General features: G+C 41.3%; 1 protein-coding gene across 1 annotated transcript; it reads right to left on the bottom strand.

Annotated features, from left to right (window-relative positions):
* Positions 1–1,934: 1,934 nt before the first annotated feature.
* On the bottom strand, positions 1,935–28,831 carry LOC134614607 (alcohol dehydrogenase 1-like). Its single transcript, XM_063458584.1, has 9 exons — positions 28,783–28,831; positions 21,762–21,863; positions 19,100–19,241; positions 13,431–13,518; positions 10,357–10,576; positions 8,206–8,466; positions 6,989–7,124; positions 5,818–5,956; positions 1,935–2,097 (listed from the first exon to the last, which is right to left on the bottom strand). Exons 1-9 carry the CDS (start codon positions 28,798–28,800, stop codon positions 2,073–2,075), a joined length of 1,131 nt encoding a protein of 376 aa, XP_063314654.1. The 5' UTR covers positions 28,801–28,831; the 3' UTR covers positions 1,935–2,072.
* Positions 28,832–60,890: the final 32,059 nt, after the last annotated feature.

Below are 60,890 nucleotides of genomic sequence, written 5' to 3'. Positions count from 1 at the left end.
CCCCCCAGAAGCTGCATTCTTAGTGAGAGGAGGGACAATGTAGCTGCTGCTGATTTAATAGGGAAATCGATAGCTAGGCTAGTGTATTCAGTGTCCACTACAGTCCTGATGGACTCATCTGATCTCTGCTGTAAGGACAGCACCCCCAAAAAGCCCTAGGGCTAGAACATCAGTCTGCTTTTTTTCCCCTGTGTAATCTAATTGCAGTTGCCTGCCTGCCAGCGTGTGTGTCAGGCTCACAGCGTATACTGTACCCACTTGCCCAGTGCCACCACTCATATCTGGTGTCACAATAGCTTGCATTTAAAAAAAAAACAAAAAAAACTTTTTTGACTGTAATATAATAGCAGTCAGTTTCCTTAACACGTGTGCGTTTCAGGGCCTGCCAGGGCACAGTATCACACCAGTGCAACTCATATCTGGTGTAACAGTAGTGTACGTTTAAAAAAAATAAAAAAAAAATACAGGGGGCTTGTTGTCACCTTTCAGTGACCCTTGGTGTTGTACGTGGCTGGGTGGAGGAAGAGACATTCAATGACATCAGTGAGGACAAGGAACAGGACATGGCTAACTTGGTATCCAACCTTATGCAAATGAGGAGTTTGCGGTTGTGCAAATGGACTGTTTGCGGTTGTTTGCGGTGCGTTAAACGGGGAGTTTGGTCTGTCACTGTGAAGCGGGCGTAACCCTTACACTACCTGATCGATACAACATCATACCTGATGTTTTAAAGCACGTTATTCCAAACAATTTAGGAATGTTAGGTGATTTATGCCCTTTATGGATTAAAACCAGACTCTGCATCAACTATGTAATTTTCCATGGGAGTTTTGCCATGGATCCCCCTGCGGCATGCCACAGTCCAGGTGTTAGTCCCCTTGAAAAAACTTTTCCATCACTATTGTGGCCAGAAAGAGTCCCTGTGGGTTTTAAAATTTGCCTGTCTATTGAAGTCTATGGCGGTTCGCCCGTTTGCGAACATTTAAATTTTATGTTCGCGACATCACTAGTGTCTAAGAGTAATGAGTCACAGTCCACAGCTTATTGAATGCATGTATACTCTAATCCTAATGTGCTGGTGTCCGGAGTGCCCTGGCACCATTTATTCTTATGATAATTTCTATGTAAGTGTTGGGGCTGGTGTGATTGAATAATATGAGCACATGTTTATTCAATAAGGCAAGAAACTTAAATGGATCATAATAGAATCAAGGTCAAATAAGTAGAATGAACATCAGATCCATGTCACGTAGGGACAACCTTTAAGAGACGTGCTTTTTACAGCGGGAAATTGCATGTATTGGTATTATCCTCTTATCTAAGAGTGTTCTTTTCAGCACTAAACATTGTAGCTCCATTCTGTTCCTGCCAACATCAGCTGGGCTACCATGCTTGCCTCTAGCCTGCAGTCAAGAGCACCTTATCTTTTTTTTATGTATTTGCAATTATTATGGTTACTTTTAGTTGTTTTATGGCCCAACTGTTGTTCCGGCTAACCACTTGAAAGAGAAAACATAGAACATTATACAGCACATGAGAGAGCACTTTTAGGGTGGACGGCAAGTTTCCTGAGTTCATGGTTCCTCTCTAGAAAGATAAGAGAGTCAAATTTAAACTGTTTTCCTGTTATAGTTTGTTCACTAAAGTTCAAATGCCCCCATACTAAATGTTGCAAAAGCAAACATTTGCATATTGAGACATTGTAAAATAGGGACTTTGATCACAAAATCTATTTACATCCAGATTTTAAAATTCTGGCTGCGAACCGGTCATATAACTGTAGAATCTGACCCAATATGGTTGCTCAACAAGATAGATAGAAAAGTTAAATTTTCAATAAAATTAATGTGCAAAAATGTGAAAAAAAAATTTCATTAAATGTATTACATTTGTAAAAATGTGATGTCAGTTGTTCTTTAACCAAAATAAAAGATAACCACAAAAAAGAATATTATTTTCTTTTATTTGTAGCTTATTGCTGTATAAGAATGCTTTCAGATCCTGAATTTCAAAAAAAATGTATGTAGAGTGAGCAGTTGGTAGAAGTGATCTTATTCCTCTGTTGACTCTTGTTAAAATAACAAAACAGTTCGAATGCTGAAAAGGCAAAGCAAAACAGTAATAAAACAATGAACAAAATTGTAGTTACACATTTTTAGTACTTCATGTGTGCTGTAGTGGTTATGGTGCCTGGCGTACCCCAATTCAAGTAGTAAATATGCAGGAAAAACAGCGATAGAGATCTGTGCCCAGCAGACTCCAGGTAAGAAGCGAAACATTTAGCAAACAGTTTGCCTACTTATATTGGGTTGTGCTAGGTCACTAATGGTGCCATAATCATTACAGCATGATGTGGTAATTATTTTGCTTAGGGTCTTCTTTTAAGAACTAATGCAGGTTTATATAATAAATAATTCAGTTTAATATTTTTACATCGATACCAAAATCACCATTCAGTCTCTAGAACAAACTGCCCTGATTTGTCAGTTAATATAGTTTCATTGCTACAGAAACTTGAAGAGGTATCCCACTAGGGAATCCAAAAACTGGTAATACTTCACATCACACAGAAGTATTTAATAGAAGATAAATTACCGTATATACTTGAGTATAAGTCGAGTTTTTCAGCTAATTTTTTGTGCTGAAAAACCCCAACTCGACTTATGCTTGAGTCACTGTCTGTATTATGGCAACTTACATTGCCATAATACAGACAAGGGGCTGTGGGGGCTGCAGAGAGCGTTTACTTACCTTTCCTACAGCTCCTGTCAGCTCCCTTCTCCTCCGTGCCGGTCCGGTCAGCTCCCCTGTCAGCTCCCAGTGTAAATCTTGCGAGAGCCGCGGGGTCATAGTGCGGCTCTCGCGAAACTTACACTGGGACTTGCAGAGGGAGCTGACCGGACCGGCACGGAGGAGAAGGGAGCTGACAGGAGCTGCAGGAGAGGTAAGCGCTCTCTGTCAGCCCCCCTCCACTGATCTGCCAATGCCACTGGACCACCAGGGAGTGAGAGCCCCCCACCCTGCCATGTATCAAGCAGGGAGGGGGGACGAAAAAAAAAATATATATATATAAATAATAATGAAATAAAAAATAATTTAACAAAAAACATTATTAAAATAATAATAAAAATGCCCACCCCCCACCAAGGCTCTGCAACACATACACAAACACACACTGCATTCATACACACAAACTGCACTCATACACACACACACTGCATTCATACACACAAACTGCACTCATACACACACACACTGCACTCATACACACACACACTGCACTCATACACACACACACTGCACTCACACACACACACACACACTGCACTCATATACACACTGCACTCATATACACACTGCACTCATATACACACTGCACTCATATACACACTGCACTCATATACACACACACTGCACTCATATACACACACACTGCACTCATATACACACACACTGCACTCATACACACACACTGCATTCATACACACACACTGCACTCATACACACACTGCACTCATACACACACACTGTATTCATTATATACAAACACTGCATTCATTATATACACACTGTAAATTATACACACACTGTAAATAAATATTCAATTAATATCATTTTTTTAGGATCTAATTTTATTTAGAAATTTACCAGTAGCTGCTGCATTTCCCACCCTAGTCTTATACTCGAGTCAATAAGTTTTCCCAGTTTTTTTGGGTAAAATTAGGTGCCTCGGCTTATATTCGGGTCGGCTTATACTCGAGTATGTACGGTAATGGAAAAATGTAGAAAGAGAACTGGGGATTGTGGATACAAATTAACAACAGTTTGTAGGATAAACAATGTGTCTTGTGCCTCAGCAGGCTTTATTATTGAAATGGCAATTAGACCACTATTAAAACTGCCTATTATCCAGCTGATGTTAATTAAAAAGTAAAAATCAGAATGGAGATAAATAGCATATTGAAAAGAACAGGAAAGCAAAGTGTGCAACTATGATTATTAACTTGAAATAGAATATTATTGACGTACTACTATAAATTGATAAAACAATGGTTAGAATTACAACATAGGGATGTCTGACAGGAAACAGATTCACAATAGTGAATTAAAAGAAACATCTATATTGTGATAGGAGGGTATACAGCCATTTGAGATCATTTTGGGTAAGGAAACCCCCCAGATTGAAAGAATAGTTTTTTTTTCATTAAATGTGATACATTTTTAAAAAAACGAGATTTACAGTTAAAGGGACACTATAGTCACCAGAACAACTACAGCTTATTTAATTTGTTCTGGTGAGTAGAATCCTTACCTTCAGGCTTTTTGCTGTAAACACTGTATTTTCAGAGAAAAAGCAGTGTTTACATTAGAGCCTAGTGATAACTTCACTGGCCACTCCTCAGATGGCTGTTAGAAATCCTTCCTGGGTCATGGCTGCCTAAAATGCATCCAAACATTCAGTATCTCCTCCCTCTGCATGCAGACACTGAACTTTCCTCATAAAGATTCATTGATTCAATTCATCTCTATGAGGAAATGCTAATTGGCCAGGGCTGTGTTTGAATTGTGCTGGCTCTGCCCCTGATCTGCCTCTTTGTCAGTCTCAGCCAATCCTATGGGGAAGCACTGTGATTGGATCAGGCTACCACTTCTGATGATGTCAGCAGACTGCTTGTTTTTCTGAGGCAAACAGCATGCAGATCTACAGCTTCAGGCTTGACTACAGTAAGATTTTGCTATATTTATGGAGGCATGAGGGGCCCAGGGGGGCTAGATGGTGGCTTTAACACTATAGGGTCAGGAATACATGTTTGTGTTCCTGACCCTATAGTGATCCTTTAATACCAGAAGCTAACTCTGAATTACTAAGCTTGAAATACTGATAAATCTCCTAACAGCAAAGGCTGTCCTTGAGCGTAAAACACATACCTTAGGTTGTCTCAGTACTAACAGACAACCTACAGTACCAGGTATGGACCCTAAGCTAAATACCTCAGTTATCTCAGATCTCTGAGATAACATACAACCATTGCAGGCTACCCCCCTTCTAGATTACAATCACACAACCCACCCTAAGATTGACATGTAAGCAAAGTGAAGAAACAAGTGCTCCGTGAAAATAAAGCATGTGGAATAAGCAAAATCCATTAAGGGTAATTATATAGTTGTCTTATTTGGAATAGCAAATTACACTATAGCTAATTTAATGATTGTACAGCAGTAAATATGTTCTTGTAGTTTAGCAAATGTGAATTACTTAAAACGAAACTATAGTGCTAAGAAAACAAACTTGTTTTCCTACCACTATAGAACAATGCACCTTCAGCACTAGAAGGGTTAAAAACCCTTCTGTCCCTTACCTCAGTCCAGCACCAATGTCCTTCGGGGCTGGGTCAGACTCTGCCTCCGCTCCTCCACCAACATCAGCCGGCAGTGGGACCTAATGTACATGTGCGCCGAACACCACACTCACATTAGGACTAGCCCATAGGAAAGCATTGCTTCATGTTTTCCAATGGGGATTTAGAGATGCTGGATGTTCTCAGCCAGAGCGTGAGGACGTCCAGGTCAAGTAGGTGACCAAAAGTCGCCTAACCACCCGGAAGTGCCTCTAGGGGTAGGTTAACTTAAATTAGCTGTAGTGGTCAGCAAGGTCCCCTTAAGGGATTTGCTTATTTCACTAGCCATAGCTCATGGAAGTAAAATAGTTTGTCATATTCCACTATATGATATCAGTGTGATGTCAAAGCACAAGAGATGAAACTGATATTTATTTAATTTAAGCTCACAAAACGTATACAAGTATAAAACAAATACCTTTTACCAGACTGCAAAAGGTCAAATCCTTTATTGATTTCCTCAAAAGGTAGTCTGTGTGTCACCAGCTTGTCCACATCAACCTTTTTTTCCATGTAAGCGGTAACCAGTTTTGGGATATCATCCTTGACCCTCAACCCTAAATAACATATTTATTGTGTTAAAAGTAAACATATATAACTAATGTACATATATCGCACATTCCATGTGTTGGGTAATATAAAGCTGCCTGTGATTTGCCTTCAGAATTTGACTTCTACATTGGTTTTATTCTTTAGCTTCAACCTACCTTTAACAGATTTTAAATCGCAATGACCATTATTCTGCATAGGTAAATTATATTCAGGTTAATTTTCAAGATCTGACTTGATTGAAATATTGAATGAGGGATGCTTATAAAAGCACAAAGGGGATAGCGCAATAATTAACATCATCCATCAGAAAACAGTGCTCTACACATTATATTATACAAAGAGGAGCTATTACTAAGCTGAGGATACTGTTAGACTCTGTGTACTGTATTTAATCACAGTTTTACCAGGGATCAATATTTATTCTCTCCTATTAGGTGAATAAAATTTGGTGAATGAAAATTCAGCCCTGAAAGTTGTCATGGACCAAATTTGCAAAGGCAAGTCAATTATCAGGCTGACTAGTAGTATAAGATGTACAATCTTGAGTCTTGTATTCACCATATGTTTTATTTCTCTCATTTACTTTATTTTCAAATGCTGGGCCTCAATTGGCTAGCAAACTGCAACACGCTTGAGCTTTTTGAATCTTAGCTGGTAAAGATTCAGTGGTATTCTCATTTGCAAACAATTGGATATTTTATGAATCCTGATATATTTTGACATTGTTACAACCTCCATGACGTTGCCTGTGCTGCTCCCGTTTTCCAATATTCCTTAATGCTTCCTACCACATATTGCCCTTGTAACATGCTTCCTTCCTGTACAACCCTATTAATGCCTGGGGGTACCTGCTACTACATTATCAACTTGCAACAGTCTCTGTGTGCTTATGTAGAAGCTAATTATATGGTATAGTAAACGTTCTAAAACATGTGTTAAACATCAACTTGTTTGTAATTATGTTACACTGTAAAATGTAGCAGAATCTCCTGGTGGTATATAAAAACTAAATTATAGTGGGTATAAAAATACAATACCTCCCAAAATAGAACTTGTCATTTTACGTCCAGTCAAAAAAACCATTGGATCAATGGTAATCGTTTCATTTATATCAGAAACTCCAACAATTACAGTCGTTCCAAATGCAAAATGGCTGGACTTTATTGCCGCAACCTGCAATGTAAAAAGTATGCAATCATGGTTTGAAGACCCGTTTATGTGTTGACAAAATATAGAAATATGTTGACTAGTAAATATGTATTTAAAATTGTGGTGGGCTAGGCAACCTTTGGCACTCCAGGTGTTGTTAACTACATTGCTGAAGGTTGCCTACCACTTACATGGGGAGATTATCAGTGCAAGTTATGGAATGAATGCATTAAAAGGTTTGGAATCTCATCAGAATTAATATTTTGTGAAAAGCTAAAATGGATGTCATTAATCAAATAAGGACATTGAAAAGAATTTAACATTTTTAGTGAAATTGCATTCTTCCCTTGAATTATTTGAGGAGTTATGTCTGCCTAATGATTTTCTGATTATTCTATTATGCTTCTGACTATAACTAGAGTTTCCATAATTTGTCATCGTCCCTCCCCCCCACTACAGCTATATTATTTCATGATTAAATAATTATTTGACTTAAAATATAGGCCTTTTCAAACAGAATTTCACCCCAACTCTATTGACTTTGTTGTAGATAAAGCAATGAAACATTGCCTGAACTTGCCCAGACTTCAAGTTTGGATAGTAAAGAGGGACAATATACTTTTGATTGTGAGAAAGAATCTCCCGCTAGTGACATCTTAGAAATAAATGCTGTATTAAGACATTCAATGAAAGAAGAGTAAAAATAGAAAGCACAGCACATTTAACAATGTAGTACATTTGCTCAGAGGTCCATACTACTGTCAGTCAGTCACTAGTTGGAGTACTAGTATACTTTGTGTTTCCCAATCCTAAATATCTATAAGATTGTGCTACATTTGATAGTGCCAATAATCTAAGTTGGATAATGCTTACTTCTGAATTAGGTATCATTAAAAAATGGTGAAAATGCATTTTCTGATGGAATGAATTTGACCCCTAAGAGTAAAATACCAATAGGGAGTATAATTAAAACACTGCCTAATCAGAACTATGGAATGGAAAATGAAATGTCAGAACTTTTTGTCAGGCTACAAAAATAAACTGGCAAAGTCATCTTTGAATAATTAGTCATTTTGCTCTTCATAGTAAGGTTCGATGCACATACCATAGTTTTTGTGTTACCAATGCATTCAAATACATAGTCCAAACCACCACCAGTTTGCTCCTGAAGTACTTGTTCAATGGGTTTATCATAATCTTTGGTGTTGATGCACTCAGTTGCTCCTAATTCTTTAGCCAGGTCAAACTTGTCCTTGTTGATATCTACTCCAATGATACGGGACGCACCAGCTGCTTTACAACCCATGAGAGCAGCAAGTCCAACGCAACCCAAACCAAATACAGCACATGTAGACCCTGGATGTACCTGAACAAAAATATTTTTAAGTGACTCTTTGGGTAAAAAGGTGTTTTAGAGAAGACATTTAAATCAATATACATCTGACAAAGTTATAATGTTCAATTCCCAAATCTCACAGGCTCAATGTATGCTAGAATTTAAATTTTCAAATATCATTGATACATTTCACACCAACCTTGCACATTTATTAGTAGTAGTAGTAGTAGAAGTAGTAGTAATTATATTATTCCTTATTTCAACTTATTCCGCAGCCCTTTACAATATTATAACAGGGAGAACTTTAACAATAAATGAGACAATTACAAAGTGTTACAGGAACAATGGGTAGATGAGGACCCTGATCACATGGGCTTAGAGTCTAGAAGAATTCATAACATCAGCAGACATCTTATTAATGTATTATTTAAAAAAAAATCTAATTTTTGTGAATTTGTAAATGTGTTCATGTATTAGTGCTTGATTTTACAAAATATAGTTATATAAAGAACATAAAATGAGATACAGATGGGCATGAGAAAAACAAACAAACTGCACAGTGAATATACACAATACATGGAGCAAATATGCATCAGTACATAATCATAATTAGATTAGCATGTACCAGTAACTAAAACAGCAAATATTATTATTATTGGTATTTATACAGCACCAACTAATTCCGCAGCGCTTTACAATATTATAAAAGGGGTGAAATTTACAATACATGAGACAGTTACACAGTGACACAGGAACAATGGGTAGATGAGAACCCTGCTTAAACAAGCTTATAGTAGTGCAGATACATCAGAACTCGAGCATAAAACAACTTTTCAGACTAGCCGACAAGAAATGATAGCATTGTATAGATACCATTAAAGAAAACAAGAAAAGAGTAGGGGGAAAAATAAAGGAAAGAGATAAAGTCCTAAGAGGAAAAGTAGAAATGTAATATATGAAGTCAGCATGGATTTTTCCCAAACAGGGAGCCAAAATGGGACTTCCTATTTTTAATAATTTTTCAAATACACATATTCATTAATAGTTTGTAGTGCAGGGGTAGGCAACCTTTGGCATTCTAGGTGCTGTGGTCTACATCTTCCCTCATACTCCTACATCCATAATGCTTGCAAAGCATCAGTGGAGATGTGGTCCACAACATCTGTAGTGCCGAAGGTTGCTTACCCCAGTTATAATGGATAAGTAGACATAGCATAAATACTTGATAATGACAATTCCCCTTTAAGGTTCAGTTTAAGGTTCAGTTTCTGATTGATACAATGTTGGTTTTCAGCTCCACTAACCCACTGTGTAGTTTGTAGATTTAACTTTACTTTCAGAACTGGGTACAATGGGGGAGATTACAGAAATGTAAGAGGGGTGAAATCCCCAATCAAATGTGTTAGCCAAATATACAGACAACAGAATATTTGTTTTTTTATTTTGGGCACTGTAAAGAAACACTTTCTATCTCTTTTATTGAGGTAGTTTTCTCTATTGATTAAAATGTGTTAGCCAGTTTACAATTTTCGTCATATTCCATGATCTAGGCTTTCTGACAAAACACACATAACTTGTTTATTGGTCCAGTTGAGTTGCCTTAATTAATAACTATTGTTGTTTAGAGTATAAATAATGCATAATGAGAGCATGCAATTGCTTAATAATAGCATAATAAAGAAGCACTAGCTCTGTTCTTGTTCCATCCCTTAATGCTGGTTTAATGAAAGAGAAATTAGCAATCTGTACCAATGATGGCATAAATATCCCGCACTGGCCCTCCATTGCATTAATACAAGGTTACGTAGTTATAGCCTGCATCCTCCATATATTGGGGGTTCTAATATAAGTCACGGAGGTCACCTGTCCAGTTAGGTACACATCAACAAATAGGCATGCAGATATACATGTTCAGAATACCTTGGCTGTGTTTAAAGCAGCACCATAACCAGTTGTGAAGCCACATCCAAAAAGAGAGACATTATCCAGTGGTGCGTTGTTATCAATTTTAGTGGCTGCAATTTCTTCAACCACAGTATATTCGCTAAAGGTGCCAGAGTGAAAAAAATTATGGATTTGTTTTCCTTTGCAGGTATATCTACTGGTGCCATCAGCCATCAGTCCTCTGCGATTAGCTGTGCTATGAGAAACAGAATGCATAGTTTGTTTGAATGTAGGTAATTATATGAAAATTTAAATTGCACTGTTTTTAGATATGATTCAAAACACATTTAAAACATTAACAAAGTAGTGTTAAATACTCATCGTTGTACATTAAAATGATGGCTTTCCAGTAGTGGTACAGAGGTTAATGGTTTAGTGATTTACTACTCTTCATATTTAAACATTTGTGCTTGGGCTGGTGAGATTCAAAATGATAGAGGAAAACTCATACCACTATATTTTACATTACATAACATTTCACCTTCTGTGCTAACTCAGACTTAAATAAATGATTCCTTTATTCACCCTATTGGGGCAATTAAAAATGCATGCTGCTTCCCTTGTGGATGATGGAGGAAGCAACTGCTTCAGTCTGCTCTGGATGTAGCCAAAACATCAGCCAGGAAGCATAGGAACTGAGAAGTGGTCTGTGGTCACCACCGGCAGAACCACTCCTTTATTGGGGGTGTCTTGCTAACTGCCTATAATTTCCACCTGTTGTCTATCCCATTTGCACAACAGCCTGTGAAATTGATTGTCACTCAGTGTTGCTTCCTAAGTGGACAGTTTGATTTCACAGAAGTGTGACTGACTTGGAGTTACATTGTGTTGTTTAAGTGTTCCCTTTATTTTTTTGAGCAGTGTATATATATGGTATTATCACCTTTCTGCCAAGCTGTTATCCTGTTCGGTGCCAGAACAAAAACATTGATTGACAAAGCAAAACAAAAAAATCAAAAAGTGCTAGTGCATATTGTTAATAGCACTGTTTAAGAAAAGGGTTTTACAAAATCTCCAGTCGATGCATATAATTATACTTTTTCATAATAGGAAAACAGAGAACAAAAAGTTCAGTGTCTCTGGGTGTACACCTGTGCCGACAACCCCGGATAACCCGAGGAAGTAATGCCGAGTGTCTACTCAGAGACTGGTGTACCAATTAGAGACTCCAGATGTCTCAAGAAGGGGCATAACCCCATATATACAAAATCAAACAACAAAAAGGACAGATGTGGTCAGATTCAAGAAATCAAATGAAACTAACCGCATCTCTGGAAATAACTATAGCGGCAGTGTCTAGGATTATAATGCTGGCTGTCGGTAACAGGTGTAGCTGTGAACCGCTAAAGGTGTCACTATAGACCCATGAGCTGTCACAGCAATATATGGGGTTAAATGGGGGTTTGGCCGGCCCATCTCATCTCACGACCCGCCCACTAACTTCAGATGGATAGGGTCTGACACGTCGGACCATGTGACCGGCATCAAGCCCCGCCCCCAATAACATCTCATGTTACCCTGGAGATTAGAGTGAATGTAGTACAGCTGATATCACACTCCCCCTGCTCCTATTGGTCAAAGGTACTCATGCCTCCTGGCACATCACATATAAAAGAGACTCATTAACAGTCTAATGTTAGCCCCTGACGAAGGTGCTCCTTTTTAGCACCGAAACGTACGTTGGGCAATTTGTTTTTTCCTCATATCACGGATATGAGCACTGGGCACTGGTGGTTTTAGCACCATGTTAATCACTTAATGTATATTTGATTTACTCTTTCTTTTCTATGCCTGTCTAGCTAGATTAACAGGGAGAGAGGCTTTATAAATTAAACCAGCAGTCCGAATTTGACTGTTATTATGACTGTCTACCGTCCTCAATCTCCCTTTACCTCTGTACTAGCTCCAATTGGAGCCTCTGTCTACTCTGTATCTATCATTAGTATTTTTTTGTAAGAGGTATTTATGGTTGTGATTTGGGGACCTATAATCCTTTTTGTACAGGATTTACAGGGAGAGAGGTTGTTTAAATTTAAAACTAGCAGTCCGAATTTGACTGCTATTAACACTGCATACCTTCCTCAATCTCCCTTCACCCCTGTACTAGCCTCATTTGGAGCCTCTGTTTACCCTGTATCTACTACTATCTCTATAGGAGGTATTTATGGTTGGGACTTGGGGATTTTTCTCATCTCCTTATAGTGCACTATATTAAAGCTGATAATTAGGGGTGAGTTGCTGTTGCCATTTGGCTCATTATATCACTACCTATACATATCCTTCTATTGACAGGCGTGGAATCCTAGTACCACTGTATATACTTTATTTATTTTTTGCATTTAGCAGTAACTTTTTGTATATACTTCATTTTGGTATTTAGTAGCATTTTTTCTGCTCATGGGTCTATAGTGACACCCTTAGCGGTTCACAGCTACACCTGTTACCTATCATTAGTATTTTTTTGTAAGAGGTATTTATGGTTGTGATTTGGGGACCTATAATCCTTTTTGTACAGGATTTACAGGGAGAGAGGTTGTTTAAATTTAAAACTAGCAGTCCGAATTTGACTGCTATTAACACTGCATACCCTCCTCAATCCAAAATATATACTTCATTTTGGTATTTAATAGCATTTTTTCTGCTCATGGGTCTATAGTGACACCTTTAGCGGTTCACAGCTACACCTGTTACCGACAGCCAGCATTATAATCCTAGACACTGCCGCTATAGTTATTTCCAGAGATGCGGTTAGTTTCATTTGATTTCTTGAATCTGACCACATCTGTCCTTTTTGTTGTTTGATTTACTTTTTCATAATGAATGTTTTTAATTTCCCTGAATGGGTGAATGAAGGAATCTTATATTTCTATCTCTGTATGAGTGACACAGAAGTGTATTTTTTTTTTCAATATAATGGAATATAAAGCTTTATTTTTTCTGTTATCAGTTTGTATTTGATCTCTATATGGAAGGAAGGACTATCCATGAAAAATGTTGCCCAGTGTGAAGTTATAATGAGGTTGTTGTACAAATAAAGTTGTATTACATACCTGGCTACAATGCAAATATTGGTCCTTTCATCATTGCAGCAAAGGCACTGACCACACTGGGGTAAGCAAAGAGGAATGACCTTGTCACCTAAACATGGAAATATTATTTTGATTAATACTGCACTGCAATTTATGATATAAAAAGAAAAGGTGGCGGTTTATGAACTTCGCTCCTCATTTTTGTAGATATATTCCGAAAAGTATAAAAATTATATTAAGCTTTACAGACACAATGCAAAAAAAAAATGAGGAATTTATGTAATATTGACAACCAAAAAAGTGCAGAGCTATGATGGATGGTACTGTACACTGAGTGTGTCACAAAGGAATGTGTGCGCGAAAAGGAGATCCAACCAACAGGGACACAAAGGACAAAACATATTTGAGGTTAGGTGCTAACACACACAGATCCCAAAAAAACATATTTATCTCATTTAGCAAGTCTGTTATACAGTTATTTTATAGTAAAATTGGTTGAAAAAAGACTCACTGTTCTGTTAATGCCTGGGGACTTTGTATAATTTGCAAAGACCCCCGATAGTGACATTGCTGCTCTGGGTCCAGTGGCCACTTACCTGAACCTGTCCCTTGTTGGCTGCCATCTGCTCCTCTTCTGCTACTGGTGCTTCAGCTGCCAGAAGCTGACATCACTGCTGTACTCTCACATATTGAGGTCTACGTAGTATGCCATGAAACCCCGGAAAGAGCCAATTTCCCTGCAGCTATCACTGGTGATGGCTGGAAGGAACAACAGGCTTGACGGCAGCAGCTCTACCCAGTGTCAGGTGGAGGAATAATACTAAGACAAAGTAGTCCCTACCATTTCTTGGATCCTATTACTCTCTGTGGAAGATATTAAAACTTGAGGCAGCTGCTAACAGTTACATTTTGTAGTAGAGAAACAAGAAGGAGTCTGTAACTGTATGCAATGCCATTCTAATGAGTTCCAGCTTATTTGATTACAACAAGAATAAAAGCAGGCTCTTTGCTTTCATTAATGTGGCCAATTTGATGCAGCTCAATAAGCTCTAATTCAGCTCAGCCTATCAACGGCCGCCAACCCAATACTTATCTATTAGCAAAGCTGCCAAGGAAAGGAGTGGGGAGGTGTTGTGACTTTGATATTAAACTTCAGTATTAAACTGTGTTAAGAAAGTTATCACGGTAAGGTAAGATGGCGTCTGAGAACTGGTCTCTAGGACACATTACACTTGATTGAGGTTAGTTGTTATTGGGCCAATATTGGGGCCAGTGTGTTTCTTTAAGGCAAAATTACATTGAACAAATTTGCAGCCTCTAAAATATGGAAGAAAATTTGTCTTTTTTTATACAGAAAGGAAAATCTATTAAAGTCTTTGTCTTGCCAGCAGTGTGTGTCAGCATTCCTGACTGACCTATACTGAACGAGCTAACCTTGCTTGGTCATTTAAATCAGTGTTCCCCAACCCCCGGGCCGCGGACCGGTACCGGTCCGTGGATCAAACGGTACCGGGCCGCCCAGGGGTGTGCGAGCCTGCCGGCTAATGCAGGGCTGGCATTGCCCAAGTGCCAGCCCTGCAATGTGCCTGCGGACCGGAGGGGAGATCAGAGATCTCCCTCCCCGGTCTGCAGGCACTGTGCTGACAGCCGGCAGGGGAGGGAGTGAGAGAGGACCCGGGAGCTCTTACCTGCAGCTCCTCCGGGTCCTCCTCTCGCGAGATTTGGAGCGTTGCCGCGGTAACCACGGCAATGCTCCAAATCTCGCGAGAGTGAACTCTAGCCCTGTAACTGGGCTAGAGTTCATCTCACCACCACCGGACCACCAGGGAATCCCCACCGGACCACCAGGGACTAAGAAATGTCCCCCCTCCTCCCAGTAAAGGTAAGAGGGGGTAGAGGAGGGAGGGGGGACATGAATATATTAAGTTTAATTAAAAAAAAAAGCCTCCCTACCCTCCTTACCCCCCATACACACACTGCCCCATACACACACTACACACATTGCCCCACAAACACTGCCCCATACACACACTGCCCCATACACACACTACACACACTGCCCCACAAACACTGCCCCATACACACACTACACACACTGCCCCACAAACACTGCCCCATACACACACTACCCCACAAACACTGCCCTATGCACACACTGCCCCACAAACACTGCCCCATACACACACTACACACACTGCCCCACAAACACTGCCCCATACACACACTACCCCACAAACACTGCCCCATACACACACTACACACACTGCCCCATACACACACTACACACACTGCCCCACAAACACTGCCCCCCATACACACACACACACACTGCAACTCTCACACACACTGCCACCCTCACATACACACTGCACCGCTCACACACACATACACACAATTTTGAGTCTGTCTTTATGTGACTGTGTTTGTGATTTTCTGACTATGTATGTGTCTGCGTGTTTTTTTAATATATGTGACTGTTTTTTTTTTTTTGTCTTATTAAATCAAAACAACGCGGAAAAATTATCAAACGTTTACCGGTCCGCGACGATAAAAAGGTTGGGGAGCACTGATTTAAATGGAAACTATAGTGCTAGGAAAACAAAGATGTTTTCCTGGCACTATAGCTCTCTATAGTGTCCCCCTTTGTTGCGCAGCCCCTCTTCTGTCACTTACCTGATTGCAGTGCCGATGTCCCTCGGCGTTAGTTTGTGTTCCGACTCCGCTCCTCCCCCACCGAAAGCAGTCAGGGTGGGAGACCTAATGCACATGTGCACCAATGGCTGCGCTCGCATTAATATTTCCCCCATAGAAAAGCATGTATAATGCTTTCTTATGTGGCTTTACATGACGCTGGACAGGGGAGGGCTGGCAGCCTCGGGCCTGGGGGGCAAGTCCAGTCAAGTGGCCCATTGCACCCCTGAATCAGCTCACCATCCATGGCCACCTTTTCCTGGTTTTATAACGGATATTGATATTATGCTAATTAGTAGCTCTTTGCCATACCCACTCCTTCGTGGCTCCGACTTTCAATGTTGTTAGAGCACAGGCTGAGAATCTCTGAGCCTGTGCTCTGACTCACTAACTGAGCACCGGAACCACAAGGGATATGATCTGACTGCACCTACTGCTGGTGCGCACCAATGGACCACCAGGGAATCGTTTAAATTAAATATGCTGGTGTCCAAAACTTGTGAGCTGTGTTGGCCACCAGGCGCCTCTGTTGTTATTGCGCCCTACATGACCCCACAGCTTGCATACCTCAAAGGCTGGCCCTGCTGACAGGCACACTGGCACTCACTCTCAATACACACACAAACCCTGACAAACACTCACTGACAGGCAGACACATACACACACACACACACACACACTGACAGGCAGACACACACACACATTCACTGACAGACACTTACTTGACAGACACACTTGCTGACACACACACACACACTGACAGACACCAGTGCCATCTTAACAACATTATGGGCCCCCCGGGCAAAGCAGTGCACTGGGGCCCTGCCTACACAACTTACAGGAATACAAATGTAAATTATAGATACAACGAAGATTATATTTAGAAGTACCTCCAACAAATGCAATGCATACATTCAATACATACACACGGACTGCTGAATGCAGTCACACCGACTGCTGAATGCATACACTCGACAACTGATGAATACACGCATACAGACTGACGAATAGACACACACACACACACACACACAGACTGCTGAGTACACCTAGAGAGTGCTGAATACATACACAGTCCGCTGAATACAAACATACACAAACATACACACAGACGGCTGAATACATACACAGACGGCTGAACACACACACAGACTGCTGAATACACACACACTGCAGTGAGGGGTGCAGTGTATGTGTTTGTGTGTACGGGTGCAGTGTGTGTGGGGTGCTGTGTGTGTGTGGAATGCTATGTGAGTGTGTGGTTCTGTGTGTGTGTGTGTGTGTGGAGTGCTATGTGAGTGGGGTGCTGCGTGTGTGTGTAGTGCTATGTGAGTGGGGTGCTGCGTGTGTGTGGAGTGCTATATGTGTGTTGGGTGCTGTGTGTGTGTTTGAGGGGTGCAGGTAGCAAATGTTTTTTGTTTTTTTAATACTACTATACGTTAAATAAAATCTATATGTCCCCCCCACCCTTCTTCTTACCTTTGGTGAAAGAGGCTGGGACACAGCCAGCCCTGGTGGCCCAGTTGTGAATTCTGTACAGCCTGCAGCTTGTCTGGCTGCAGGCTGTCTCCTGTCCTCCTGCGCGCAGAATGCTGTGTGGAGCATTGCAATGGTAATGCTCTGCAACGCTCCACACAGCCTGCTTGCGGGAGGAATGATCTGCCTTACAAGTCGGCCTCTCCTGCAGCCCTGGGTCCTAGGCAGCTACCTCTCTCCCCGATTAAATTGAGATCTCTCTCACCGGCACAAGGCCAGAAAACAAGCCCACCTCTCCGTTGGCCGGCAGGGGAGATCAAAGGATCTCCCCTGTCGGCCGGATATGCTGGGCAGCGCGGTAGGGCCCCATGCGGAAAGACGGCCCTGACAGACACACACAAACACTTCCAGACACACACACATACTTCCAGACACACACACACACACACACTTCGACACACACACACACACAGTTCCTGACACACACACAGTTCCTGACACACACACACACTTCCAGACACACACACACACACTTCCAGACACACACACACACACACACACACACTTCCAGACACACACACACACACACACACTTACTTCCAGACACACACTTTATTTTATTTCTTGTTGCTCCTACCTTTAGGAGTCCTCTGGGTCCTTTCCCCGGGGTCCAGTGACTTCCTCCATGATATTCCTGCTCCTCTCTGCTCCCTCGCGCAGTTTAGTGATGCGGGGCCGGAATGACATCATATTCCGGCTCCCGGCATTACCAGAGAGGGCGCGCGAGGGAGCAGGAAGATCAGCAGCAGAGCTCCCTCGCCGCCGTATGCGTCCTTACTCCGTGAACACCGGCCGGTATATTGCTGCAGAGTAGGCACCTGCCATCTGGGACAAGCAGGTGCCTACTCTGCCTTGCTACTGGGGCACCGTAAGTGGCCAGCTGGCCACCTGCTGGGCTCTCTGTGACAGGCTATCAGCCTGCTCCGCGCGGCAACCCCTCCTTCTAGCGCCCAGGACCGGCCCTGCAGTGGCCATTTTTCTAATTATTTAGGGCGGCCTGGGGGGCAATTGCCTCCCTGCCCCCCGGCCCAGCCCGCCCCTGACGCTGGATGTCCTCATGCATAGCGTGAGGACGTCCTGCATCAGTTAGGCCTCTGATAGTCACTAGAAGTGGAGTTAACTCTCAAAGGTAAGGTAAATTACATTTGCAAGGCTAAGGGACCTTGGACACTGCATACAAACCATTCCAATGAGCTGAAGTGGTCTGGGTGCCTATAGTGTCCCTTTAATGCAGGCTTCCTCAAACTCTGGCCCTCCAGATGTTGCTGAACTACAACTCCCATTAATCTCAGTCTATCTATTTCATTTATAGAATCATGGGAGTTGTAGTTCAGCAACATCCGGTGGGCAGGATTTTTGGGAAGCCTGCTTTAATAAATATAGCCATGATACAAATCATGGAACATCATCACAGTGAATTGAAACATTGATTTTAGTTAATTATGTTTACAAATTGGTCTTACCTGGTTTAAATCTTTTCACCCCTTCTCCAATGCTTTCTACAATACCAGCCCCCTCATGGCCAAGAATAATGGGAAAGTATGAATTTTCCAATTTTCCTTTCATTCCGTGGTCATCAGTGCGACATATGCCTGTTGCCACCATCTAAAAATGTGAATGTACAATGTTTTATTTTTACTTTTCATATAATATTCTATGTGTTACATCTTCCAGACTGAGTTTAAAGAATTACATGGAAACTGTAAGAAATAAACTTATTCCAAAATGGTTTCTTTTGGAATTTTGGTAGTTTGTGGATTCTTTCAGAGAGAGTCACTCAGGCAGTTACTGTTGCTGTTCTACAATGTTTGTGTTGGTGTCTACATACTGTGTTTGAGGGTTTGTGGGTAGAGCTCATATTTGTCCTGCATCATGCAAAGTGTGCAAATTCTCTGGGTAATTATGCTCTCTGAGCTGAGCTTGGAAGTAGGCTTGCAAGTCATGATAGTAAATATCAGACTTCTGGGCATAACACATTTGCTCAGCAATAGTAGTGCCACCTCTATCTAGTAAATCAAGATTACTGCTGACACTGCTGTTTTAAAACTCACAGAAGCAAATTCAGATACATTCAGAGTTTAGAACAATATGTGCTAATTTTGTGCAGATGGTCACCAACAAAAGTTGAAAATTTTGAGCAAAAATGTGGAAATATTGAACATTCATCCAACACAGAATTGCCAAGAATTAAGTCTGAATGTGATCATGTAAAAAAAATAAGAAAAAAAAGTATAATATCCACTATATGTTGAAGAATATTAGTTAGCTTGACTTATATTTATCGATGATTCAGTGTTCTTGAGCATGCTAAATGAAATTACTAGTGCACACATCTAATGAATAACAAGCAGTCCTGCATCTTTTGGGTACCGTCTCAGTAAATCAGGAAATCCTGATTCAAAAAGTGGCCAGTTTCAAAAGGGGACAGGGCACTAAGACCAAGCAAAAAAGGTTTCACCAGCGCTCAAGGTTATTCTTGAGGAGGCATGCAGACATTAAGTCTGGCCACCATATTTAGGGTTGTATGGGTCCCCTTTAATGGCAGACTGGCCCTTTGCACAGTGCTCTGTGCAGCCTGCTCTCTTCTCTGCCCATCTTGGAAAGTGGACCAGGGAACATTAGTTGGGATCAGCTAATGAGAAATTCCCTTCAGTTAAAACCTTGTGTGCACAAGAGAGTGTTGACATCATCTCAGAAATGAGAGCACACATGCAAGAATCTGTAAACATCAGACAGCAGACTTTATCTGATGTTGGCACTATTACGAGTAGACATAATGGGGGAGTTAGATTTTATCACAATTGCTATTACGTAGATAATGTTAGGGATATCACAAAGTTAATATTTAATTCTTATTGCTCAATATGGTGTGTACAGTTATCCCATAATACAGCGCTCTTTATTAAACATTAAACCCAGTTGCACATAATTGGCCGCATAAATCTGTTTTTATCTCCAAAATTATTGCAAAATGTTAATCCGTGACTTTGATTTTGCAATTTAAGCAGTTTATACCTCAAATGATTGCTATAAATGTTAATTTGTGACTGCGATTTTGCAGTGTAAGTATAACTCAAATGATTGCAACATTTTAATCTGGGAATGTGCAATTTAAAGGGATACTTTTAAGCAATTGAATGGGTTAATTTAAGCACCATGACCACATAGGAGTGCCCTGGTGTAGTCAAACCACTTTAGAAACTACTTTTTAAAGAGAGCTGTTGAGCTATTGAGTAAAGCTCATTAATTTAGAGCATCAGGTGATCGCTCTCCACCAATGAGCTAAGCCCTGTACTGCACAGTAGCTGCACAATTGATATTTATTATTACAATGGGTAGCCACTTGTTGCTCACTTTTTAAAAGACTTTATCCTAACTGCGGCATGGTGGGTGGGGCATAAAGGAGGTTTCAAAACTCTCTTACTAATTGGGGAAGGTCATATACTGACTACCTTAGGCCTTTACTTTTACTATTTGCACCCTGGCTGCTAGTGCTGCTGTGGCAAATGGTAAAAGCAAGCATTTAACAACTCCTTATTGATGACCAATTATCAGGGATTATATGCCCGATACATGAAAATTATTCACCAAAATCAACATTTTCAATTTAAAATATAGGTATTGGTTTCGATATTGAAAAACTAAAAAAGAACTGTAGTCAGCCTACTATAGTACACTAGGAAAAGGGGGGTAACCCTTAGGTAGAATGGTGAAAAAAGCTAGAAATAGTGTACTTAAAGTGGATTCTGGGAGAAATAACGGATATGACCCAGGGTAACTCAAGATAAAGTTAAGTTACCAGAGCTAAAATGTAAAAAGACCAAATGGTCAAAATAACAAATACTTTATTAGAGATTGTAATAGTAACTAATAATAATATCCCAAAGTGCTAACCTGGGTCATATCCGTTATTTCTCCCAGTATCCACTTTGGTTTCGATATTGGAATCGATATTCATTTGTTCCCAATAAATCTGTAACTGCAGTAATGTAATCAATCTTAACCTATAACTGCAGATAAATGTGATCACTTCTAATTTAATCAAACCATAGTTATCATATTTGTTAGAAAGACAGTATAAATATTCAGCCTTACATTATTTTATGAAAAATAGCAAGTTTTTACCTTAATTCTGATTTCATTGACTTTTGGGGGAGCCACTTCCACCTCCTCAATTGAAAAGGGTTGGTTTACTCCCCAGGTAACAGCTGCCCTGCATTTGATAATCTATATTTAAAAAAAAAAACCATAAGCAATCATAAATAAAATATTTATTACACTACAGAAATATTTCATACAAACTAAGAAGCTAGTAGAGCTAGTAAACTAAAAGCTAGTAGTGTGTGTCTGTGTGTTTGTGTCTGTCTGTCTTCTGTCTATCTATCTATTTATCCTAAACAAGAGAGCTTTTGTTGCAAATTTAAGGGGAAAAAAGGAACTTCTGATTGTTCAAAAGTTCCTTTTTTTGCATTTACATATTGTTTTGTTTAGGATACTACATTAAATGAAAATATCACTATAGTTCCTCATACAAACCCAGACAAATATATATTTGTCTCTACTTATAATGTCTCCATAAAGGACAAAAAGCTGCCTATTCATTTGTTTCCAGTATGATTTCAGCACTTTAATATAGGCAACATATGCTACTCTAAGGCTTAAATGTCGAATGCATTTAAAGAAAGGTTAGACTGAGGGATAAAGTGACATCTATGGAGGTACTGACTGCCTCACTCCACCCCACAGCCAGATGGAAAACTCTGCAGTTATCACTATTACTATTCCATTTAATACATAGTTTTTTGTTTTTTTTTAATATACTACACTATATTCTGTTTTGTATATTTTAGATGTGGAAAATGTCTAAACGAGAATATTTTATATGTACAGGTCAATTTTTTTTTTTTTTTTAATTCTTTATTTTTGTAGTGCATAAGCTTTGAACAGTTGGTTGTGAGGTACCCCAACGGCAATCCTCCAACGCAGTATAAACAGCTGAACAGAGAGGTACATGAGATAGCTAGCACAAATTTTATATTTAAAGGTAATTGAGTATTAACTTGGTAGGAAACAAGCTTAGGTAACATTGTACTGAGTAACGCTGTGCAGACGTTTGAGTGCCTATCTACTGAGTGTATGAGTAAGGCTAAACGATGTGCCATGCTGGGGTGCACAATGTGTAAAAATGTTAGGTCTAAACAGTATTCTGTAAAAGTAATTTAAGTTTAAGAACAAAAACAATGAAGGGTCTCATAGCCAAGTCTTGCTCGTTACAGTGATTAGCCTCGTTGTGCTATCTAGCCATTAGTATTAAGTTGTGTAAAAGCTACTTAGGCATTGAGTTATGAACCGCTGGGGGTTAATTTACGCTAGATTAACTTGCCTTCATGTGCTGATATTAATAGGGGGTTTTGCATGAGATAGGTTATTACAGGCTTAGGTTTATGGCGAGATGTGCCAAGCTGTGCTTTATGGATGAGGGAGAGGCCATTGATAAATTAAATATGCCTGAAACTACAAGGAACTTAAATGAGTAGCTGACTACATGTTGGTTATTCTGCTGCGCAAGCCTAAGTAAACAAACACGTTAGGTAATAGTCCCCAGAATGTCCCCACAGGGTAATAAACTAATCTTGAGTGGATAGGAGATTTTTAAGGTTAACCTCCGGTTCTCTCCCTGCGATCGCTGTGTGCAGGAGAAGCTGGTGAGGGCAGGTTCCCCAGTGCTCAGTCCAGTACAGGTCAATTTTATTTTTTTCCCAATCACATTCGGGTCATGCTTTTCATGCTGTTTTTTGGTATGTTATTTAAAGGAATCATGTCCAGCAATTAATTTAAAAATGAAAGTTGTTTCCTCCATATAATTTTTACATAACCTCAATACAAACAGGGTTTTTTTCTAACAATCTGTGATCAATTCATCTGCTGCTGATTATTGCTGAGGCAACACTTGTTAAATATCCATCTAGCTAAGTTCCTAGGAAAAAGTCACTTTTGCGAACAAGAGAACTGGAAGCTGAATGTGCTCTCTCTATAAGTGATCTATTGTTTTTATATTGGACAAGCCAACCAACCATTGGTTGAAAGTTTTTTTTTTGTTTTTTTTTTGTTTTTTTTTTTTTTAAATCAGAATATGGTGTTTGTTATTTCATACTTTATGTGTGTCAAAATTGACTTTATCAAACACCAAATCATCATCATCATTTGTTTTATTTTCATCGTATTTACTTATATATATATATAAATGTATATCTTCCTGTCTCCCATTTTATTTTATCTTAATTTCCTTTATTTTTTTATTTTAAATACCAAATATACATACAGACTAACTAAAACAAACATTTGTTTGGTTCACAGTGTGCCGGAAAAATAAATAAATAGGTAAAATAAAAAAAACGAAATAAATAAACAAATAGATAAATCAAATAAGCGGTCCGAGGCAAGCGGTATCCCGGCAAACTCTGTTTTGGATAGGGATTGCTAGACTAAAAGTAAGTATATTGCAAGAAAAAAAAAAAAGTAAAATTTAAAATAGTTCATTATCCCGGGTCTAATTTTTTTTATCCATCTATCCCAATAACTATAATAGTAGCCCTTCTTTGGGGCAAAGTTTGTAATAGCTCGTTCCATTTTGCACTGAAAAATGCTTTGATGGTGAATCTTAGCCCAGCTATCCACCCTAGGAGACTTCCAATTTCTGGCTATTGATGTTTTTACTGCCATTAGGATATGAAAAATAATTGGTCTGAATTCTCTATTAATCAGCCCCATATCCATATGTAATAAGGCCATATTTGGAGTCAGATTCAATTTCTGTTCCAATAAAGTTGACAAATATTGGTTTGTCGTCTCCTATAAGGGTCTGATTATCGGACAGTCCCACCAAATGTGTTTAAAATCTGCGGTTGATTCAGTACATCTCCAACAGTTAGGGGGGACTGTGGGATACATTTTTGCCATTTTTTTTAGGAGTTCTATACCATCTGTTTAATATCTTATAGTGAGTTTCATGTATATTCAAACAGTGGCAAGCTTTGTATAATGTGTTAAGGGAGTTATTCCATTCTTTCATAGTTATATCTATTTTCAAATCAAAATTCCATTTAATTATTACCGAGGGAATTGGTTTGATCTGAGCCTTACATATTAATGTTTGGCATTTATTGACTAGATGAGTATAGTCTGATTGTTCATATATATCTGAAAGAAACTTAACTCCATTGGTTGAATGTTAATGTAAGGGTACAGTGGAGCCAGGTTTTTGTTTCTGCGATTGTTTCTATAATGTTGTTACATTTTGTGGTGAAACCAACCTCGCCACTGTACACCGTAGTAGCGCTGGCACCAGGGCTGAGTACCGCTGGTCTCTGCCCACTCAGCAACCCAGCAAGGCAGCCTACCAGTTTCCCGTACAGCCGTGGTGAGGCACCTGGACATGGACAAGTTTCCACGTTATCCATGTGGAGTAACAATTTATTGTGGGTGGGTTGTACTGCTGTTTGTGCTTCGTGGGTGGGTTGCAGGACTAACCAGGGCACTGACCGGCAGGAGGTCAGATACCCTGTTAGTCTAGGGGGTAAAGTGTGGCGAAACTAACCTCGCCACTGTACACTGGAGAAGCCTGGTTGCTCGCCTGCTCCCTTTAGACTATGGCCCTGCAGTTCAAACCTTTATGTTCCCTGCAGAAAGGCTTATTCGTGCCTTTCTGCCGGGTTGTTCGGTAGATTCAATCTACCGTACAAAGTACCGATCTAAGGACCACCTGGGAACTGGAGTGTGCCGTCAATTGACCACCCAGCATCTGCGGTTAACCCCAGCTTAATTGCCGAATGCTGGGTGGCCTTTGTTCATCGAACGAACACGTGGCGGCGGCCATCTTAAACTCCCGAACAGCGGTGTTTTGCCGTTGAGTGTCTGGAACTAAAATCGGACACTCGACTAGGCAAACACCACTGGGACCTCCAGACTTCCGTGGATTCGTGCCGCAACTACCGAACGAGCCGCCGTTCGGTAGAAAGACTAATGTTCACATGGGGAGTCTAACGAACACAAGGAAACCCACGGATGGCAAGCCGTTCAGGACTTTTTAATACATTAACAGAGACCGACTGCAAGGCCAAACCTCATGGAACTATTTTCGGTCACTTTGCCTGTGCGGTCGTTCAAAACTTTAAACCTCCATAGCTCCCGAACCCCTAGTCTGATCTGGGTGATTTTTGAGTATGTTGCTCACCCAGATCAGGGCTATTTAGGAGTGTACTCTAGGTATTTGGGGTACATCCAGAAAGTGGGGAAGTAATGTACATGATTAAGGGGATTATGTGTCATGCTGAGGGGAGGAGATGTGTGGGAGGTAATTTATGTGTGATTGGTGCATCGGATAATGACTGTAAATCCCTCCCTTGCATGGGAGAATCCTTTATAAGCCATTTGTGTTAATAAACGTGTGTTCCTGCTTAACCCTGAAAGTGAAGTGTCGGCTCATTCTTGGGGGGAATTTGACTGTATGCCGATTGCCAGGAGTGCAAGCTGTTCGTACGGCTTTTCCTGTGCGGCTGCTTCCAGGGTTTGTGTGTTTCCTGTTCGGGAGTTGGGGGATTCGTGCAGTTTGGAGTTCGGGAGATTGGTGATTGCAGTAGCTGCTGGTATATCTGAAAGGGGATTATCGCCTAAACGTTTTTTATCCTCTTGTGAGCGAAACAGTCTGTTACACATTTGTTTTAAGTAGACAGGCCTTGGTTTTTATCTTTACGGACCTGTGTAAACCAGTCTAAGCACCATAAGTACCCTGACACATTTTTATTTCTGACAGTGACTTAAAGCGGCAATCATTTTAAAAATCCACCAAGACTGCCCAGTACATTTTTCCAGGATGCCTTGTATTGTCCCTACTGTACATGCACTATGCTAACACTACACACACAGAACAGAGGAGGTATGTCACAGAATAAAAATTCACATAATATACAAGTGACTCGCAATTGTATTAAATGTATGCTTACTAACGCAAGGAGTCTAAATATAAAGATGGTGAAACTACAAATAATAGCATACACTAAGCAATATGACACAATAGGCATCACAAAAACATGGTGGGATGAGACACATGACTGGACAGTTAACTTAAATTATTACACTTTATTTATGAAGGATAGAAAAAGCAGTGAAGTGGAGGGGTATGCTTGTATGTCAGACAATGGTTTGTACTGGTCCTGAAAATGTTGGTATAATGCCATCATATCCCCTCTGAAACTCTGTTTTTTTTGTTTGTTTTTTAAACTAAACAGATTTAAATTTGTTAACCTTCCTTCATAACAAAAATGCTCTATTCCTATTTTCTTCTATTTAAAAGCAGGTCTAAAGGTAGGACATGAGGTCATGCATTTAGACTGGAAGAAAGGATATTCAGTCTAAGGCAAAGGAAAGGGTTTTTTACAGAAAGAACAATAAGATGTGGAATTCTCTGCCTGAAGAGAAATTTTATCAGAATCTGTACAGATGTTTAAACAGCAACTGGATGTCTACTTGCAAAAGCATAATATTCAGGGATATTATTTAACACAGCTTCTTGATCCAAGGAAAGATCGGACTGCCATTGTGGGACAGAGAGGGATTTTTTTTCAAGTGTTTTGCAAAATTGGAAAGCGCTTCAAACTGGGTGTTTTGCCTTCTTCTGGATCAACAGCAAAAACAGACATGAGAAAGGCTAAACTTAAAGTATGTATGTCTCCTTTCAGTTTATGGAACTATGAAACAGTAAGGAAGACTATCTGCCCCCTCTTTGAAAGGGCCGATCTGCAGACTATGCAAGTGTGGACCTTGGCGTTCTGAAATGCTTCCTTTAATGGATCAGAACATTGGAACTGCAGGTGGGGAAAAAATGTAGCTATCCCATAAACCCACACTGGACAAGGGTCTCTCTCTAAAGGGAATGGGACACAAGATGAGAAAATTATGATCTTGATATAAAGTGGACATGATATATTCTAATCATGAACAATCATCGAATCCTCTAATCTAATCATTTAATCTAATCCTAAAATGGAATGAGGCAAAAATGTGATTCTTTGTTAAGCTAATTTGCATATGCCCACCCAGAATCCTTTGCAGTAGTAACATCACTGCAGATTTGTGATTTTCTGTGGGAAAAGCAAGTCTTATGGCTTGACTGGTGTGCAGATTTTTGTTAAACATTGTATTGACTATCCACAGACTTCAGGTGGAAGGGGTTTTCAATCATAATTTTTCCCCACCATAACCTATTTGGATTTTGCTTCCCAATCATAAACAAGAAAGATATAGATAACTGCAGCGGTAGTGATATTATGCTGACCCAGTGATTTGAAAATCAATTTGCCACTTATCTCCATGTGCTGTAGCTGCAACATGAGAGTGAGCCCTCCCTCTCTTGCTACAATGACGTAATTTCTGTGTATTTCTTTACACCATAGGCTGCTATGATGAAATTTACAGCGACTATTTTTTTTGTGTGCAAATGCATTAAAAGTAATATGAAAATAGTTATAGGAACAAAGGAACAACTGCCCACCCTCAGATATTTTATTGCAGTGTAAAGCTGGACAGATTTACCCTTGATAGTGACTAACTGTAATTTTCCCATTACCAATCTGGCTGCAGAGAGGCTATGGTACTGGGGGGAGTTCTAACATGGTTTGACGGGAAACCGGATTGAAGTTCACCATACACTATAACCACTAATATAAACCATAGAGCTTAGAGTACTACTTGAAAAAGTTATTGTAAATCTCTCATCTTTTTTTTCCCCTTTTAGCTGTCTGCTTACTCATTTCTGTCTTTGCAAACACACTATTATTTTGTGACTGTAAGCTTTGCAGAAGTAACGTGCATAACATAGATATTGTATTACAGTTTCTGAAGCTCTTTGTCTTGCTGTGTCTTGTCAGAATAAGCACGTGTTCTAAAAATAACAATGCAATGCTTGTGGACCCAGTACTTAATTGAAAACAAGAGAAATCTCAATGTATCCTTGCTGGCAAAATATTTTAGAAATAAATAACAAGACAATGCTAAACTGTGCAAATGCAAACTAGTAAAACATTTTGTTAACCAAAGCATATTACACCTAAAATGGAATTTGTATTTATAAAAAAATATAATTACTTACTTTGCCGGCTGTCTCCATTTTTTTGAAACCCAAAAGAGCTAAGCTCCGAGTTAAGTACCGTATGTGGGCGTACACTTATATGAAGTTAATAATTTGCTATAAAACAGAACACTTGCCACTGCTCTTAAAGTGTGCAAACCCTCAATACATTTTTCAACAGATGTTTTTAACTATAGACTATTTATATATATATATATATATATATATATATATATATATATATATATATATATATATATAGTTTTCCAGCTGTGCTTGTTTTGCATTCATTATCTTTGGAAATGTTTAGCATTTTTATTTTCAATTGTATCCTTGTGTCCCTGGCTTCTTCCTTTCATGAATCCTCCCATTTGTTCCTTCCCTTCTTCCTAATTGCTGTCCAGCACACTCATGTATGTTTTACGATGCAGCTAGACTTTTGATGCGTCCCATATCTTCCGCACTGGTACTGATTTTAATGTATACTTATTTTTTTTATTTTTTTTAAAATAGTTTTTATTGAAAAAAATATTATTATTATTTTATTTTTTGTAACATTACAACAAATTATAAAAACATTGTAATAAGGCTTGGGAAGGAGAGGCGAACTTGGAAGAGGGAAGGGGAGATCCATCCAATGTGACAAATAATATAGTAATATATAAGGCAAACAATTTGAGTGATACATTGCAACAATAGGACAAATTGCTACAGATTATAGGCTTTTTTTAATTTCGTCTTCCCACATATCCCAATCATACTTCAATTGTGCAAAGAGGTACGAGTTACTTCTATGTGATAGTTTGTGCGCTTTATTTTCTAGGAATAGGTTCAGTACTTCTGTAAGTGATGGCATATCTTTAGATTTACAGTACCTAGGCAAACAAGAGGTGGCAGCTATCAGAATGTGGCCTATTATTATTTTGTTAATTCTGCTGACGGACTCAGGGAATTTCTTGAATAAAGCAAGCTCAGATGTGAAAGTACCAATGTTTCTATCTACCTTAATGATTAGGTCACAAATCATTTTCCAGTATTTTGTTATTTTTGGGCAATACCACCATATGTGGGCCATATTTCCCAAACCGCCACAATCTCTCCAACACCGGTCAGAATACATGTTGTTCATGATGTGTAGTCTGGACGGAGCTAAGTGCCATCGATACAAAATCTGAAAATGATTTTCAAAATGGTCAGAGCAAAAAGATGTTCCCATTAATGATTTAAAAAAACTAAACCAATCTTCTAACTCATATTGGGTGCCCAGCTCCGCCTCCCAAGATAGCATGTGCTTAAGTTTAACAGTGGGTTTGGTATTATGTAGTAAATAACTCATTGATATTGTGCCCTTCCTATTTGGGTTGTGCAATTTTTTTTTCCCAATGGTGATAATTCTAACTCTTTGTAATTTTTATCGGTGTCTGAGATATTATATAGTCTTTTCAATTTCTCAATAACCAACATGCATTCTTCCTTGCAATCATTCATCAATCTATGTTTAAATTGTAATCTTTCATATGATAAAATAGTATTGCCGTGGAAAAAACTATCTATATTGTTCAAGTGGTATTTCTTCAATAGATCTGAGTCCAAAGAGGGCATATAGTGTTTCAGTAGTTCGATCTGCATAGCCCTATACAGTTTCACTGAGTGGCGATTGTTTTTAAAACACTATATCCCAGGCTTTAAGTGTAGTTTTTGTCGATAGAAATAATTTAGCGACTCCAGGCCTTCTTTCAGGACTCAACCAGGGTAATTCTTTAGGTTGGAATGGGAGAATTTTAGCTTCCTCTATTTCCATCCATCGTGGCCTATTTACTTGACTATTGAAGTGAATGACTGCAGCATTCGTGGCAAAATAGTATTTCTGGATATTTGGCACTCCAATACCTCCATGGGATTTATAGTGCTGGAGGGATGTGAGCTTGATTCTGCTGGACTTGTTATTCCAGATGAACTTTAACATAACTGAATGCATTTTATTAAAAAAGGATAATGGGATGGATAGAGGTATAGTCCTAAAGTAATATAAAATTTTAGGAAAAATTGACATTTTAATAGAAGCAATTCTCCCTAGCCATGAGAGTTACATGCCGCACCATCTCTCCATCTCTCTTTGTAAGTCCAGCCATGCTTTCTTTAAGTTTTGGGCATGCATATTAGACAAGTTTTTACATAGGTTAATGCCTAGATACTCTAAATATTCTCTTCTCCAATCAAATGCATAGATTGACTTTAGGGTGACTATATTGGATTTATTCATATGAAGTGGGAGGGCCTGGGTTTTGGATTCATTCAATTTATAGTAGGATACCTCCCCAAATTGGAGTAAGATTTCTTTAAGAAATGTCAGGGCTTTTTTGGATTTTTAAGCGCTAGTATAACATCATCAGCGAATAGACCAATTTTATGGGTGGATCCTTTAATACTAATGCCTTCAATTTCTGGGGTCCTTCTGATTAGTTCGGCCAAGGGTTCCATTGCCAAAACAAAGAGAACCGGGGATAAAGGGCAACCTTGTCGTGTCCCATTAGTATGAGAAAAGGTTCTTGATTGAAAACCGAAACATGTGCTGTAGGCCGAAACACGGGCTGTAGGGGCAACATAAAGTGCCTTTATTGCATCAATAAAAGACAATGGTATATTATACCTACTCGGTGTAACCTATCAAACACCTTCTCTGCATCCAATGATAGGAGCATAGAAGGAGTTTTTGTCAAATTGATGTGTTGGACTAAATTTATGAACCTCCTCGTTCCATCTGGAGCTTGCCTACCTTGAACAAAACCCACTTGATCGTTATTAATTAGCAAAGGGATCAATTTAGCTAGTCTGTTAGCCAATACTTTAGAATAAATTTTCGAATCATTATTGATTAAAGATATGGGTCTAAAGTTAGGGCATCTGTTTGGAGCTTTTCCTGGTTTCCGCAAGGTGACGATTTGTGCGCACAAGGACTCTCCTGGCATCTTCCCCCCGGATTTATAGGAATTAAACAATTTAGTCATATGGGGAATTAAAATTTCTGGAAAGGTCTTGTAATAAAGTATAGTAAATCCATCTGGGCCACGGGCCTTTCCAGATGGCATAAGTTTAATTGCCTCGGCTATCTCTTCACCTGTTATGTCACACTCTAAGTTTCTTAGATTATCAGAAGACAGTTGAGGCAACGACACCTTATCTAAAAAATTATTAATTGTTGCCTCAGATGGTTGGGTGAGGTTCGAATCCGATTCCAAATGATAAAGTTTGCTATAATACTCTGCAAATTGATCACTAATTTTAGTCGTGTGAAATATTTTGTGTCCCTGGTCATCTAACAAATATGCTATTTTTGATTGGGCATTCACATGCCGGAGTTTAGACACCAGAAGAGTTGAGGCCCTGTTACCTTTTAAATAAAATGTTTTCCTAAATCGTCTCACTATAAGAGTTGTGCGGTCCAGATTAACTTTTTGTATCTTAAATTTAATATCTCCAATCATTGCTGATAAGGAAGAGGATGGGCCAGATTTGTTTGCCTGATTCAGATTGTATAGTTCTTTTTCCATATTTCTCAGATTATCGTTATTAATTCTCTTTAGGTGAGACGCTCTAGAAATAAAATGGCCTCTTAACACAGCCTTGTGCGCATTCCAGGCTACATCGCCAGAAACTTAAGATGGAACATTGTCCAGAAAATAATCATTCAAAATCCTGTCTGCAGACGACCTATTTTCTACGTTGTTTAACAAATAGTCGCCTAATTTCCACTGTCTGTTAGGGGCAGAAGATATAATTTAATCCAAATGCATAATGATTGGAGCATGGTCGGACCAGTTTATGTCTAAGATGTCGGATTTCAAGATGTGCGGATTAAGAACCTGTCCAGTCTGGAGTACATGTTTTTAGAAACCGAATAATATGTGAAATCCCTTTTGCTCTCATGCATCAGTCTCCAGGGATCATACAGTCCGCATTCAATCATATATTTAGGACATTTTTCAGCTAACCTATCACTATCTCTCCTGTGGGGTTGATCAGAATCTTCCCTCGCATTATCCAAATCGCCATCCATGACAAAGTTTGTGTCACCACACATCACTAAAGTTCCTCTCAAGTTCTCATTCACCAGATCCATTACCTTTCTGAAAAAACCTAGTTGACCTGAGTTAGGGAAATACAAATTCACAATTGTCCACAGAATATTATAAATTTTTCCTGTCCACAGTAAATATCTCCCTTCATCATCCGCCATTACCTTTTCTGTTGAGCAAGCCACATTTCTGTTTAAAAAAAATAGAAGCACCTCTAGATTTGGATTTATAAGTACAATGAAATTGAGATGGGAATAACTTCGACATAAGCCTATAATCTTTGCCTTCTTTAAAATGAGTCTCCTGTACACAAATAACATCTGATTTATTGGATTTTGCTTTCCTAAAAAGTAGTCTTCTCTTGTGCACGGTGTTCAGGCCCCTCACATTGAATGACATAAACTTAATAACCATGACCTAAATAAAAATCGTGGTTAATGGAGAGAAATCTGCTGTCAATGTGTGAGCTCGAAGTTACGCGTCTCAAGAGAAGTATTAGGAGATCCAACATGTTAGACAAGAATTGTTTTTGGCGATACATTAAGAAATTAGTTAAAGCAATTGAAACAAACATTGTACAATTTATGTCTTGAGACTGTGTCATGCTGAATTGTTTACCTTTCCCAAGAAAATGGATGGACATAAAATTAAAAGTAAAAAACAGGAGGTGATAGGACCATGAGGCCCAGGTTGGGGGGAGAGAAAACTACCCGGACAAGGGGAACCAATGTAAGCAATAAAGAATCATCAAAAAGTAGAAGATTTTAAAGGAGAAAAAAAATAACAAATAGCAGAAAGAAAAAGGGAAGGTCCCTGCAGTCCTGAAATCTTAGTGGAACATTGACTTGGAATGAAAAAGGAAATTCTTATCACTTATCTAATATAGTTTTGGGAGAAAACATAAAAGTAGCAAAGAGGTATATCACATTAATGTGGGAACAAAACAAAAATTTCTCAGCTATCCCTGCTTATCTCAGGACTTGAGTAGGGATCAGTGTTATGTCTCAAAAGATAAGGTTCTTTTAGATCCAGGTAGGAAAGAACAAAAAGAAAAAATTAAAGCAAAAATCAATGTTAGTATAAGAAAAGATAAGGACAAAACTGTCTGAAAGTAAGGAATATAGCAGTTTGTGATTGATAATCCAAAACTGACAATACTGCAGCTGGAGCTGTAAAAGAATGAAATAAAAGCAGCGCGGGTCTCAGGTGTCATCCACCTTGCTCCTCTTGTGTGCACGCTCTGGAGTTGAGGGTGAAAGCATATGTGATTGTGCTGGACGTCTATTGATAGAATTAAGAAATTCCATATCCCCCTCTTGTGATGTAACTGTATAGTTCCGGTCATCCATACGGAAGAGTACCTGCACAGGAAATCCCCACCTATAACGTATCCCTCTCTGCCTTAATTCAGATGTAAAAGGCGTTATCCCCACCTATAACGTATCCCTCTCTGCCTTAATTCAGATGTAAACTCCCTGTGACGCCTCATTGTGTAGGCCGAGAAATCTTGAAATACCTTTGTTTTTATATTCCCCAGAAAGGCCAGATGCTCGTATCGCGCCCAAAAAAATCCTCTTTTATGTGAAAAAAGTGAAATCTCACTATTACATCTTTGGGCGCGGCTACAGGTGCTTTGGTAGGCTTAGGCAGCCTGTGGATTCTGTCCATCAATAAGTCCAGGTTGTTGTCTTAACCATTGTCTGGAAAAAGTTCAATAATTCTGGGGCATCAACAGTGTCAGGAATACCCCTGATCCTCAGGTTATTGCGCCTACTTTTATCCTCAGCATCTGCAATTTTTTCCGCTTGTTGGTTAACTTTAGTGATGTACCGAACTGTCCGCCGGCGAACAGTTCCCGGCGAACTTAGCGTGTTCGCGTTCGCAGCGGCGGGCGGACACATGCGCAGTTCGATCCGCCCCCTATTTGTCATCATTGGGCAAACTTTGACCCTGTGCCTCTCGGTCAGCAGACACATTGCAGCCAATCAGCAGCACTCCCTCCCTTCCACACCCTCCAACCTCCCTCCCAGCATCCATTTTCGATTCATTCTGAAGCTGCATGCTTAGTGAGAGGAGGGAAAGTTTAGCTGCTGCTGATTAGATAGGGAAATTGATAGCTAGGCTAGGGTATTCAGTGTCCACTACAATCCTGAAGGACTCATCTGATCTCTGCTGTAAGGACAGCACCCCAAAAAGCCCTTTTTAGGGCTATAACATCAGGCTGCTTTTTTTTTTTTTTTTTCCTGTGTAATGTAATTGCAGGTGCCTGCCTGCCAGCTTCTGTGTGAGGTTCACATTGGATACTGTGCCTACTTGCCCAGTGCCACCACTCATATCTGTTTTTACAATAGGTTAAGCTTTACATTTAAAAGAAATATTTTTTTTTCACTGTAATAGAAGAGCAGTTGCCTGCCTGCCAGCTTCTGTGTCAGGTTGGATGCCTTGCCCATTTGCACAGTCAGTGCCACCACTCATATCTGTTTTAACAATAGGTTAAGCTTTACATTTAAAATAAATAATTTTTTTTCACTGTAATAGAAGAGCAGTTGCCTGCCTGCCAGCTTCTGTGTCAGCTTGGATGCCTTGCCCATTTGCACAGTCAGTGCCACCACTCATATCTGTTTTTACAATAGGTTAAGCTTTAGATTTAAAATAAATAAAATTTTTTCACTGTAATAGAAGAGCAGTTAGTTGTCTGCAAGCGTCTGGGTGTCAGGCCTACTTCAGCGTGTGCTCTGCAGACCTGTGCCAGCGTTCTTTGACAGTTGCCAATCATATCTGGTGTCTCTTTAGCGTGCTTTTACAAAGAAAAAAGGTTTCCAATGTAAGCTAATAGCAGCCAGTCAGTGTCCTTCAAGCGGCTCTTTCAGGCCTTCCTTCAGCGTGTGCCCTGCACAACCCTGCCAGCGTACTTTGACAGTTGCCACTCATATCTGGTGTCTCTATAGCGTGCTTTTACAAAGAAAAAAGGTTTCTAGTGTAAGCTAATAGCAGCCAGTCAGTGTCCTTCAAGCGGCTCTGTCAGTCCTTCCTTCAGCGTGTGCTCTGCAGACCTGTGCCAGCGTGCTTTGACAGTTGCCAATCATATCTGGTGTCTCTATAGCGTGCTTTTACAAAGAAAAAAGGTTTCTAGTGTAAGCTAATAGCAGCCAGTCAGTGTCCTTCAAGCGGCTCTGTCAGTCCTTCCTTCAGCGTGTGCTCTCCAGAACTGTTCCAGTGCACATTGCCAATCATATCTGGTGTCTCTATAGCGTGCTTTTACAAAGAAAAAAGGTTTCTAGTGTAAGCTAATAGCAGCCAGTCAGTGTCCTTCAAGCGGCTCTGTCAGGCCTTCCTTCAGCGTGTGCCCTGCACAACCCTGCCAGCGTACTTTGACAGTTGCCACTCATATCTGGTGTCTCTATAGCGTGCTTTTACAACCAAAATTTTGTTTCCACTGTAATAGAAGAGCAGTTGCCTGCCTGCCAGCTTCAGTGTGAGGTTCACAGTGGATACTGTGCCCTCTTGCCCAGTGCCACCACTCATATCTGTTTTTACAATAGCTTAAGCTTTAGATTTAAAAGAAATAATTTTTTTTCACTGTAATAGAAGAGCAGTTAGTTGTCTGCAAGCGTCTGGGTGTCAGGCCTACTTCAGCGTGTGCTCTGCAGCAGACCTGTGCCAGCGTGCTTTGACAGTTGCCAATCATATTGGTGTCTCCTTAGCGTGCTTTTACAAAGAAAAAAGGTTTCTAGTGTAAGCTAATAGCAGCCAGTCAGTGTCCTTCAAGCGGCTCTGTCAGTCCTTCCTTCAGCGTGTGCTCTGCAGACCTGTGCCAGCGTGCTTTGACAGTTGCCAATCATATCTGGTGTCTCTATAGCGTGCATTTACAAAGAAAAAAGGTTTCTAGTGTAAGCTAATAGCAGCCAGTCAGTGTCCTTCAAGCGGCTCTGTCAGTCTTTCCTTCAGCGTGTGCTCTCCAGAACTGTTCCAGTGCACATTGCCAATCATATCTGGTGTCTCTATAGCATGCTTTTACAAAGAAAATTTGTTTTTCACTGTTACAGATTGAAGAGCAGTTACTTGTCTTCAAGCGGGTGTGTCAGGCCTACAGTGTGTGCTCTGCAGAACTGTTACAGTTCACATTGCCAATCATATCTGGTCTCACAGTAGCTTGCACGCATAGTACCACTAATCCCCCAAAAAATGACAGGCAGAGGCAGGCCACCCCGCAGGGGCCGTCGTGGTCGTGGTGCTGTGATTCCCTTTTGCCCTAGAATAATGCCCAGTTTTCAGAAGCCACGTACCCTGAACTTGAAAAGTTCTGAGGACATAGTTGACTGGCTAACACAGGACACCCAATCTTGTACAGCCTCCGCTCGGAACCTTGACGCACCATCCTCCTCCAGCTTAGCTTCAGGCACCTCTCAAGATACTACTCACCCGCCTGCCGCCACCACCAAAACTAGCACCACAGCCGCTTTACTTGGTATGTCAGAGGAGTTATTCACACACCCGTTTGAAGAAATGAGTGATGCGCAACCATTATTGCTAGAGGATGTAGATAACAGGCATATGTCTCAGGCAGGCAGCATTAAACACATGGAGGTACGGTGTGATGATGATGATGTTGTACCCGCTGCTGCTTCCTTTTTTTAGTTGTCAGATACAAGCGAAGCGGTTGATGATGACGATGCATCCATGGATGTCACGTGGGTGCCCGTTCGGCAAGAAGAAGAACAGGGCGAAAGTTCAGATGGGGAGACAGAGAGGAGGAGGAGACGAGTTGGAAGCAGGGGGGGGTCGTCGCAAGGAGCTAGTGGCACAGTCAGACAGCATGCATTGGCACCCGGGGTCAGCCCGACAGCACGCCAATCAACGCATGCTGTGTCCACCACCAGAATGCCGTCATTGCAGAGCTCAGCAGTGTGGCATTTTTTTTGTGTGTCTGCCTCGGACAACAGCGATGCCATTTGCAACCTGTGCCAAAGGAAACTGAGTTGTGGGAGGTCCAACACCCACCTAGGTACAACTGCTTTGCGTAGGCACATGATCTCACATCACAAACGCCTATGGGATCAACACATGAGTACAAGCAGCACGCCTACTCTAAGTCGCCATCCTCCTCCTGGTCTAGCATCTTCAGCCACGTCAACCACTGCTGTCCTTCTTGCCCCCTCCGTCCGCCACTCCGTCTCCCGCCTTGAGCAGTTCCCGCTCATCTGCCCACAGTCATGTGTCTGTCAAGGACATGTTTGAGCGTAAGAAGCCAATGTCACCAAGTCACCCCCTTGCCCAGCGTCTGACAGCTGGCTTGTCCGAACTATTAGCCCGCCAGCTTTTACCATACAATCTGGTTGAGTCTGAGGCGTTCAAAAAATTTGTAGCTATTGGGACACCGCAGTGGAAGGTACCCGGCCGGAATTTCTTTTCACAAAAGGCAATCCCCAACTTGTACTCGATTGTGCAAAACGAAGTCATGGCATGTCTGGCACACAGTGTTGGGGCAAGGGTCCATCTGACCACTGGAATTCAACACTCCTAATGTTCGACCGCCTGCTCCAACAAGAAAAAGCTGTTAATGAATATTTGTATGACCGGGGTGCTAGGACAGCCTCTGGGGAGCTGGGAATTTTTTTGCCACATTACTGGACGCTCATGTGCAATGCCTGTAGGCTCATGCGTCCTTTTGAGGAGGTGACAAACCTAGTCAGTCGCAACGAAGGCACCATCAGCGACATCATACCATTTGTTTTCTTCCTGGAGCGTGCCCTGCGAAGAGTGCTGGATCAGGCTGTAGATGAGCGTGAAGAGGAAGAGTTGTGGTCACCATCACCACCAGAAACAGCCTTATCAGCATCGCTTGCTGGACCTGCGGCAACGCTGGAAGAGGATTGTGAGGAAGAGGAATCAGAGGAGGATTGTAGCTTTGAGGAGGAGGAGGAGGAGCAAGACCAAACACAACAGGCATCCCAGGGTGCTCGTTGTCACCTATCTGGTACCCGTGGTGTTGTACGTGGCTGGGGGGAAGAACATGCCTTCAATGACATCAGTGAGGAGGAGGAACGGGAAAGGAGTAGCTCGGCATCCAACCTTGTGCAAATGGGGTCTTTCATGCTGTCCTGCCTGTTGAGGGACCCTCGTATAAAAAGGCTGAAGGAGAACGACCTGTACTGGGTGTCCACGCTACTAGACCCCCGGTATAAGCAGAAAGTGGCGGAAATGTTACCGAATTACAACAAGTCGGAAAGGATGCAGCATTTGCAAAATAAATTAAAAAGTATGCACAGCGTATAAGGGTGATGTCACAGCACAACGGGAATCTAACAGGGGGAGAGGTGGAAGTCATCCTCCTCCTCCTCCTCCCACGACCACGCCGGCAAGGACAGGACGCTTTAAAGACGTTTTGTTGATGGAGGACATGCGGACCTTTTTAAGTCCTATGCATAGCCACAGCCCTTCGGGATCCACCCTCAGAGAGCGACTCGACCGACAGGTAGAAGACTACCTCGCCTTAACTGCAGATATCGACACTCTGAGGAGCGATGAACCCCTTGACTACTGGGTGTGCAGGCTTGACCTGTGGCCTGAGCTATCCCAATTTGCGATAGAACTTCTGGCCTGCCCCGCTTCAAGTGTCCTGTCAGAAAGGACCTTCAGTGCAGCAGGAGGTATTGTCACTGAGAAGAGAAGTTGCCTAGGTCAAAAAAGTCTAGATTACCTCACCTTTATTAAGATGAATGAGGGATGGATCCCGAAGGGACTGACACTGGGCGATACATTCGATTAAAAAAGGCCTGATGAGATGAGCTGCCTTGGGCTAAAAATGGTCCACACGCTGCTGTATTTTAGCTCTGAATGACGTTTGACTTGCGTGACTTATCCGCCACCAACTAGGGTTCAAGCCGCCATGTTTTAGGGCACTTTCTGCCTGTGAAACAAACATCAATTTTTCTGCCCGCTGCTACAGCAGCGGCTGCAACAATACCAATTTTTTCAGGCATGTGTACATGCCTAATTTTTAGGCCCACTGGTGCAGCACTGTGGCTTCAAAAACCAAACCAAAAAAAAATCCTCCAAGATGGCACCAATATACCAGTGGTCTAAGCATCTTCCCACCTTGGCCTAAAAAGGGGAGGTGATTCAACAATTAAAAATCTCTGCCATTTACACGTCCACTGATAGACGCGGAAGGTATTAAACTGATATGAACAATACTCCACTCCTATCAGTAGGTCCGTCCCATTGTGATTTATGCCCCCCAATAACCGCGCAGGGAAGGGGGCCGAGGGGGAGGAAAGTAGGCCCCCCCATTGTGATTTATGGCCCCCACCCACCGCACAGGGGTGGGGGCCGAGGGGGGGAGGACAGTAGGTCCCCCCATTGTGATTTATGGCCCCCACCCACCTCGCAGGTGTTGGGGAGGACAGTAGCTCCCCCCAGTGTGTATCATGGGCTTTGAGGACAGGTGTCAATCCATACCTGCCAAGTGACCCTATGTAGGGGTAACAGTCCCTATTCTGCTCTGTGTCAGTGTGTATCATGGTCTCTGTGGACGGGGAACAGTCTCTATTCTGCTCTGTGTCAGTGTGTATCATGGTCTCTGTGGACGGGGAACAGTCTCTATTCTGCTCTGTGTCAGTGTGTATCATGGTCTCTGTGGACGGGGAACAGTCTCTATTCTGCTCTGTGTCAGTGTGTATCATAGACTCTGTGGACAGGGAACAGTCTCTATTCTGCTCTGTGTCAGTGTGTATCATGGTCTCTGTGGACAGGGAACAGTCTCTATTCTGCTCTGTGTCAGTGTGTATCATGGTCTCTGTGGACGGGGAACAGTCTCTATTCTGCTCTGTGTCAGTGTGTATCATGGACTCTGTGGACAGGGAACAGTCTCTATTCTGCTCTGTGTCAGTGTGTATCATGGTCTCTGTGGACGGTGAACAGTCTCTATTCTGCTCTGTGTCAGTGTGTATCAGGGGTTTTGAGGACAGGTGTCAATCCATATCTGCCAAGTGACCCTATGTAGGGGGAACAGTCCCTATTCTGCTCTGTGTCAGTGTGTATCAGGGGTTTTGAGGACAGGTGTCAATCCATATCTGCCAAGTGACCCTATGAAGGAGGAACAGCCCCTATTCTGCTCTGTGTCAGTGTGTATCAGGGATCATTAGGATAGGTGTCAATCCATATCTGCCAAGTGACCCTATGTAGGGGGAACAGTCCCTATTCTGCTCTGTGTCAGTGTGTATCAGGGATTTGACTATCTTTATTCAGATTAAAAAATTACAATTCCAGGAAAAATTTAACAAACATTTACAAGAACATGTTATGCACATCATAGAAACAACGTAAACCTCTTTAAAGCCACAAACTTAAGACAAAAAATACGTACACACAATGTGTAAGGGTTTGAAAGAATATTCTGAATCCTTACATGTTTACTTTATCGTTTGTTTGATTTTTGTGAACCATATATACACTACAAGCAGCGTGAAAACTATAAAAACTCAAGTGGCCATGCTGATCAAATTAAATAGTATGCTTTACACAGCGTATAAGGGTGATGTCACAGCACAACGGGAATGTAACAGGGGAAGAGGTGAAAGTTATCCTCCCCCTCCCACGAGCCCGCCATATCTGCCAAGTGACCCTATGTAGGGGTAACAGTCTCTATTCTGCTCTGTGTCAGTGTGTATCATGGTCTCTGAGGACGGGGAACAGTCTCTATTCTGCTCTGTGTCAGTGTGTATCAGGGCAGGGCTTTGAGGACAGGTGTCAATGTTAGGTGATTTCTGCCCTTTATGGATTAAAAGCAGACTCTGCATCAACTGTGCAATTTTCCATGGGAGTTTTGCCATGGATCCCCCTCCGGCATGCCACAGTCCAGGTGTTAGTCCCCTTGAAACAACTTTTCCATCAATTTTATGGCCAGAAAGAGTCCCTGTTGGTTTTAAAATTCGCCTGCCCATTGAAGTCAATGGCGGTTCGCCGGTTCGCGAACATTTGCGGAAGTTCGCGTTCGCCGTTCGCGAACCGAAAATTTCGGGTTCGCGACAACACTAGTTAACTTGTAGTTGAAGCTCTTTCACAGTATTATTCAAGTCCTGGTGGGATTTTTCCTGGGCATGCAGTCTATGGTCTACCTCTTCTGTACGTTGCCCAATATGTTCCATGGCTCCATACATAACATCAAAGTCCTTTTTAAAATCATTTATTAAGTCCACTCTTAAATTTTGGATGAGCTGTATTATCATGCCAGCCGATGGTGGCAAATCTTCTGCCATTTCTAGAGGCATAGTTGGATTGTAAGTCATTGTTTTAAATCCTGTAGGGACCATCTTGGATGTGACAATATGGAAGGGGGAGTGAGCCTGCAGGCCCTTACTCACACCCACAGCAGACTTGTCAGTTTTTTTTTAGTCGCAGGAATGGATTTGTCTTGATATTTTTGCTTCTGCATGGTGAGTAGTTCTTCTTGAAAGTAATTACGTACTTTAAATTATTGCATTGAGTTTGCAAATTGTATTTTTGGAACTAAATTGTCCCAGTGTCCCAGGAGATCCTCTAAATGGTGGCCATTCAAGATGGTGGCCAAGCTTTCAAACGTACCATTTTAGTTCCTGTGCTAATGACTTGCCATACAGTTATTGTTACTGTTATTTTGTTTCATGTGAAACCATGATTAAAATAAAAAAGATTTACTGTAAAAAATGTATAATGTGTGATTATATATTTTCCTCAGTAAGACTCACATTTCTTTAATCCTTTAAAGAGATGTGCTGCCCAAGAAGACCACTTGCTCAATTGATGTGAAAGGTAATTTTCAAACAAACAGGAAAAGTTTTTTTTGTCCCCAACATATTTGAAAAAATAAAGTGAAATAAAATTACAATAAATGCATAATAGATTAAGGGTTGTCTGTCTTATGTTTTACATCTGTTTCTGGTATACAATTTAATTGGCTGAGCTGTACCATTTAAGTTGACATTTGCCAGGCAGGTGTTGAGAAATGGGAAAGGATGAGATAAATAATAGATAGAGTATGACAGAATTACAAATATTGTGTTTTTAGTTTTTGCATTAAAAAACCCAACAAATTGAACCACATGGTATGAAGTCATTTCATTATTTTACATTTAAAGGAACACTCCAAATGCCACCACCACAACAGTACACCATAGTGGTTATGGTTCCACAAGTGTCTTGCAGTCACAATGTAAGTAGTCAAACTATTTTCCAACAGTTTGATTTCTTACCTAAGGTTTTCTTGGCATCACTATCTGTCTCAATGAGCTCTCTGCCTGAGATAAACTGAAAGAAACCCAACATTTGCTACTACATTCTAACCAATAAACAATGAATATCCTGGTCACTTTAGAGTACCCCCAGCTAACAATAATATAGAAAGAATAAGAATGTCCAGCACAAATCTTTAGGTCCACAGATCCTTTAAAAAAAGTTCCAAAGAAGAAAGGTAAACGTTTTGGCCACACTCTGTCTTTCTCAAACCCAGTGGCCAAAACATCAACTTTTTTTCTTTCGCACCTAATAAATAAGTCTGTGGAATGTGTGTTGGACATTCTTATTCATTCTAGGAATCTGACTCTCAGATGTCCTTGTGTAATTTGTGGACTCTGTTGCGACTTGTGTCATTTTTGCACTGCTGCACTCTTACATCCTTGGTCTTTATTTTTCGTTAACCAAAGGTGTCAATTCCAGAACTATATAAGACCATGATGTTGGTTCCTTGCCCTGTCATAGTCTTTTACACCCAAGATCATCTTGTTTATGATTGTGGTGATTTTGGTTGTGACGCGGCTTTGTTTATCGTTTATCCTAAATTCTGTACTCAGAGTTTCTGACTTGCTTTTAATTTTCTAGCTTACAGATGATTAGACACACTAACAGATACTAACTTGGATGGATTAAACAGTCAGAGATGAGAACTCATGAAAATCTGTAAAACTCCAGGATCTAATGTTTTTTTATCCTTTATATTAAAATATAATTATATTTGGACCATCAGAGGTTTGTATGAGGACATGTAGCTTGTGAACAAACAATTTAGCAATAGGAATACAATAATTTATTCTTAATATTATAGTGTTTCCCTACCTATTTAGTTGTCTGCCCCACCTCTCTACCATGAGGGTTTACAAGTAGTTTTACTTATCTTTCAGAAATCACCTGTCATCCTCCATTACTAAAATCATCAAGATTGATGATCTCAGCCAATCAAATGCTTCCCCATATGATTGCTGCGCCAATCACATGCTTTCTATGAGCAGCGTTTGATTAAGAAGCGAGTCTAACTTGATTCTCAGCAAGAAAGCCACTAGAAGTGGGCTTAACCCTGCCATGAAAAGATTGCTGTTCCTACAAAATGGCAATGTTTTACATTGCAAGGTTAAAACAGCAGGGACACTGCACCCAGACCATTTCATTGAGATGAAGTGGCCTGGTGCCTTTACTGTCCCTTTAATAAGAGAACATGTGGGGGCTTAAGGTGCCCTGTTGTTACATTCTGATATTAAGAAAATGTTTATACCTGTGGCATATGCTACAGATATTTGGGTTTTAAGGAGCTTTCCTTTAATGGTTTAAGGTCCCTGTCCCTTGTCTAGTACATTGGTGGAATTGGACTTAGGCCTCTCTCTTCCTCCTTCCTTATTCTCAATGGCACTAGACAGTTTTGCCCCTTGTCGTTGTTATTTGCTTTGGTAATTGAACCAATAGCTATCACCACTAAACAATCTCCCAACATTAGTGGTCCCACAAAAAAGAGGTCAGGAATATAGACTCTCTTTAATTATAGACAATATTATGCTCTCTTTGTCCTCAACAATTACTTCCATACCTATTTGTTTTTTGTTTTTTTTTTCATTTATTATCACAATTTGGATCAACATTATTCTCTGCATAGTTGGACAATTAGTTATTGACTAAAATGTAAAAAAATACATTATATTCTTGGGATCAACTTCACATTAGATAGTTCTTCAATGGATATGACAAGCTAACCCTCTCTCTTAGCAAACCTTGATGCATTTTTTTCTCAATAGCCTGCAAGCAAATCTCTTGCACATGGCAAATATATGCTGTAAAAATGAAATTCTCTCCCAAACTCCAAGTTTTAAGAAATATAATTCTCACATTAGTTAAAAAAGACATAGACACCCTTCCTAAATGCATTCATAGTTTTATTTGATGTGCGAAAAGAGAAACCTTGCAGCCCTGTTGTACATTTACCCTTCCTCATTTATTCTATTAATTAAATGCAGCACAATTTGCCATGTTCATATTGGTTAAACTAGTTTGCATATGCCCACACAGAATCCTTTGAGGTAGTAACATCACTGCAGATTTGTGATTTCTGTGGGAAAAGCAAATCTTCTGGCTTGACTCGTGTGCACATTTTTGTTTGACCTTGTATTAACTATATACAGGGACGTATTAGCCGCGAGGCAAACAAGGCATTTGCCTTGGGTGGCATTTTCCAGGGGGCGGCAAAAAAAGCCGCTCCCAAATGTCCAGGGCAAATGTCTTGTTAGCCTTGCGGCTAACTGACAAGCCAGGTGGGCGGCGGCGCTGGCGAGCAAGCACTTTTCCCTGAGCGCTCTGCTCAGCTCCCTCGCGCACCACAGAGTGATGCCGGGAGCCAGAAAGTGACTTCATATTCCGGCTCCCGGCGTCACTTTGCGGCATGCGGGGAACGGAGCAGAGCGCTCAGGGGAAAGTGCTCCCTCGCCAGCGCAGCCCGACTGAACGCCCAGCAGCCCCACTAGACCCCAGGGATAGGGAGAACCCCCCACCTCCAGCATTCCCAAAGGTAAGGCGGCTGGGGGCGTTTAAAAAAAATAAAGTGAGTTTCTGTGTGTGTCTGTTAGTGTGCGTGTGCGTGTGTGTGTGTCTGTTAGTGTGTGTGTGTGTCTGTTAGTGTGTGTGTGTGTGTGTGTGTGTGTGTGTGTCTGTTAGCTAGTGTATGCGTATCTGTCAGTGAATGTGTGTGTGTGTATTTAGCAGGCAGGGCAGGGGGGAAGGGTTGGGTGAGGGAGGATGCGGGGGGGGGGGGGGGCACCTGAGTTTTGTCCTGCCTAGGGCAGCACAAAACCAGGATACACCACTGACTATATATATATTGTCGAGTGGATTAGCAGTATTAGTCCAGTAAACAAGATGCCAAAATACCACAGTATTGCAGTATGCAATGATATCTATTTTCTTGGACTAACATAATATTTCAAAGACAAGTTTTCAAAACTCTCAAAAGCTTGACTTTGAAATATTATATTAGTCCAATAAAAAAGGTATCATTGTATACTGCAATACTATGGTATTTTGGCATTATATCTATCCTAACACCAAAACAGCTGGTTACACAACGTTTGAACATCTTCAAGAGAAATTTAGTGTCACAACTGGAATTAATCGGACTACGGAAGAAATCAATCATGCAACATGAGGAGGAAGAAATTCCCATACCCACATTCTTACCTGCACCAGAGAATTACCCATCTGAATCCATACCCCAAAATGGCGTAACAACAGATATAAGGGAAATGATCCTAGAAAACTAGCAGTCGTTGACCAGCAGACAAGAATATTGAAGATAACTGGAAAGCTACCACCAGACAGCATGCTAGCTGCAGTTAATGAAGCACCACAGAGACCAGCAGGCTCATACATGCCACAGCATTAGTGGTTCTCCAGCTACTTGACTACAAGATCAGGCTCAAAGAGAAGCAATGCCCACTATGGAGACTGCGACTGGAAGCCAAGATAAAGACAACACGGAAGGAAGTTAGTAAGCTGGATCAACTTAACAGAGGTGGAAAGATCAAAGATAGATCCTGACTGCTGCGGAAGTACAAGGATATGCCCATACCAGAGTCTCTGGGAACAGCTAAGCAAAGACTGACAGCAGTGACAACCAGACTGAGCAGATACACCTGAGAAACAGTGTCCTCTTTACCAAAGAACCATCCAAGGTGTATGCACAGCTACAGGGTAACCACCACATCTCCTCGCAAGACCCACCCAGAGCTGAGACTGAACAGTACTGGAAGAATATCTGGGAGAAAGAAGCATCTCCTAACACCGAGGACCAGTGGCTACTGGCAAAAAAAGGTGGAGGGAGAGGCGGCGCCACAGGTGAATAAAATCTGATTATAAACTATACATGCATATGTACAAGACACTACATAAGAGAGAATACATATAAGATAAAAAACAAAAAGAGTTCAAAATATAGATAATGAATAATAATCAGGAGTCCAAAAAGTAAGTCCAAAAGAGTCTATGCCTGATAAATACAGCAAAAAATCCAAATAAACCTTGTATAAGAAGTCAATCACAATCTTGTCAGTATTCCTCAGTTAGTTATGGGCATGGGATATTCATGAGATCCATATGAAAAAAATAAAAAGCCAGCATATAATGGTGCAGTATATCCCAACAGGTACTAAGTACTATTTTGGAAGAGGTCTTTATGGTCCTACTCACATTTTTCCAGAGCTATAAAACTAGCTCTAGTTTGGATGGCATACACTGGTACAATCCCCACTTATGGGATACGTGAAGTTTTGTAGTAGATGGATATCTTGTTGGTATAAGGACGATATGAAATATAAAAGAAACAATAATAGTGCTTATTGTATAAAAGCCAGAGGTGAAATAATAAAATACCAAGTGGTTACTCACATTTTATTGAGCAGGCAGGCTGCTCAATGAATAAAGCTTGAGTGGTATAATCCTCACCAAGGATTCTTTGAAGTAAAATTTGCAATACAAACTCTGGAACAATACAAACTCTGCCAGGTAAAAATAAAGGTAAAAATTAATTAATAAATAAAAGAGTAAAATGGCTGACTCACAAGTTGAAAGTGGCCAAAATAACTTTAATAAAATACAGCAATTAAAATAACACAATGGAATTCTCCCCTTAGGGCTTTCTCAGGTGAATAAAAACATGTACCTGACAACACTGGCATTATATAGGCCTCAGATTACTTGATTTTGGCACCAAAATGACCTCACGGTCTCATTACCATTTTTTTTATAACTTTATTATAGAACATGTTTCAGCCATATTAGCGAGGGCAATGAAAGAAAGTGGAAGGAGGGAATGAATGAATAAAACATATTTGTGACAAGTAGCAAGTGCAAATATGGTTTTTTTTAGCATAAATTTTAAAATATGATAGTAGAAAATTATAATAAATATATATATATATATATATATATATATATATATATATATATATAAAGGTCACAGTAAATTGCAAATGTTAACAGAAAAATTGCAGAAAAGTATGATAAGAAATAAAAATAAATGTAAATATAGGGTAAGAATAAAGTAAAATAAAATAACTTTAGTATACTTGTATCACATTATTTTAATTGCTGTATTGTATTAAAGGTATTTTGGCCACTTTCAACTCATGAGTCATCCATTTTACTATTTTATTTATTTATTTACTTTTATCTTTATTTTTACCTAGCACCAGAGTTTTTATTGTTCAAGTAAGAATTTTACTCCAAAGAGTCCTTGGTGGGGCCTGTGAGGAATCCCTATTTTTCAGGTGTGCTGCCTTATAGTGATCTCTGTAATTTCTGCTATATTAGCGCGGATCCTTTGTACATATTTTTACAGTGGCTACTGGACCTGAATGCAGACCACTGCATGCTGCCAGAACAGGAACCAGTCACCATCACAGTCGAAGATATCCAACAAAGTGCAGCACACATGAAGAGTTGGTCAGCCCCAGAACCTGTCATGATCCACAACCACTGGATAAAGAAGTTAACAGTGCTGCATGAATGCCTAGCAGCACAAATGAACCAGCTACTAGCAACAGGCTCCCACCCTGACTGGCTAACACAAGGCAGAACAATACTGATCATGAAGGATCCTCTCAAGGGAACAACACCATCCAACTACCGACCAATAACCTGCCTCCCCACAACATGGAAACTCCTGTCAGGCATCGTATCCTCCAAGATCCAAGGGCATATGAGTCAATATATGAGGAACACTCAGAAGGGAATTGGAAACAACACCAGATGATCAAAACAGCAACTACTGGTAGACCAAGCAGTCACAAGAGATTCTAAGACCAGACAGACAAATCTGTGCATGGCCTGGATTGACTACAAGAAAGCCAATGACACAATGCCACACACATAGATATTGGAATGCTTGGCTCTCTACAAGGTCAGCAAGACAATAAGAGTCTTCATTAAGAACTTGATGGGCAAGTGGAAAACAACTCTAGAAGCAAATTCCAGGACAATAACTAAAGTTAACAACAAATGTGACATATACCAAGGTGATGCGCTATACCCAATGCTCTTCTGCATAGGCCTCAACCCCCTTAGCCAGATCATCAAGAAGAGTGGATACGGATACAGGTTCAAGAGTGGAGCTACCATCAATCACCTACTCTACATGGATGACATGAAGCTGTATGCCAAGAATGAGCGGGACATTGACTCACTGATCCACCTAACTAGGATATACAGCAAGTACATCGGAATGTCATTCGGACTAGAGAAGTGCGGGCGGATGATAGCAAAACGAGGGAAGATGATCAGGACAGAAGGAGTTGAAGTTCCATAAGGCCAAATAGAAGATGTTGAGAACAACTACAAGTACCTGGGGGTACCACAAATGCATGGCAACCATGAGGAAGAGGCAAGGAGGATAGCAACATCCAAGCACCTCCATAGAGTCAGACAGGTCCTGAAGTCCCAGTTCAATGGTAAGAGCAAGATCCAAGCCATCAACACATATGCCCTACCGGTCATCAGGTACCAAGCTGGAATAATAACCTGGCCAAGAGAATAACTGGTCACCATGGATGTCAAGACCAGAAAACTGCTCACTATGGATGGAGGATACACCCAAAATCTAGCACCCAGAGACTGTACACCTGCCGGAAGGAAGAAGGTCGGTGTAACGGATCGCCTGGCACCCCGACTTGGTACCTCCGTTAATGGATGCTCCTAGTGCTTCCTGAGGACTCCAAGCACTCCACCAGACACCACAATCACCGAATCCGAGAAACCTTTAAATTCTCCCAAGCATATGAATGCTGTAGACCATTGAATAGGAACCATATGAATAGGCTTGTACTCCTAGCAGTCAACTGGAACAGCATGCAATAAATCCTTCCCCCCAATAATGAGACGACACATCACTTTGAGGGTAAAACAGGAACTCTGGACTGGCTCATCCAGCCTGGCTTTTATTACAATAATACACATACAGTCCACACCCAGGGGGAGGCATAAAATACCCAATCACATACATGGTTCAGCCCACACATCCCCTCCCCTCAGATAACATTAAACCCAATTATCCGGTACACCTTTTCAGCCAAGTTCTGGATGTACCCCAAAACCAGGGGGTACACCTTTAAATCCAGCATCGCTGGATAGCCCTTATTCAGGGGGACAACATATTCAAGTCATTCGGATGAACGGTTCGGGAGATATGGGGTTCCAAAGATTTGACCGACCGCATGGGTAAAGTATCCGAAAACAGTTCCATGCATTTTGGCCCTGCGGTCGGTCACAAACAAGGGAATGAAAACAGACGAATTGCCTGTGTTATAGAGCCTGGAGAGGGTTTGAATGAATTCCCTTGTTTGTGGGGTTCTTTCTACCGAACGGCGGGTCATTCGGTAGTTTCTATACGAATTTCTGGAAGTATGGAGGTCTCAGCGGTGTTTGCCTAGTCAAGTGTCCGATTTTAGTTCCAGACACTCGACGGCAAAACACCGCTGTTCGGTAGTTTAAGATGGCCGCCGCCACGTGTTCGTTTCCCGAATGGCGGCCACCCAGGGGACACAGACCACACTGCACTGATTGCCAATTACCCATTTGCAACATTGTTGCAAACGGTAATTGGAGGCACACTCATTCCTGGGTGGTCTGGTTGTTCGGTAGTTTCACTCAATATACTGAATGGAGTGATTCTACCGAACAATCAGATGAATGCTGCATACAAATCACCCAGGATAAACTTAACACACAAATACACATATGATATTACAGGCAGTACACTAGAATATGTATCACAGTCTTAAAGGGACAGTAGTCCCAAAAGTCCCAATATGTCCATAGATGCTGTTAAAAGGGCCAGTAGCAGCAATATACAGTACAATATGCCCCAAATAACCCAGGGGCCATAGTCAGCAGGTAGGAGGCTAGCAAACAGGCTTCTCCAGGGCCCAGTGGCGAGGTTGGTTTCGCCACAGTCGGGGCATGATGATTGTCATGGTCACAGTCCTAGATGAAACACAGAGCATCCACAAGTACATGACGAAGATGGCTCCCAAAGATGAACTGCTAAGGGAATGCCTGAGACTTCAACAGATAGAGGATGCAGAAAAAGAGGAGGTTCCTTGGCAAGACAAACCTCTCCATGGGGTGTACCACCGGCAGGTAGTGGATGTGGCTCACATGACAAAATCCTACCAGTGGTTGGAAAAGGCAGGACTGAAAGAAAGCATGAGGCACTAATCCTAGCAGCACAGGAACAGGCATTTAGCACCAAATCAGAATCTGGAGTCTACCACACCAGGCAAGACCCAAGATGCAGACTGTGCAAAGAGGCCTCTGAGACAGTCCAGCACTTAGTAGCCGGATGCAAGATGTTAGCAGGAACAGCATACACAGAGAGACACAGCCAAGTTGCTGGGATTGTGTACCGAAATATCTGCACAGAATATAGATTGGACCTGCCTAAGTCCAGATGGGAGATACCACAAAGGGTAGTCGAGAATGACAGGGCTAAGATCCTGTGGGACTTCAAGATCCAGACAGACAAGCAAGTGCTTGCCAACCAACCCGACATCGTGGTGGTAGACAAGGAACGGAAGACTGCGTTTGTGGTGGATGTGGCAATACCCAGTGACTATAACATCAGGAAGAAGGAACATGAGAAGGTGGAGAAATACCAAGGACTGAAAGAACTAGAAAGGATATAGACAGTGAAGGCAGTAGTAGTCCCAGTTTTGATAGGAGCACTCAAGGCTCTGACTCCTAAGTTGGGAGAGTGGCTTCAACAGATTCCAGGTGGGACATCTGAGATGTGCCAGTGTTTGTGTATGTAGCAGTGTGTGTGTGTATGTGCCTGTGTGCATGCCAGTGTGTGTATCTGTCACTGTCACTGTGTGTATCTGAGTGAGTATACCTGTGTGTATGTACCAGTGTGTGTATCTGTGGGTCACTGTGTGTATCTGAGTGTCAGTGTGTGTATCTATGTGACACTATGTGCCAGTGTGTGTATCTGTGTGTCAGTCATACACACTGACACACATATACACACACGGTACATACAAACACAGATACACACACTTTGACACACATATACACATTGTGTATCAAGGTGGGCGAATCTGTGTGTCAAGGGAGGTGTATCTGTGTGCTGCTATGTGCCAGTGTGTGTATCTGTGTGTCAAGGTGTGTGTATCTGTGTGCCACTATGTGCCAGTGTCTGTATCTGTGTGTCAAGGTATGTGTATATGTGTGCCAGTGTGTGTATCTGTGTGTCAAAATGTGTGTATCTAGGTGCCACTATGTGCCAGTGTGTGTAAGATTCATACACACTGACAGACAGATACACACACTGGCACATACAAACACATACACACACCTTGATACACAGACACACACCAGCACATACAAACACAGATACACACACTTTGACACACAGATACATACATACACACACACACACACAGATACAAACTGTGTGTCAAGGTGGGTGTATCTGTGTGTGTTTATTTGTGTGCCAGTGTGTGTGTATATCTGTGTGTCATATACACACACACACACACACAGATACACATTGACACACAGATACACACACTGGCACATACAAACACAGAAACACACACCTTGAAACACAAAAATGAATTGGGAACCCCTGGGATAGACATATTTTTATGCATCCAGAATAAAATAATCACATTAAAAGACCCGTGAGTGCACTTCTTAATTCTTAAGACTGTGGGTGTATATATATACACACACACACCCTGTTCCAAATTATTATGCAAATTCTATTTAAGTATCACAAAGATTAAATATTTTGTTTTTCAGTTTAAGTTGGATGGCATTGTCTTGCAGGGTTCTTTTGATCACTGAAAACAATCTTGGACACCTGTGATAATTAGATTGCCAGGTGAGCCCAATTTAAGGAAAAACTACTAGATGTGGGTGTTCCACATTATTAAGCAGAATACCATTTTCATGCAATATGGGGAAGAAAAAGGATCTTCCTGCTGCCGAAAAGAGTGAAATAGTTCAATGCCTTGGACGAGGTATGAAAACATTATATATTTCACAAAAACTTAAGCGTGATCATCGCACTATTACGAGATTTGTGGCTGATTCAGAGCACAGACTGGTTCATGCAGATAACGGCACATTGAGGAAGATTTCTGCCAGATCCATGCATCGGATCAAGAAAGCAGCTGCTAGAATACCATTACATAGCAGCAAACAGATATTTGAAGCTGCTGGAGCCTCTGGAGTCCCACGGACATCAAGGTTTAGAGTCCTCCAGAGTCTAACCAATGCTCACAAGCAGAAACGGCTGCATTGGGCAGAAAAATACATGAAGACTAATTTTCAAACAGTCCTGTTCACTGATGAGTGCCATGCAACCCTGTGTCAAGGGTGGATGGAGTAGTGGATGGTTGGTGGATGGCCACCATGTTCCAACAAGGCTTTGACGTCAGCAAGGCGGTGGTGGAGTCATGTTTTGGGCCAGAATTATGGGAAGAGAGCTGGTTGGCCCCTTTAGGGTCCCCAAAGGTGTAAAGATGACCTCTGCAAAGTATGTGGAGTTTCTGACTGACCACTTCTTCCCTGGTACAGAAGAAATAACTATGCTTTCCATAATAAAATCATCTTCATGCATGACAATGCACCATCTCATGCTGCAAAGAATAAATCTGCATCAATGTCTGATATGGGGATAAAAGGAGAGAAAGTCATGGTGTGGCCTCCAACCTTCCCTGGCCTCAATCCTATTGAGAACCTTTGGAGCATCCTCAAGCAAAAGATCTATGAGGGTGGCAGGCAGTTTACATCCAAACAGCAGCTCTGGGAGGCTATTCTGACATCTTGCAAACAAATTCAAGCAGAAACTGTCCAAAAACTCACAAGTTCAATGGATGCAAGACCTGTGAAACTGCTATCAAATAAGGGGTTCTATGTTAAAATGTAACATGACCTGTTAAAATGTTTAAAAAGTTAAAATGTTGTTATAAGTTTGACTAAAATAGCTTATGATTTCAGTAAATATGCTGCAAACACAACAAATGTCAATTTTCAGTTCTTTACAACCTATAAAGTGTTTTGAAACTTACTGTGCATAATAATTTGGAACAGTGCATTGTAAGTTTTTTATGTTTAAAAACAATACTGTTATCATTAGGAGGTTTGTTCAATAAAATTTGAATTGAACTCTTAATAGTTGATAACATGAGAATTATGCTGACTGTTATTTACATCAATTATTTAAGAAAAATGAAAAAAATATAATTTGCATAATAATTTGGAACAGGGTGTACACACACACACACAGACATAGACACACACAGGCAGAAAGTCATACACACATGCAGACAATCACGCACGCACACACACACACACACACACACAGGCAGACAGTCATACACACACACACAGACACACATACAGGCAGACAGTCACACACACAAACACACACACTGGCAGTCACACACACACTGGCAGACAGTCACACACACAGACACACACACACAGGCAGACAGTCATACAAACACCCAAACAGGCAGACATTTACACACACACACACACACAGGCAGACAGTCATACACACACAGACAGTCACACTCACACTGACAATCACACATAGTTTCCTCTGTTCATTGTGGAGGCATTGCAGCTCCTGGAGACTGTTTGTTGGGGAAGCAGGGACTCCTTCCTGCTTCCCCTGCAGCAGTTATCTGGCACTTTTAGCTCCACCCACGCTGTCAGTTTTGCTCTGCCCCCATCACACAGGATGCTCCATCCCTGTCGCACGGAATGCTCTGCCCCGCCGCATGGGAAACTCCGCCCCGCCGCAATTTTTTTTTTTTTTTTAAATCCCGGCCGGCCATGTGTGAGCTGTGTCAGCCACATGTCGCCCCCTGCTCCATGGCGCCCTTTGCGGCCGCACAGCTAGCCCACCCCTAAGGCCGGCCCTGTACCCTGTTTACCTAAACATGATAACCTTGGTTTTCTAGAAATGTCTTTTATTAAATAATACTGTGTATAAGGGGAATTAACCCTAGACGTACCAGGAGATCTTCTAACCATAAAAAGAGAGAAACAGCAGTACTAGTCCAGATATGAACCCAATACATAGAACACACACTGGAGTATGTAAACTATCTACACGTCTCCCAATCTCAAATTAGTAAGGTTAAACAAGCCAAAAGACTAAGCCAAAAAATAAATAAAAAAAATAAATAAAAATAAAATAAAAATAAAAATAAGTATAAAAAATAAAAGTAAAAATACAAAAACAAGGTGAAGTTATTCTAAATCCATGTACTAAGTACAAACTGGTGTAAATGAGTGTAACAGTGGATATGGACTCCAGCAACCCAATGTATATACGTTCCAGCTGCACTGTGTTAATGTATCTGTATGATAACAGACAAACACAGAAATATAATCAAATGTCTTGCAGTGTGGGCTACTGCTCACGCACTAAGTCACTGGCATAGATCTAGAGTGATAAAAATAAGTGTCCTCTAGTACTTTGTAACTTCAAAGAACACCCGTTTTTTTCAGTAAAAAATCTATAAAATTTATTTAAACAGCATCATCAATGGTAGAAAAAATGAATGAAAATTTGATACATAGTATATAAAAAAATCGATTGGTATATTTACAAAGTCCTTTGTGATAAGCAGAATCCAAGTTAGGCGGTTGCTCACTGAACCTCTGGCCGGTCAAGAGGTAACAGTGGGAAGAAAAGCCGGGAAGTTGGTTTTCAAAATCTTCGCGTGCGTCTCACTCAGTGTTGGTCTGCGTTCCACTGGATCTCGGTAAAAATGCGGCAGGAGCCAGAGGTTCAGTGAGCAACCGCCTAACTTGGATTCTGCTTATCACAAAGGACAAAGAGCTCTAATGGGGAGCTCATTTACCAGTTGAGAACTTCTTCCTACCGTAAATTATTTGTATCATTATTTGTATCATTATTATAATTTGAGACCACAATTAAATCAACCTTCCTGGCTAATCATGGCAGCATCACTTATGGGTAGCTCCGCCCCAATCAGGAACAGGACAGGATAAAATCAATTAATCAGACCAGGCTGGGTATAAAAGGTCCCTCCTCCTTCCATCCCACAGTCTTTTTTCCTGTCCTTTCAGGACACACAGGATATTTTATTTTGGGCCACCTTCCCATGTGTACCATGGGCCTCCAGTTGAAGTTCAGCCTCTCTTCATCTGAAGAACTCAGTAAACAGCCTGCACGGGCAGGACTAACTGAGTTTAGTACAGATTAGTTTCTGTACTATATGGGAGAGATCTATATTAGGAGATATGATGTGGGGTCGGCTGTTGCCTTAAAAATTTCCCCTTATGACATCCACCCCCCCCCCCTGATCTGAGGTCAGTGTTTTGGAGAAGCCAGGGTAAGTTTTCTTTTCTTTTTTTTTTACCTGTATATTCTTTCTTGTATTCTTATGGAGAGAACAAGATATCTTGCTCTAAAATCGGATCATCTATCTGTTTTCTTGGTCAGTTGGTCCTTACCTTCATTCTGACTGACTGGCAGGGTCTGTGTATCCTCCGATCCTGCTCTTCTGTGCTCGGATTGCCGGCGCATGCGCAAAGCGGCCGCCGGACGCCGACGGTACTGCGCATGCGCGGGTTAATTGCGCCCTTAAAGGTATATCGCGCCAAAAATCCGAAAATTCTAAAATCGCTCAAAATTGATCCTTGTATCTTCCCTGAGCATCTGGTATCAAGGAAAGCTGCCTTTTTCCTCCAGAAACTGGTTTTTAAGGTAAAATTCCTACTTTAAATTTTTTCACAATCTTTAAATTTTCAGTTTAATTTACATTGGTTCTGCAATAAGTGTTTTATTTTCTAGATGGCTTCTCCCTCTGCCTCAAGATCTCGCTCTAGAAGACATAGGTGAGCCACATATATTCTTCTATAATAGGGGGGAAAAGAGTGCCACTACAGGCCTATAATATGTTTCATATTGGCCTCTATTTCAGCCCAGAAAAATCTCAAGAATTATCTCCCAGAAAATATCGAGAAAAGTCTAACCGATGTACAAACTGCAACCAAGTGGCTCCTCCAGGAAATAATTTGTGCAGATCTTGCCTGACGGAAGCAGCGAAAGACAGTTCCCCTCAGACGGACTTAAAGAAATGGATATCGGAAGCTATTGCTGAAGGGTTTAAAGCCTCTAATAAGATGTCTATCTCTAAACGTCCAAGAGTGGAGAATTATGTGGAATCTGAAGAAGAGTCTGATATGATGGAAGACTATTCTGAGGAAGAGGAGGATGAATATGACTCAAAATCACTGGATTCAAGGTCGGTAGATAAATTGGTTTGTCTTATCAGAGACACGTTAAGAATCCCTGAAGAGAGCAAGGAGAAGAAGGAGTCCGACAGATACTTTGAAGACCTGAAGCCTAACAGACCCTCTTTTCCAGTGCATTCGGCCATCAAGGAAGTCATTGCTGAAGAATGGAATAGACCTGAGAGGAAGGTAACTCTAAAGAATAAAATTCCTAGACTATACCCGTATGCTCCTGAGGATTGCAAGCCATGGATGTCGATTCCGAAAATTGACGCAGCGGTCATTCACATGGCAAAAAGAACGACTCTTCCTATAGACTCTATGGCATATTTAAGGGAGCCAATGGAAAAGCGATTAGACGCCGACCTGAATAAGGCATACCTGGCATTGGGATCAGCTTTACACCCAGCAATTGCCCTTACCACCTTGTCCAGAGCTCTTAAGATATGGGTGAATAATCTAGAAGAAGACATCTCTGGGGGAGTGCGTAGAGAACGCCTATTGGAAGGTCTTAATGATTTTAAACTTGCCACAGAATTCTGTTCGGAAGCTTCCCTGGATCTCACCAAAATGGTAGCTAAAAGTATGGCGCTGTCTGTAGCCTCCAGGAGAGCATTGTGGCTACACTCTTGGGGGGCAGATTACGCCTCTAAGGCCTCTCTATGTGCGCTCCCTTTTCAAGGCGACCTTCTTTTTGGCAAAGTACTGGAAGATGCTATCCATAAAGCAGCAGATGGACGAAAAGCTTTTCTACCTCAAGGAAAAAGAAGATATGGGGCTTCCTACGGGAAGGATAAAAAATTCAGAGACCGATCCTTTCGAGACGTCAGAGCATACAGGCCCGGAAGAGAATACTCCAGGAACTCTAATTGGAGAAACTATCAGTCAACTTCATCTAAACCGGTCAGAGGAAGGGGATCTAGACCAGCTAATAAAAGCTTCTGAACGTTTGCTGGCCCAGCCAGATGTTATAGGAGGCAGACTTCGCTTCTTTTATCCGGTTTGGGCCAGAAATATTCAAGATTCTTGGGTTCTTTCTATCCTCAAAGAAGGATACAAGATAGAATTCAAAGAATTCCCAGCTCTAACCTCCTTTGTCCGTTCAAGAGTGGCAAAAGGAAGAAAAGAAGTTGCTCTGAACGACATCATCTCACAACTACTGCGGAATCAGGTCATAGAGGAAGTACCTTACGAAGACCTTTACAGAGGCCTCTACTCTACTATATTCTTGGCCCCAAAACCTCAAGGGAAGTGGCGGCTGATCTTGGACCTAAAAGTTCTGAACACTTATTTAGTTCCAAGAACGTTCAAGATGGAGTCTATTTCCACTATCCTGCCCAACATCAAGATAGGGACCTGGATGACTTCCATCGATCTAAAGGACGCCTACTATCAGATTCCGATTCACATCAGTCATCGCCGGTTTCTGAGGTTTTGGATATCAGGCAATCATTTCCAGTTCAAGGGTCTTCCTTTCGGATTAAGCCTGGCTCCCAGAACGTTCACGAAGGTTCTAGTCTCTCTGGTGGCCTTCATAAGAACGAAGAACATCGAGGTCTTTCATTATCTAGACGATTTCTTGATCGTAGGTCCTTCCAGCCAGATAGTAGAGGTCCATACGGAAATGACCATCAAATGCCTTCAAGATCATGGCTGGCTGATAAACCCCAAGAAGAGCTCATTGGTGCCTTCTCAGAAGATGATATTCCTGGGAGCAAATATAGACTCAGTGAATGGCCTGGTATCTCTGTCTTCAGACAGGAAAGATCGAATAATAAAAAAGATCAGAAGCATGCGCCTAAAGTCCTTTGTCACAGCAAGGGAATTCATGAGCCTCTTAGGGTCCCTTACGTCCACGATTGGTCTAGTAAAATGGGCCCAATGGAGGATGCGACCCATTCAAAGACACTTCCTCCTACAGTTCAAAAAGAGCTCCGAGAATTGGGATCAGAAGATTCATTCTCTCCCGAGGATTTCAAAAGAACTACTCTGGTGGACGAGAGAAGATCACCTTCTCCATGGGTTTCCCCTGGAAGAGCCGGTCTGGATGACCATAACTACAGACGCCAGCCTCCTGGGATGGGGAGCACACCTGAACGACTCTTGGATTCAAGGAGCTTGGTCATGGAAGGAGTCAAAACTTCACTCAAACTTAAGAGAAATGAGAGCTGTTCTCAAGGCATTAATAGGGTTCCGTCCTCTTTTAAGGCATGCCTGGGTAAGGATACATACAGACAACAGAGCTGTGGCATCCTACATAAATCATCAGGGAGGCACTCGAAGCTATTCTCTCCTGATGGAATTATCCCCGATAATGAAGTTTGCCCAACTACGGTTACAAGACCTAAAAGCGGTATATCTTCCAGGACCAGAGAATCTTTTGGCGGATTACCTCAGCAGAACGAGGATTCTCCAAGGAGAATGGAAACTGCACCCGGATTTGTTCCACTCAATCACCCTAAGGTGGGGTGTACCCCAGATCGACCTGATGGCTTCATACCGGAATACTCAGGTGAGGAGGTATTACTCCCTTCATGCAGATCGCCGAGCTGTAGGACAGGATGCCCTGTCTCTTCCATGGGAATTCGATCTGGGGTACGCGTTCCCTCCACTACCTATGATTTACCGGCTACTGAGGAAAGTATGGCAGGAAGGCCTCAAGGTCATTGCCATTATTCCTATCTGGCCTCGCAGACCTTGGTTTCCCCTTCTAAACAAGATGAGCCTGGAACCTCCTTGGCCTCTCCCTCTCAGCCCAAACATCCTGACTCAGGGACCAGTAGTTCATCCCAACCCCAGCCAGCTGAAATTGGGGGCATGGCTCTTGAAAAGGAGAGACTTCTAGCTCAAGGGATCTCTGAAGCTGTGGCTTCTACGCTCCTAAAATCCAGAAAGGTATCAACCTCTTCCTGCTACCATAGGATATGGGAAGTTTTCCGTTCCTGGTCTCTACTAAATAATGTGGATTTTCTTCAGCCGTCTAACATCGATATTCTACATTTTCTCCATACAGGTCTGGATAAAGGACTGAGTCTAAGCACTCTTAAGGTCCAAGCTTCGGCTTTATCTGCACTCTGCTACAAGTCCTGGGCATCTGATCCTCTAATTGCCAGATTCTTTAAAGCTACCATCCGCATAAGGCCTCCAAATAGGAACTACTCTCCTCCGTGGAATTTACCTATGGTTCTGGAGGCATTGGCTGAAAAACCCTTTGCTCCATTAGATGAGCTGGGTCTGGTCTTATTGACATATAAGACATTGTTTCTGGTAGCTGTCACTACGGCAAAGCGCATGTCTGAAATTCATGCATTTTCCTGCGATGAAAATCACTGTCAAGTGTTTCACGACAGAGTGATCTTGAGACCTAGACAAGAGTTTCTACCTAAAGTCGTCTCGAATTTCCACATCCTACAGGAAATTGTTATTCCTTCCTTTTATCCTTCTCCTTCTACGCCAGAAGAAGTGAAACTTCATGAATTGGATGTC

Source organism: Pelobates fuscus, chromosome 6 (genome assembly GCF_036172605.1).
Source record: "Pelobates fuscus isolate aPelFus1 chromosome 6, aPelFus1.pri, whole genome shotgun sequence".
NCBI classification, from domain to species: Eukaryota; Metazoa; Chordata; class Amphibia; order Anura; family Pelobatidae; genus Pelobates; species Pelobates fuscus.
The sequence above is the reverse complement of the archived record's forward strand: the minus strand, read 5'-3'. Positions and strand labels throughout refer to the sequence as shown.

What these genes read in the sequence shown, in the direction of transcription:
- LOC134614607 (XM_063458584.1), bottom strand. An exon ending in GGTGAAAAGATTTAAACCAG is followed by an intron (nt 13,519 to 19,099) that starts GTAAGACCAATT and finishes TTCCATGTTTAG; the next exon opens with GTGACAAGGTCATTCCTCTT. An exon ending in AATATTTGCATTGTAGCCAG is followed by an intron (nt 10,577 to 13,430) that starts GTATGTAATACA and finishes TGTTTCTCATAG; the next exon opens with CACAGCTAATCGCAGAGGAC.